Source organism: Pyrgilauda ruficollis, unplaced genomic scaffold, assembly GCF_017590135.1.
Source record: "Pyrgilauda ruficollis isolate IOZ18807 unplaced genomic scaffold, ASM1759013v1 scaffold2, whole genome shotgun sequence".
In the NCBI taxonomy this organism is placed as follows: domain Eukaryota; kingdom Metazoa; phylum Chordata; class Aves; order Passeriformes; family Passeridae; genus Pyrgilauda; species Pyrgilauda ruficollis.
In genome coordinates this window covers 9,514,346-9,586,434 of record NW_024519206.1, presented here as the reverse complement: position 1 = coordinate 9,586,434, position 72,089 = coordinate 9,514,346, and the positions used below count along the sequence as shown (strand labels likewise).

Here is a 72,089-nt window from a genome sequence, read left to right as displayed (position 1 = left end):
AAGTGAAAATAAATGGCCAGTCTACCTGCTAAAAGAGTATGTTGCCATGGCCGGGAGAACACAGAGCACTTGTACAAGAAGCAAGCTGTCACTGTGTGCTGGGACTGGGACATGTTCCTTCATGAGTTGTACCCACAGCATGAGGCTCCCACTCTATTTTAATGATACACTTTCTCTCCTGGTGACAGTTTCCGGGATGTGCAAGTCCTGTGCACAAGGTTAATGTTTTAAGGGGATGGCAAACAACTTGAGTAAGAAAAGGAACCAGAATAGTCTATCAGAATCTGTTTCTTTTCCATAACGTAGCACTATGTGTAGCACTGTACAGGTTTGAGATTCTTTGCTTGCATTTTGCCTCCACAGGGGAGCTGCTTATTTTTTTCTTTCCCACCATCACAACCAACTTGGTAGGGAGAACTATGTTTGTTATAAATTCCCATTAGGCTGAACAAAGACACTGGTCCACTTGTCAGGGGACTCTCTTCAGCTTCATTATATAATTGTCTTAGCTCTGGCAACCAGCCCACTCTTTAGTCTCAAAAGTGTTTTCTATCAAGCCCTTAACTTTTACAACACACTTCAAAAAGCTCCCGACTTCCACAACAAATTTGAGTGCAATGTACAGGGTAGAATGTGATAGTTGAACTTTGACAAGACAAAGCAAGAGAGGAGAGAAATAAAGGTGGAAAAGAGAAAGAGAAGCAAGATCATCATCCCTCAGATCCTGCGATGATCCTGCTGTGTGGATAGTCTGGATCTGGAGTAGTGAGAATAAGAAAGAAAGAGGAAAAAAGAGAAAGAGTGAGAGGGAATGATGCATTTCCTTTCATAGCTTTTCTGGCACAAGTCTCTCATGTAAAGCTGATTTTTCCTCCCATTTCATTGCACACACAGCCATATTGTTTGCATCTGAGCAGTCAGCCCTTCTGAGCTCTCCAGGAAGGGAGTCAGGGGAGTGTAGGAGTGAGTCTCAAGATGGAAAAAGAGGTTGGCTCAGCAACGTGCTGCCCACCTCTGTGGGACCCTCTATTCTGATCACAACTTTCCTGTCACAACAGCCAGAATATTTGAGACAAAACACATGCACATGCTTATGCCTGGTCCTCCACGCAGTGTTGTGTTTGTCCAAACTGCAGATTTCACATGGATGAATTAATTTGTGCAATGAAACTTTCCCAAAAAACAGGCTTGTGGATCACCAATAAAATGTTGTAATCAGGGACATTCTTCTTCCTCAGAAGTGATCACAGTGGATTTTGGTTTGGAAATTATGACATATTTTCAAGTTGTGACTCGTGACCATATTTCCTAATCTACTCAGCAGTCAAGAAATAAGACCAGAACATGAGGCTCCAGAGAGCTGCCTTAGAAATTATCCTGAAGAGATGAGTAAGACATTGAAGAATGTAATCATACCGTAGGATTATTTTGTCATATTGTCTTCTCCCTCTGAATTTTTCTTTCAGTCACAGAGATGTTTCATGAACCAATTTATAAGCTCAGTCACAGTTGTTATTACAAAAAGTTATGTTGGAAACACTTCATTAAAAGTTCTGCCATGCTCCATGGTCACAGGAGATAAATGCTATGTTTTTATTTGCTCATTTTTGCCAATAGTCCATTATATTTGATAACAGGGTGTGCAATAACCTGTAACTTTAACTGATCCAGAAGAACATATGGCGCATCTTATTCCTCTTTTGGGCCTTTAGTTTAAATAGTGTAGAAAAAGGAAGTTTGAAAATAATTTAAACTTTATTACATATATAAAGGGGATACAGGAATGGAACATTGCATATTACAAGAATTACATATTATTTTGAGTAAGAAAAAGAAACACCAAATGATCATGTTGCAGAAGACATGAGTTAACCTAGCTAGCCACTGGATGGCACAATTGCTTTATTTAACTGTTGCAAAACTGGGTTGTTTTTCCTTCAGCTTTAATTGAATAAACAAATCAACCCAGATGCAAGGGAGTTATTTACAGTGTAATAAACCAAACTGAAAACCATCATACTCTAAGTAGGAAGTACAGATTATTACTGTGCAATTTAAGATATTCTGCTAACACCACTACTTTAACAGATCAACCAAAACAACTATATGAGCACTTTTCCCAATAGTGGGCTTTGCTTTGTGTGCTGTTTATGCAGCCCCAGTGTCATCAAATTTGTGAATAAAAGAAAAAAAAAAAAGTAAAATGGCTGAAAATGTAAAGTATAAAGGTCTGTCAAATGAAATTTCGCTTCATGACCAAAAACTTATTTTTTAAAAAATAAACTATAATTAATAAGCCTAAACACTGAAGTTTTGGAAACATCCCTAATTTCTCCATTGATCTTTTCTGACCCTCAAAAAGAGGTTATTCTATTTCAAGAATAACCTGTTTCATGGTGTCAATTGTACTGAAATTGCTTGATGCCTTTTCTTGCTGACATTCTTTGGATTCACACCTTTTTTCCTCCCTGGAGGATAAGTGAGAAGACGTCAATAATTCGTAACATGGAAGGCTATGACATATGAGTTTTACCTCCTGTGGGATATGTTCCTATTGACCCAAATAGTATTTCAAGAAAAAACCAATCATGTAAGACTGATATTCAGCCTTGGAAGTACAATAATAATACACAGCAACAGAAGCAGCAGCGTCCTTTTGATAGACTTTACTGGCAGCCTATTGCTCTTATGGGACCTCTCCTTCCCAACTCCATCTTCAGCAGCAATTTTGGCTGGTTTCTCATGAGGAAATATAAACACAGCAAGAAAGAACTGCAAAGTGGGTGGGCACCATTGTTTGCCCAAATCAACCACAGGAAAAAATCTTAAGAACTGCTGATTTAACTCTTGTGGTTTCCTAAAAAATAATAATAAAAAATAAAAGCAGGAGAAAGAGAGATTTGCACGATCACTTAATTTTCAATTGGCCATTTGCCATTCATAACTTTTGAAAGATGAAATCAGCCTACAGTTCTTAAAGGTGGAAATTTCTCCCAGTTTGGTGTTTGGATAAAATGATACCTGGGGACACAAGATATGGGAACATCTGTGTTCCTCTACCCTTTCCAAAGGTTGGCTATTGCTGGCCTGTTGGCATGCCAACCTGCCAATGGGTATATGCATTATTTCCACCCTTAGTCTGCCAGCCAAATAAATGGAGACATGAAGGAGTGTGCTGGGGTTATCAGGGAAAGATGTGAAGATTTCTGGTAGATGGAGAGCAACCAGATTTCATCATATGCACAACTCATGCTTTTTAAACTTGTTTTAAAGTCTGAAAAGCACAATCAGATACCTAGTTGCAGACACACATCAAAAAAAGAGAAAATAAATAAGTAACATTACTCTTGAAGGCTGTCGAAGCACAAAGCCACAATGGAAAGGCTGAGACTAGCTCCAAGGGTTTGCATGTGGAAACCATGGCACGTGGCCAGTCCCAAATCCCAGGGACGCCTCTCTCGCAGCAAAGCGAATTCTTTAATAGGCATAATTCAAAACCAGAAGAAAAAACAGTGTATGTATGAATAGCTGACCAGTTCATCTGTGGAGGAGGGATCCCCTTGAAGGGGAAAAGGAGTAGTACTCCTGAGACCTAAAACCACTGGATGAAACTGAAAAAAGCATGTATTTAATATTACTAAACACTCCTACACAAACCCAAAGCATGATCATAGAGGAAGAACTCATTTTTCTGTAAGGAGAAGTCCTGGCACACCACCAGTCTGTAGCACACAAGTCAGCTCTCCTACAGAAGGCATATGAATTAGGGATCCTAATTATTTTTCTTCAGACTGTTTGAAATAAGGAAAAGAAGGGACAAAAAGGAGTGTGCTACATTAACAGAGGCTGCTGCACTGAGCAGGAAGGCATGTGAGAATAAGGGCCCTGTTTGCAGGGCCCAAATGATGAACTGGGGTGGGGTTTGCCTATGGGGCTCCTCCTGAGCTGGCCCTTGCTGGCTACAGCCCCACAGCTCTCTTGTACTGTGCTCATCCTTCCCTTGCTTTATAAATCAGCTGCTAGAAAAAGTGTTGAGGAGAGCATGACAGGTCAGGGAGGTCCAGTTGCAGTGCTTTGGGCTGGGTGGGCCTGAGTGGCTTCTTTCAGGTGGTCGTGTTCCATTTGGGTGACCTGGAGAACATGGCTTCAGAGCAAAATCTGACATCTAGAGACACAAACATGCCAGTACTCATGAGCCAGTAAATATGGATGCCATATTTACATCCCACAAAGCTATCATGTGTTCAAGCCTTCGCATGACAGATTTATACACCATGAAAAATATTAATTATCCCAAATATATTGCCCAAAACTTCTGTTTTATAACATATTCAGTTCTCAGTCCATAGCCACACTTTTTTCCTTAGGCACGAGACCTGTGGGCACTCCTTTTAGTGGACTCACGGCTGTGAAAATTATATTCAACTGTTACTTTTTCAACACATAAATTACTTTTCCAACATATAACTCTGACAGTTAAAGAACAACAAACTGCTAAAATATTAAAAAGACAGATTCATCTCAGCATCAGTCTAAGGTTACACTAAATGCCATTTATAAAACTGGAGTTCTGCCATAATGAATCAGATCACAAAGCTATGTGCTGTAAAATGATGGTTGTAACCAAATATAAGTTTTATTTCACACAAAGGGATCTCTTGCTGTTTTTGGGTTGCAACATCAGTAAAGTTCTATGTGCTCTGTTCCCTTGATGATTGCTTTAATTTATTTTATAAGAAATAAGCACTGAATGTACAGAATGAAAGATTTTTATCCACAAAACTTATTTCAGTGAGGCCAAAAAAAAAAAAAAAAAAGAAGCTGATTTTGCCTAAGGATTCAGTAGGTCCAAATAACTCCATGTATTAATTCTGTTCAAAGTGGGGTTAAGGCAATATCATCCCACCTCCATGTGGGATCTTATCTTCTGTGATCTGAAACTTCCCCATATTCATTAAAAGAAGGAAGTATCCTGGACTGCAGCCGTGTGGTTTGTCATCACCATGACCTGCTGACAAAGATGTGTGCCACTGGTTACCTCTTAGTCTTGCCCTTGCAAGAAGGAATCTGTCCCAGGAATCATATATTGACCCATTGCCTAGAGTACTTGTAAAGAGGCCAAACAAACAGCAGTTTTATGTTGAGCTTGGTGATTGTGTTGTTTCGGGTCAGCCCTTGGAGATAGTCACGTCTGGATAAGATGACACCAGCTTTGCTGTCACTGTTCCACTGAAGACAGAAATGGTTGGACAGTAAGTTACTAAGAGTAAATTTTAACTTAGTGTTTGTAAATGCATTTCAGGATCTTCTGTGCTGAAAATGTTGCAGTTGAGAACAAGATGCTGTTCTACTGTAGCCTAACTTCTGTGCTGGCAAGCAGATGCAGTTGCCTGTTGGGCGTGAGGGAAGTGCTGAGATGCCAGATGGTGGGATACAGCATCTCTCCCCACCTCCCCACACTTGCCAGTGTGCCTTGTGAGGGACCACCTGAGTAAAGCACATGTGTAATTTCATGCCCTCCTCTCCTAGGTCTCTTCCCCTGCCCCAAAGGCAAATCAGAGCTGATTTCACACCCACTGCAAGTGCTGTAGCAGACAAGGCTAGGACTAGTTCAGAACAGCTGTAAGGTTCAACTTTCAAGTTTTTATAGTCATGTGGATAATTCTGCATAATCATTTATGCATTTCTAGAAAAAGCGCATAGATGGCAGCTGTGTCTATTATATGATATTTTATCTTGATAGCTCTATGGATGCAGTGTGTACCTGACCTTGGATGCTGCCATTGGAACAGATGTTGTGGGCATGTGAGGCTTTCCTTGAAATTTTGTGGATGTGGATGATGTTACCTTGGTGTAATGGACAAAATTCAGCTTAATGTGGGAAAGGGAAGATTGTGAGAAGGAACATTTTCCATAGGAAATATGAGAATGGGCTGTATAAGGAACATTTGGCACTTCTCTGATATGTCATATATATTCCACAAGCTTTTCAAACCCAACTCATGAGTGGGAAGAGAGCATGAATTGCAGAACAATTGCATAATATTTGGTCTAATATGACACTTTTAGCCTGAAGCAGTCTTGTGAATTTGTATTTCAGATTACCCATGGTCTTTCTCAAGAAATCTAATTAAACTTCAAAGATGTTCCCACTAAATTGGGTCTTATAACTTCAGCAACAGGAATGACATCAGAACCTTTGGAAAGGGAAAAGATGAATACTGCAAGAAAAAAAATGTAGGAAAAAATGCTTTTAGAAGGCTATTGACCATGGGCCAAGCCATGCCCTCAGCTATGTGTATGCTATTCCCACTGAAGCTAAAGGGATTTGTATACGCCTTGGAGCAGAGTATGGTTCTTTGCTTCAGACGGCAAAAACCTTCCATGGCCAGATAAGGAATACACATTCAAAGTCAATGTATGCTATAAATGTCACTGAATTGAGTTTCTTTATATAGCTATTTCTTCAATGAAGAGTATCTGTCTGCTTTGTAAATGAATGTGATGATTGCAGCTTTTCCTTCCTAGCAGATCCTTACCAAACTGTCGCGTGCGGTACCACTGGTCACCTGCATACAGCAAGCCTCTTGAAGCAAATGTAGGTAACACAGAGGGGAGCAATGATGTGTGCTTAGGAGCTAACCAGGCTCCACATATCTCACGGACTCACAGACATATCCAGATTGGAATGGACCTTGAGAGGTCTCTAGTCCAATCTCCCATTCAAAGGAGAGCAACGTTGCGTTGGAAAAGTTTGCTCAAGACATTGTCCAGCTGAATTTAAAAAACACTGAAGAACAGAGACCCTACAGCTACTCTGAGCAATCTCTTAGAATGCTTAATTACCCTTAAAATGAACATTCTTCTGAAAACCCAGTCTCAAACTCCTGTTCCAGTCTATGTCCATTATCTTACCACGCATCTTGGTGAAGAGACTGATTCCATCGCCTTGATCACCTAACAGCTGCCCATAGGCACTGGCAGGCTGCTCTTTGGTGCCCTGGAGCCACCTCTTACTGGGGGTGAGCAAGCCCATATCCCTTGGTCTCTTCTCACTGGGCAAGTGCTGCAACCCTGACCATCTCAAAACCCCTTTGCTGAACTTTCTCAAGGTTCTCAATGCCTTTATTGTACTGAGACCCAATAGTGGATGCAGTATCTAGGTGTGGTTCTACCAAGTACTGAGTAAAATGGGGACAATTTCTTCCATCAGTTCCCTTGCTATGCTTTCATAAAGACAACCCAAGATGGTGCTGCTGGTGTGCTTTGGTGCCAGGACTCTCTGCTGTCACGCATTCAGCTTGCAACCACCAGACTTTACAGACCTTTCCTAGCAGAGCTCTCCCCCCAGCAGGCAAACCCTTGTCTAGACTGATGCAAAGGGTTAGTCTGTCCCAGGTGCAGGATTTGGCATTTGCTCTTGCTGAGTGTCACAAGGCTCCTGTCAGTCTCTTCTTTCAGCCTGTCAAGATTTCTACCCTTATCAAATATACATCCCCTGTGGAAAAGCAGTAGAGATTAATACTGTGGAAAATACCTTAACAGATTTCAGTCATGATTACTCTTACTTTCAGATTTATCCCAGCAGTCTTTTCTTGTTTTTAATTTTCCACTTCTTGTGATTCAACAAATGTAGGAGTGCATTTGGGACTGTGCTGTGCCAAAAACTGGAGGAATCTCTGCCAAAATTTTGAAGTTCAAAACTTTTGTCTTTGAACAAAACCTAGGAGTAAAATAGTGATTTACCACCCTCCCAAGAGACTATTTTTAAGATGATAGTCACCATAGTGGAGGACATGATAATCCTTGTTTTAACTTTTTTTCAGATACATTCTTGTTTCTCTCTCATTTTCACTGTTGTCTAAGAAACAATGGTTTCCATGGCCATAGTTGTATCTAATGAAAAATTCAGCTTACAATTCATAGTTTTATCTAATTAAAAATTCAGCTTATAATTCAGGGAGACTTGCTTACCAAATGATCTAGTTTTCAGATGCTACTGTTTATAGCATATAGTTTAGGGCCCCTATTTCATCTTCTATGTGTCTTGCACAGGACGCTAAGAAACACACCATGTGCCTGAGAGCATTTTGCAAACCCTTCTTGAACTCAGACAGCCTTGGTGTTGTGGCCACTACCCTGGGGAACCCGTTCCAGTGCCCAAACACCCTCTGGGTGAAGAACCTTTTCCTGATATCCAACCTAAACCTCCCTGACAAAACTTCAGGCAGAGAAGAGATCAGTGCCTGCCCTTCCTCTTCCCCTCATGAAGCTTTAGCTGCAAAGAGGTTTCCCCTTAATGTCCTCCAGGTTGAAAAGACCAAATGACCTCAACTGCCCCTCATATGGCTTCTCCTCCAGAACCTTCATCATCCTCGTGGCCCTCCCATAGATGCTCTAACAGCTTCATGCCCTTATTATATTGTGGTGCCCAAAACTGCACATAGCACTTGAGGTGAGGCATCCCCAGCTCAGAGCAGAGCAGGACAATCCCCTCTCTTGCCAAGCTGGTGATGCTGTGCCTGATGCATCCCAGGACATGTGTGTCCCTCCTGGCTGCCAGGGCACTATGGGAGGTTAATGAAAAAGGAGCAGTTGGCAACAGAGACTTCTTCAGGAACAGAGTTGTAGCTGTCCAAAAAGGCAAAAAGAAGGAAGAGCACTAGAAACACCTTTCCTGCAGGGAGAGAGGGAGAGTCATTCCCTCTGTGGAAAATCCAGCATATGTGTGTATGGATGTCAGAGTCAGATAGCTGGCCCAGAGGGAAGTGGGCTAATGGAGACATTCATTCAGGACACATTGCAGTTGCTGAATATTTTGTCTTAAAAGAAGACAAAATATTTTGTTTACTTCTGCTGAGACCTAGGCTGGCAGATGAGATAACTAGGAATGTCATATTGACAAGTGAAAGGAAACATGACTCCAGTAATAGGTTTCTCTTAACTGGATTGTATGTGCTCTCTCTTAATGCAAATGCCCTTCTGGCATTAGGATGTCCAGCAGGAAGAGAAGAGGACCAAAATGCTCTGAGACAGCACAAGGTTCAGACATATAGGCAAACATACAATTTTCCTACAAAGTGCAAAGCTGGTTAACCTCAGAGGTAGTGGGTTGAAGTGGGTAGAATTTGGTAACCATCAATCACATATAGAAGAGAGAAGGTAGGAAGTTCTGGAGAAAAAGATTTTCATGCTGGAAAAAAAAAAAGCTGGAGACCAGGACTTTAGTGAGAACTTTCTGTGAAGCCTTTTCTACGGTCTGTGCAGAACTGGAGACAGAAGTAGAAAGGCAGAGCTGTAATACTGGAGGGGGTAGCTGGCAGAGATTTCTGCTTCACGAGGAATGATGCTATGCGCTGAAAAAACCAGAATTATGAAGGAGAGAGAAAAAGAGAGAGAGAGGGAGAGAGACAGAGATCCTTCTTGAGCCAAAAGGGAACTGAACTTCTAGCACTTGTATGCAAGAGAGATGTGAGGAATCATCTTTCCTTCATTCAATGGTTTCAGAGCTAAACAGGAAAGTATGCTATAATTCAGTATAAGACCTCTGTAAAGGACAAAGACATGAAAAATCTGTATCAAATGAAGTCATAAAGATGTTAGGAAGCATTATAAAATGAAAAAGAAGAAACATCAGTATGTTTCTAGTAAACTGGTGGGTTGTGTACATTGTGAATTTTGAAAACAGCTCTACTTCATCCTTAATGAAGGAAAGGAGAATGTCAGTGATAGGAGAGGATCTGAAAACTGCTGCCAAGATGATCAAGGATAAGGACAGGCTTTGGTATAAATGACTCTGTATATTGGGACTTCACAGTCTGGGAAAGGTGACCTGGGGACACATGACAAGTTTTCCAGAGAAGAATAACTGGGGTTCAATGTCCCCTCTGTTTGCTTGGTTGCCCATAGCTCCTGCACTCCAAGTGCAATCAAAACCAGAGGAAGCTCTTCTTCACGCAGCAGTTCCTGACTTGGTGGCTGACTCTTTTTATTTTTTTTTTAAATTTTATTTATTTATTTATTTATTTATTTTTAAGTAAGCTCAATGGCACTTACCAGAAAGTGAGGGTTACTGATTTACCAAAGGAATTAGATGCAGGAAATGCTGAAAAATGACTTGGGGCTAGGGGACTTAATGGAATTAATACACAGTTGGAGCATGCTTATGCTTCCCATGGCACCTTGGCTCCACTGCTGGAGACAGATATATCCTGCTAGATGGACTCCAGGTTTGAAAAAAACCTGGCTGTTCCATGGGGTACTGGCATAAAAAGTAAGGACTCTTGTTGGAACATGGTTCTGGTGCTGTGAGAGCACTTGTCACTTCTGTATCACTAAGGTAAGGAGGGCACAGCATCATTCTTCTTCCTTGTGAACAATGTAAATTTATCCTATTATAATGAGCTCTAGGGAGACACCAGGGGGAAATAAATTATCTAAAAATATCATTCCAAGGGGGAATCTCAAAAGTACTTGAATAAAACAAAGTTCTTCAAGAAAGTCCCTCATATCATAACACTTAGAATTAGTGAAATTTCAGGTATGTTATACTGCTGACTTCAGGGCAGCTGTGTATAAATTGATTATACATTTTATGTTCAATAAAACTTCAATAGCCCAGGTGTTGTAATCATATGAAAATTACAATACTGTCCTCATTGCCAAAGCTTGCTGAAGAATAGCAATTCCCTTATTTCATTTGTTCAAAGGACAATTGCAGATTTGCTGGCAAGCACTTGCATTGACCTAAGGAAGAAGCAGGAACCAAAAACTGACCAAGTAAGGGAGTAAAATTTGTCATGGTAAAAACACTTGAATTCCACAGGAATAAGGGCACCAAATGTATCAAATCATTAAAACAAAAGCAATTAGATTGGGTAATACACTTTCCTTTGAGATATTTCAAGCGATGCTGATAGACATTTGTTAAATTTTCCTTCCCCACATAAATAAAATTTAAAAAAAAACAAGTGAAAAGAAGGGAAAAAAAAGTAACTGAGTACAATAACACACTTGACAAAAAGCCAGCTAATTAGACAAGCAGAGTTCTTGGTTAGTGCAGGAAATTACAGTAAATTATGCATTGCATTATTTTCAGATAGTTTAAATCCAAATTACCTTTTTTTTTTTTTTTAAATGGATAAAATGGGGACAAATAGAAAATGTAAGAATACTCCACAATATTTGCTAGCAGAAATTCTTTGTCATCCAAGACAGAACATCAGCTAAGACAATAAATAAAGCTTCTTTTTTTTTTGGATTACCAAACAAGTTCTGTAAAAGGTTGTGGTTTTTTTTTAAAAGAAGGAATATAACATATTACATTAACATTCCTAAACTGCTATATATCTGATATCAAAGGCGATCTTATGGATTTGATATTTAAAGCTGCTCAGCATGTTCACTTCTAACAGAGTCTTCAACTGAACCACAAGGGCCCAGCAATTTCATAGAAAGTCAGCCTTGGACAAAACTGTTGAAACCAGAGTTTGTTTGGTTTTGGGTCTGGAAATTAATCTACTTGGTTTTCATTTGAGACAGCATGAAACACTTTCAGTCTGTCACACAATAATAAATCTTCCTTCAGAGAATGACACTTTTTGGATTTGCAAAATGATCTGACACATTATCTTTTCTTTCTTTGGGCCAAATGATTCTCTCTGTTTAAAAAAACTCAAAGGCACGAGGAAAAAATTTCTGCTTTCAAAGGCATGAGATAAAAACTGGCTAAGAAAACAGTAATTTATTATTTTTGACATCGTGATTAGGACCTATTTGTGAACCAAAAATCCCTGGGTAAGGTGCTGTGTCTGCCTTCTGTGTTTTAGGTTTAATGTGCTAGGCAGCAGCCAAAAAGGATAAAAGCACAAAGAATAAATAAAGACACCTGGGAATACTTCAAGTCACAGTTTCAACATGATAGCAGCTAGCCAGAAACAGGAATTTAACAGAAACAGGAATTTTAAAAGGAAGATCCTGCTATGCATATGAAATTAAGGGAGGAATCCCATTTTAAGCATATACAAAAAAGGGTATGTGAGACTATGCCTACATATAGACTGACAGGCTGCTTAGAAATCAGAGATGGACTTCTTGATGCTGAGGAAGAGTTAATTTGGATGGAATATGCAGACAGACACACACACACAAACATGCATAAACACACACACACGAAGTTATACAGAAAAAAGTACTTACAAATGAAAAAAATTATCAGAATGGGGATATTAGAGGAGAAATGTGTCTCTGGGCTTTGTATGTTGCAAACACCTTGCAGAAGCTGTCATTTAAAGCTTACAGCAGGAGAATTCCTGTGGGTATCTGTGGGCTGGCTAGTACACCAGGAAATGGCCCCAGGTTCTTAACTCTGGAAAGGAGCAGGGGAATGGTACTGCACCTGACCAAGTTGAGAGATGATCTGTTTAGGTTTGCACCACAGACTTTAACTTGCTCATTTCTGCTCAAAAGTAAAAAAGCTTTCTTCATCAGATGTTTCCTGGTGAAGCCCTCTGATCCTGTGTCTGCAATTTTCAAAGAAGACACAGGTAGAGCTCAATTTAGATACAGAGAGATACACAAGAAGAGGAGAAAAGAAGCTGAGAAAGACGGGAGTATTTATTTTAGCTGTGGTGTTTTTTTCCCCCACAGGAACCTGGGTGCAGCTGCAAAATGATTCAAGGAAAGAAACCAGCCATAAACACTCCCGAAGACAAGGACAATCTAGAGAACACCATGATTAAGTTGTGCAAGTCTTTGAAATTCCTGCTTTGTCTAGAGCAGAGTAAAGCAAAAGTGTGTCCAAAAATTTTATGAAAAACCCATCCACTGTCATGTCCCCAGTCTCCTCAGCAGGCCACACATCTTACAGCACCAGTGATGCTTTCAGAATGCCTGTGGTAAGGCTACGGTCAAAGCCCAAAAAATCAGAAGGGGGTTTGTGAGATAGGCTTCTCCTGTGAGCAGTTTTGAGAGCAAAGGAACACCACTCAGAAACAGGTCCTGAGCTCTCCAGATTGCTCAGGCATAAACAAGAGGCTTAGGATGAGGCTTAGAGCCCCAAAAGGGGGACTTGGCAAGCTGCAGAGCTGAAAGAAATACATCACAAGTACTGATTTCACTAAGCATATGTGACATAACTTGGCATTATTATGCTTTTGTGGTTAATAATGTAGTTTTATCTGCTTGCATACACATCATCTTTATTAAACAGTAACTGTCCTTCATGAATCATGAAGTTCGAGGCCAAGAAAATAATCAGAAACCATGCTATGGTCTGTGCTGAGGAGATAGAATGGTTTGCAAAAAATAAGGAAAATTCTGCTTTCTGCCACCCACCAAAGTTTCCCTGGAATGAGGAATGAGATGATAATGTTGGGGCCTCTTGAGTACTAATAAATCAGACTGGCAGCCTACTTTATATGAATTCTGTACAGTCCAACCCAACTTGGAACACTCCCAAGCAGAGGATGAGCAGCCAGAAGAACTGACAGCACCTGTGTTCTAATCACAGCTTCAGACCACTTGAGTTTTGGCAAAACTAGATTTTTATTTACTTTATACAATACATTAAAGTGCTTGGTTTTAAACCCAGGGTAGCAGGAATGCATTTCCAAGGTTCTTGTCTTTGTTGCAGAACCTGAAAGCAAAAGAAACAACCCACTTATCAGATTACCTCCTTACTAGTCAAAATCAGTCTGTTAACAAAGTTTTATTCTTAATTCTAATTATCGTCTTCTGGTTATCATCAGGCATATTCAGATACTCACTCGAACCAACTCTCCCTAATGCCATTCTCTCTGAATACTGGATCAAATTCTGCAACTACCATGAAAGGAATCGTGCAGGCAGAGAAATTCTGTAATAGAATACACCTACATGACTGGTGTCAAAAAACTGGCTGAAATCAGGATCTCTTTCCTCCTCCAGCTTTAGAGGCTGTAATTTAGGTTTATTTTCTCTTTGGAGAGTCTGGGCAGCAAGCCTTTTCCTTGGCAATGGCATCTGCAAGAAAATAGCAGTTGTGTTGGGTTAGAGACACATTTAGGTCCTGTCGTACTTTTGCTGACAACTGTGTATGTGTGGGTAAAAACTGGCTAAATACAATGCCAGTGTCAAAAACCCTGTCATGACCTGGATATTTAAAGGTATGCAGGCATGAATTAGTTACTGGATTACAGAACACAGAAAAGAAGAGAGGAAGAAAGATTTTATACAGAGCACTTACCATCTTTTCATAACATACAGGATATGCAACACCTCTTGGTGCCAGGATCACTGGCTATGGGAGACTTAAGTGTTAACAAAACCTCAGCTTCAAGCTACTCCTGAATGGCAAAATGGAGGCCTATAGCGCTGGCTCAAGTTATACACTTGAATTCTATATCTGAAATTCAGATCCAGGTTTATGTATACTCTGAGTAATGATAATATGAATGTTTTCTCAATAAAGAGCTTTCAAGGAAAAGGTGTATTTCTGTTATAGGACTTCCTGCTTCTGCTTGCTCTGGGTGCCAGTGAAGGTTGATTACAGCATCTGTGAAAGGAAATTTCTCAGACATAGTCTCACCATGCATATATTAAGATGATGTTCCTTGCTTTGATAAAAGAAGCAAAAAAGATTTACAGATTTTCCCTGTGATAATTACTTATTTTTTCCTTCCAGTTTTGACTTTTTCTTAGTGTTTCTCTTTTATTGGACACTAAGCTACATAATGATTAAGAACATATCAGTTGCCACTTGAGTCTAGCTCTCTCACTCCTAAAGCAAAACCTGGATCATGTTAGCAGCATGGATGGGCAGTTTTACCAGTGATGTCTGGCAGGTGTCTTAGTGCCACAGACGTCTCTTACTGAGGCATCATGGCAAGTTTTAAATGTCCTTTTACAGGGTATATCTAAAGTCCTTTTCAAGAGCAACTTCGTGCCGCCGTGCAAAGCAAATGCTATGACTGATTCTGCACAAGGACAGAATGTGTCACCTTCCCCATCAGTGACGTGTTTTCACCAGTACTCGTGAAGTGACCCTAGTGTGCAGTGAGTGGCACAGATGAGGCATATGCAGAGATTTACCCATTCTGAGAAATCCAGCTCCTCTACCACCCAACAGAGCAAGGGAGAAGAGGGGCTATCACAATCAATCTAGAGATTGTATTTACACAGGAAGTATCTTCTTGTCTTCTACAAAGTACTAGCACCTCCTGGTACATTCAGGTTTCAGATGGGTTGGGCAAGGTAAACCAGCTGCACCTCCAAACTGATAAATAGTGTTTTGTTCCTTCCCATCTTCTCAAAGTTCACCCCGATGTGCACCTACCCATTTGCCTACATCTGATAAACAAGTTATTTTTTGTATTTTATCTCCTTGGACACAGTATTATTAAATTTTAAAACAACCACAATCATATTCTTCCCTTTGCAGGTATTGGTACACCTCAGTAAATGTGCTTTATACTTTTAAAAGGAGGTGAATATCTCTTTCTTGCCACAGATATATTTAATATTAAAAATATGAAAAATCCATATGGATTAAATATTGATTTTATTTTTTAGAGAGCAAGTACAATGATGTTGCATTAAAATAATGCTATGTCTTAGTTGTTACAGCTCTGATAGAAAAATAAACATCTCAATATGCTACAGTGTAACTCATTAATAAATATCACAATAGAAGTTAGTAGTCAAATGAAATTAATAAAACAGCTATAAAAGTATACTATTTTAAATAATAAAATATTCAGTATATTTCCAGATGAACAAAAGTAGTGATTTAAAAGTATCATTCAAAATGTAAAATGAGCAGTAAGAAGTTATCAAATTTAAAAACCTCTTCCCTTACTAACATTCTCTATGCATAAAATCTAGACACACATTATTTATCTCTCTATATTTATTTTTTACAAAAGGTAGTATACATTAAATAAAAAGTTTAAAACTGTAGTATTATTAATAGCTGTCACACAATTGCTAAGTAAGACACTTTAAAGTAGCATTATTTTTTAAGCAGTAGTAGGTAAGAAGATGTCAGCAGAGTGAATTCATCCAACATTAATGACTCTGCAAAAGACTCATTTTTCAACATCTCTCTTCAAAATATAACTGAAACAATCCAAATATGATGTAGGTATCAGGATGAAATGTTAGAACTTGGACAGAAGTAATTATTTTAACAAATGCCAGATATTTTTTTAATAGGTACCATTTTTTTTTTAAAGCATGTTCAGAAAAGGAAACAAAGAGAACATGAAATTCATAACAGCAGAAAGCTTAAGAATCTAGAAATTTAAGGTTTTTTCTTCCCCCCTGCCCCCTGACAGGCCAACCATTCTGAGCTGAATTGCTCTCAGTGAAACCTCACTGATTTGGCATGCTATAAATATGCATTCCCGCTGGTTAACTTTAACATTTTCTCCCCCCATCCAAGAATTTCAATCCTCTGTAAGAGCCAACAGATACCTGTGCATCAGAGCAGTCTCAAGATCAGAATTAAAAATTAGTGTTTTTCTTAAGTATTGCTTAATTTCTGCTTTCCCCTCTGTTGCAAAATGGTAGCCAGGACATTGTCACCAGGCGTCACTCGCAGTCGGGACAGAGTAGAAGTCACCCAGCACTGACTCAGCACAAATGCGTCTGTGACAAGTGCCCTTTACAGCCACTGTTACATTCCTTAAGGCTGGCTGGTGGAGATCCAGGGGCCGGTGGGAAGTCAATGGGCAGGTGCCCAAACGCTCCCCAGGAGCTTTAATGGAGGGCTGCAGCATCCACGTTTACAGGCTGTCCCTTGCTGGGTTGTGTGCAGGCATTTTTGATGAACAAAGGTGCGAAAAGCCTGCAGCATTAGGGTTCAGACTGCACACAATGCAGCCCCAGTCTGGGGCAAGTGCCTGCGATGCAAACCTAGGGCACCACCACTGCCGAGCCAACCTACTTTGAAGAGGTTTCCTGCCCTGACAAAAGGCAAAGTGAGATCTCAGAGCATCATTTCTGCACGGATGCTGTGGGGATCCCCAGCACTCACTGTCCCTCTTGAAGCCCCACACAGGCAGCCATGCCCTTGCATGTCTCTGCCCTGGGCATCACCAGAGCCTATGTCTATTTTAGGATGGAGGGGTGCTTGAAGCTGTTTCACACATTTACTCCCATGGTTTGCAAAACATGCACACTAAGCAGGAAATAAATATTATATATGATCAGACTGGGAAAAAAATATTTTTCCATTGCAGTCAGAAGAATGCTTTACATAGCAGGTTTTCATGACATCACAGAGAGGAAAAAATAAATCCAGTTGTAAATAATAGCTAAAATGTAAACTATGCCCATACGAACATCCTTCCTTTTTATGGTTCATTTTTAACGTCCTTGCAAATGTAAGGGAATTTCAGCTGGGCACAATGAAAATTCCTTGCATACCATGTGCACGTTTTCTGGATGAAACAGCTATTTTCCCACACATTTCTGTAGCAATCTTATTAGTGTAGTCATGAATGCTTGGAAAGAACTATTTCATAGCATTTCTTCATTTTATAGTACTCAAAAAAATCTGAAGGAAAATACATACTTTTTAATTACATAAACATGCAGTTTCTGAAGTGTCAGGCAAATAATGGGTCAAAGGTTAAAAAAGGGCACTAGAACTGGAAAAGTATACATATGGATTTTAACAGTAACAAATATGCTGTTAAAAGTCATGCACATGCTTCATTTGTGGGACCAAATCTAAAAACAATTCTCCAAACCAATGATGAGATGCAGCAGTATCTGCTGGAATACTTTTGGATATAAGCATGCAGTAGAATTATTGGACTCCTTTCCAAATTTTTTTGAAGAAGCCCAGTATAAGAAGTGTTATTTGAGAACTTTGGAACGCTCTATTCTGAGGTTAGTTACTTTTCCCCCTATTTTTATGAGCATTTTTGACATACAATACATTGAAAACTAATATGAACTAATTTGTCTTTAATATCTCCCATATTAAGCACTATAGGAAGCACAGTCCTTCTGCAATCAGCGAAGAAATTCCTTGTGAATTAAAGGCTGCTTTCTCATTTAAGGTCATGTGCTGAGGGAGCACAGCTCCCTAAATAGTGAGGCTTTTGTTGAGCTATTCATCTCCTGCAGCAGCTCTTCTGAAAAACATGGTCAAAGGCAGAGGGAAACAAGTACCAAGCAAAGCCAGAGTTTCTCATGGATAGATTCCATCCCTAGAAACAAAGCCTCCTCCCAAGAATCCTGCTCTGTATAAGCTCCCCACGGGCCTTCTAAAAGCCTTGACCTGTCACATTAGCAGCAGCTTATTCTCTTTCACCAGCCTCTTCCACAATACAGCAAAACCATGAGGGAGATGCAAGAAAGCTTTTTCTATTTTTTTTTTTTTTTTGGTTAATTTATATACATTTTTTTAAAATTTCAGGACAGCAAGCAGCTTACAGTGCAATTTGTCCTGTGAGCCTGCTCTTTTTGATTTTAGAGCATTTTAAACATTCAGGCAGGTGTCTGATAAGGGAATACTGGCCGTGCCCCTTCACAGGCAGCAGTCCAATGCCAAATGCTACAGAAGAAAAGCAGTAGCAGCGTGATGTGATGTGTCTGGAAGATGGGTATTACAGCTCAAGTCTTTCTTCCACCAAGAACCCAGTTTCATCATCCCTTACTCACAAAACTGAACTCCCTCTAACAGTGAAAAGTAATTTGTAATGAAAAAAAAATATTTATCAGTTCAGTAAATGCTTTAGTACATGCTTTAAAGGCTATTATGGATGAAAATAGATTCTGAGGAATCTTTTTTTGTAAAGGGTTTATCACACTGTTTAAAGAACATAATTAACCTTTTTTATATACTTAGATATACTCCATTAAGCATTTTTAAAATTTAAGTTAAATAGACAACCAGAGATTGTTTCCCACTCACAAATAGCCATGAATTGTGACAAGGGTAACAGCAGGTCAACCTTTATCAATCTTTTACCTTTATCACATCAAAACAGTTGTTTGAAATCTTTTAATTTACACAGGAGGAAAATGATCCTATATACTTTAAAAGAAAATGAGAGTTAAGGTGTAGTTGGTAGACTACGGAATTAATCTATAACTAAGGTTTTACAATTAAGCTAACACTAAAGTCAGAGTCAGTGTAAAGAAACACTCTTTTTGTTAAATGAGATAATTTTACCTGTGTGGTAGAAAGCTCAGGACTTACTTTGGAGACTGCTTTAAAAACATTTAATAGTCCAATTTACACTTTTAAAAAAAAAACAATCCCTAAGCTTTTATGATTAATGAAAGGCCCATTGTCTGTGTATTATTTTTCTCAATCCCACTTGATCCATTACCCAAGAAACTTAACACACATAAAACACTCATCATTTTTCTACACCCTGCCTTCCTTTCAGTCCTCACAGTCCTCAGGTTTCAATGAGAATTTAAAGAAAAAATACAGAATAGGAAATACAAGTAATTTCTAAAGACTGCGCATAAGGAAGTCCTGCTTTGTTTCTTTAACTCTTATCTATGACAAGTAGTGACAGTATTTAGTATTAGTAATAAATGTTGGTGAAATTATACACTGTCTTCTGAGATGATTTTTCTTTTTGCCAGTAAGGTTTTAGTGCATTAGAGGTTGACCAGATTTTCATAGGGTTTCAGCAGCATAGAGTTACTAAATCAGACTGACGCTTCCAACAACTATATAACAAAAACACGTGTTCTACCACTCTAGCTGGTTTCAGGGATTAAAAAAAGATGCTTCTGCTTGACTTTGTAGCTCACATTCTGCTCTCAGATAAGCTTATATTGGTCCCACTGTGTTTGGAAGAGTTTTGCACACTTCTGAAGGCAGAATCTGATCCATATTTATAAAGTCAGTTAATGTGTTCTTTTGAGAAAAAGACTCTTATTTTCCTCACTTTCTTCTAAATTGCAGGTTCTTTTCTCCATCACACACTGGACACATTTCTCAATGCACAGTCACAAAAAACTGAAGTAGTTACAAAAACCTTAGAAAACCTAATCTCATCAACTAATTTACACAGAGAAAAAGAGCATATGTAAAATCAGACTTATGCCTGACATCATACACAAGATCCAAGTCCTTATTTGGCAAAACACTGACATGTAGCTAGCAAACCAAACACAGCTCTGGTGTAATTTATCTATTTGCAATGGATTTGATGCTGCTGACTCTAAAGGCATAGTCTGCTGGCAGTGATCATCATGTAGACTATGTTGTTGGGTAGAGGAACTCTCATTTTCTGTAGTCACTCAGTTTCCAAACACAATAAATTTTGTATAAAATGGGGGCATTATATTTAAACAAGTAAAAAAGCTTACAATTACTCTTTATCAGATATAAATTATCCTTAAGTGACATCATTCATACAAAAAACCTTATAAATATATAATTTACCTGTGTGTGCATGCATGTGTATGTATACACACACAACATACACCTATACCAGGAACTAAACACTCATTTAATCCCATTATTTTATGGAAAAGATAAGAGGAATAAACAGACAAATCAGTGGAATCTGTCAACTGAGAGAACTATAAAAGTACCATTTACTCTATTTAAGAGCATTTTAATAGTTTCATCTATTGCTATAATATACAGCAATGTGAATACTTCAGTCACAGCTTTTGTCCATTCCCACAGAGCACATCAGTGCTAGCTACATGTAGAGTGAGATCAGTGCTTTGTCAGACCGGTTTGTATCTACATTCTAGGCCATAACTAAATAAATTAGAATATGCTAAAGTGCTACATCAACACTAATGTTTCTGAACAGTAGTAACGCACATTTCTCTTTCAAAAAAAAAATTTAAAAAAATACAGCAGCTATAGTTCCAAACATAACCACATAATGTGAATATGTTTACATGTCACTTTGTTACAGTATTCAACAAAATGCACAACACAAAACCATATGGCAACAGTCAAGACTCCCACAGAGTACAAAAGGTAATTTCTTAAAAGTCGAGCTTGATGGAAATAGACATTTGCAGTCTTCAGAATTCACACTTGAAAGTTTCATTTAATCGCAACTTGCAGATGTCGATATTTATTTCCTCTGGTTTGTCACGTCTGTATGTTACTGTTCTTGTACAAACTGTAGGCAAAAACATCTTATCCTTGAAGGAGAAGATACAATTTTTATCAGCAATTAGCTAACTTTTATATGCAAGAAAAATATTACTGAAGATGATGGCTCTGAAATCAATTACCTTCTTAGTTGTAGATACTCTGTAATCAGATGAAGATTTAACTTTATTGCTACTCCCCTGCAGAATTATCTGCCTGATGATAAGGACAACAAGCAACCCAATCAGAAAGGTAACTATAAAGATTATGGAAAAGACTCTAAAGTAGTTTCGTCCAGAGAAACAATCTGCAATGAAAGGAAAACACAAGGGTAAAGGCTAATTTATGGAACAGACACACCCTCTAACAGAGGCATATCCACCACTGCTTAGTAACTTATTAATGCTGCACAAATGTAATACAAGCCTGATAAAAATTAAGGGAAAATAAATTAAGGGAAATTAAGAAGAAAATATGCAAGCTTTTAAAGTGGGCATATCAAGAAAGGCAATTCAGATCAAGATCCATTGTAGAAAAATAGTGAAACAATTATTCCTTTAATCTACAGAACTTAGACTCAGGCTTCATTGTATTGCCCACCATAAATTCTGTGTAGACCAGTGAGTTTATAGCTGAAGTAGAGAGGATGAAATATAAGAGATGTTTGGGGTTGAGAGAATTTAATCTTCACAAGATGACAGTGAAGATCACTGGTAAAATTTGAAAGAAAATGTGTTTTATTGAATCCTTGCCCAGTGCTCTCCTCACAGGCAGACTAACACAGTAAGCTTTCCTTAATATTGAAGTTACGAGAAAAGTATTCACAATTAGTTTCCTCATTTATGAACTGTAGTATAAAAGGATTTATATAAATGTTAAGTGACAAAAGGTAACCATTTACCTGCATTTTTATTGCTGCATGGGGTGATTAAACTTGATAAGATTTTATTGAAAAAGATTTTATTCTTCCACAGCCCTCATAACTGCAGTTTTTTATACTTGAAAGGAACTTTTAAACATTACTGAACTTGAGGTAAGCATTCTACTTCTTTCTTTCCTGTTTCTGGTAATGTAAAATACTATACGCATGTTCAAAGTAATAAAACATACAGATGCCATAACAAATTTTTATAAATATTTCTTTAAGCATTGCTCAGGCAGGATTCATCATTATTAGACACGACTTCTCAAGGAGCTGGGAAAACTGAACTTAGCAATGCTTGACAATCTTATTTCCTGTTATTATTTATCTTTTACTTTCCCTAAAGCTATGAATGATTTTTCTCTTTTTCCTGCTTTCTTTCTTTGTAATTGCAATAATGTGATATACTTCTGAAAGACATTCTAACATTGGCAAATTCAATTACTAATTGCAATAGATTTTAATCTCTTATTAAAATTACCTAGAAAATGGCACTTACCTGAAGTATTATCAATATAATGCAGTAGATAAGTGCATGAGGTTGTGCACTGGTCAAGTATTACTTGAGATGCATTATTAGAATGATAGCACTGAACACAGTTCCTGTAAAATAAAAATTATAATTAAAAACCTATGTCTTTCTCTGCACTCCCCTTTAAGAGATTGTATCAACAAGCTGACGTATTGCTTGCACATAATGCTTTCCTGTTGTTAGTAAAAACATTGCGACATTTATTTATTTTTTTCTGAAATATGATGCCTCTCTCAGCAATTATCCCTCTGATGCTTCTCAGAACCAGCTACTCAGAAGTTGCAAACTAAAACATGTCTTTGGCTTCAAGCCACCTTCATCCAATTCTGCCTTTTGTGATTCAAGGGTGTAACTGAGGTCCAGTTTTCTTCAGCTTTCAGCCTCCACTTTCTAGTCCTTCCTTACCTATCAATCTCATTCAGATGCATGCTGGAATTGAAGAGTAGAGGTAGGTAGAGGAAACAAAGCTTTGTCAATAATTTTTGGGTGCTATGTTAAGACAAAGCCAAGTAAGTCTGCACTGCTGAGCAGTTTAGACAGAGAGCATGACAAGTGGGAGGCGATGCTCTCAGTCTTACTGTCTTCACCGTATAGCTCTGAAGGAGACAGATGTCACAAGAGATCTCAAAAAAAGCCCTAACTGAATTTTTAATGAAGATATGCCATCTTCTGAATTTATTAAAGGCACACATTTCACAGTGACCTTGAACAAGTGTAAACCAGAAAGGTTAACTGCATTTTATCTAGTGAAATCTTAGCAGCAACATTTCCAGATGTGGCCAAGCTTGGTTCTCCAGCATTTTCACCTGATGAGATAAAATTAAAATAAATACAAATAAACAATGATTCTGTTTTCAGCGCAATGAAAGGCTGATCTTTCACCCTCTGCACCACATTGATCTGAGATGCAGAACATTACATGTGTGACGAGAGGGTGCAGAAGAGACGTGCCCAAGGAAAGGGCTTCATTTGCTCTCTGTGCCAGGGCCACACAGTACACCACTGAGAGCCTGGCCTAGCTTGTCCCCTCCTGGGCTTGCTCATTTCAACCTCCACACTGTCCCTTCCTTTACAGGAGTAAGGAAAAATGACATGCTTTAAGACGAGCATGGCAAAGACTAAGTGTTTTGAAACTGAGCAAAGAGGAATGTTGTTCTCTGGGTAAGACAATACACAAGTACTGCTCTAGCTCCACACCACTTTCTTTCAGCTGAAAAGCACAAGGATTATGCAAAAACTAATGTGGAGAACATTATTTGACTGGGAAAAATTCAAAAGTAGGATCTATTTTCCATTTTTAAAAATACAAATTTATGCTTTTATTTCCTACCCAGGAGACCTTATATGAAGAATGGTTAAAATAGATGCTGACATGCAATTCTCTTAATTGTCAGTGTGAATCCAGCTACACAGAGAAGTACCAAGTGTGAATTGCACCAGTTTCCTAGAATCTAAATAGCTACAAATCATAAGCAGAAATATTTCTTCATGTTTCAATATTAGGGAGTGAAAAAGTCAAGTCTAGCACAAGAAACATACCAGTTTTCTTCACAGGCTTTGTTACAAGTAGGACAATATTCACAGAAACGTCCAAAGCTTCTTGGGTCTGTGCATTCACACTTTCCACATACACATTTTCCTCTTCCACTGCAAATCTGGCCCTTTGAATTCAGGCAGTGCTTTGCTGATTGTGATGAGCACTCGCAACGATCACCTTCCCAGCCAGCAAAGCATTTGCATTTACCACCTTCACATTCACCATTACCTATAACACAGAGAGTCTGGAGTCATAGGCTTCCATGAAAACAGAAAACAAATTTTAGATGGATACATTTGTACTGCTTGTGCTTTACCTTGAACAGAGAAAATTTAGACCTTGACTTTCTAATTAGTTTTTAAGTTAATAACTTGGACTGAAGTTACTGGCATGATCAATATTGAAGACTGCTGTTCATTGTTAAGTTGAGCATAAGTTGCTACTATGATGTCACCCTAAAACCTTTCACTAAAATTCTGCTCTTTTGCTTTGGATCAAAACAATGGAGATTAGGAATTACACAACGACCAGGAAAATAGTCTTCAGGCAAACTAAACAAACTTCTCTTTAGCAAGAAAACATTCCATTCAAATAAACAACAAGATTCAGTGGAAGAAGGAGTATAAAGTTCATGTGGACAGGCCAGGTTCTTTCCTTCCTTTTCATTTTCCATTTCCACTTCCATTTCCATTTCCATTTCCATTTCCATTTCCATTTCCATTTGCTTTTTTTCTTTTTTTCTCTCTTCCCTACCATAAAGCAGACTACAAAAAGAATGAGAATTTCTAACAACACTGTTTCACTTAGAGTCTCCTTTCTGAAGCAGGCATTGCCTACAGTGTTCATGTTCATACCAGTATTTGAAATCAAGTGTGTATGTCTCACAGGACTCATTTAGGGTGGTAGAAAACCAGAACTTCACCTGGAAGCTATGATCTCTTCTTAATCTCTTCAGTATCTCATATTCCCATTATGCTAAAATGTATCAACTAGCTTCCTGGAATAATGTTATTTTTTGTTTGAGAAATCAGTATCATTACTTATTAAGAATTTTGAGATTTAAATATTAAAATAGCTAAACTTTGGAAAAAACTCAATGTATCCCTTAAAAAATGGTGGTGAAATTCAGAAGACAGTGCATATGCCAATGGTGAAGAGAGCCCTGGAGTGGAAATTCCTAACAGGGTGTTCAGGACATTTCCCACACTAATTCTGCACAAACAATTCTAGTTCTTGACAGCCTTATATCATTGTTTTCAGCTGCATCATGTAAAGTAGCCTCAGAAAACAAAACAAACCAAGAAAATACTGACATAAACACTGCAACTTACCAGAACACAAGTTTCCCTGGTGATACGGGCAGGAAAAATCATCCATTTCACAGTACTTGCCATACACCTTGCCTAGCTTGTTTTTGAAGCAGAAACATTTTCCATCTATGCAATTTCCTTGACCACTGCAGATGGGCTGGTCCTGGTGTTGCCGGCACTTCTCTGAGGGAAGCGTGTCTCTGTTAGAGCCACAGTTACTGTCACTGCACGGGGACTGTTTGCTGTCAGGAGAAGTTTCTTCAGCCCACACTCGTTTGTGCCCTGTGCTGTCTCCATACTGGCAGGCACAGCTTTGCTGCACATTGACAATGGCAGTTTCATTGAAACCAATAGGCTTTAGTATGACATATTTTCTTCCTCCAGTTGTATGACATCCTTTCATTGTAACTGATACATTGAAAAGTACCTAAAAAGAAATAAAGACCGATTTAACATTATTATTATTTTCTTGCTTATATTTGCTTAAAATTTTTAACACATAAATAAAGCAGAGTCTTATATTGTATATGAATGTGCACTAGCTGATAATAGCAAAATACACAGTGGTCACTTGTCAAACATGATGTATTAGTCATGATAGACATCACAAATACAGTTAAAATCCAAACAATAGAGGATTGACAGAAGTCTACTTTCAAGTTAAAAAAGCATAGTTGCAAAAGACAAGTTTAATACAAATTAAATGGAAATAGAAATATCATTGCTATCCTCCTGCTGTTATTTAACATGTATATTCTGTTATATCACAGGACTATTTAGATAAGAATTGGGATTAGATTGAGCAAGACAATACACAAACAGAAACAGAGATACTCTTCATAAAAAGAATCTATAATGAATGTCCTGCATCAGAATTGGTCATGCACATACATATAAATCACACAGGTTTTTGGATGGCTCTGGCTACCCTACTAAAATACAGAAACAGCTCACATGTTAGCAGTTACTTTTCCCAATTCCGTGGACCCAGTGTCTGGCTCCAGGCCATGTCATGGCCATCACCACCATCCTCCAGGTCCTCATTCCAGCAGTGCCCACTACAGCAGCAGCTCCCATGGCTTTTTGTAGTCCTGGTACAGGACCCAGGATCATTTTGGTGGTTAGGTGATTGCCATAAAGTTTCCATCAATCACCCCTAAAAGTTTTTGACTGAATGTGTGATGCACTAGATATCAATCTTGTATTTTATAATTATTTCTTTGTTTTTTTTGTGACCAGTATGCTTCTGACAGAGTATTCTCTCTAAGGTTTTGAATTTTTTCATCGTCCTTATGTAAAGCAACTCTTGATTCCTCACAAAAAAAGTGTAACCAGGAGGAAAAAGTGAGAAAGTAACACAAGGAAGAAAGTACCTTTAATCTTTACTACCAAAAAATAAAGATTTCGAAATAAAAAAGGAGAAACCCCGAGAAACTGATTACATATGAGGCTGAAACTACCCGCAAATACTGAGGCCATTCATCTCTCATCACTGTCTCTCCCTCCTGCTGCGCCCCCACACGAGAACAACCCAGCCCTTGGGGACAATGGTGGCTTTGTGGCGAGAGGGGCTGTGGCTGCCTCCACAGACAACAGGAGAAGAATGCTGTGCAGAAACATGCACTTAATGTCATATTGAGGGGGCACACAGGCTTTGTCTCACCCTTTGCTTTTCTTCTTCTCATTTCTCAACTGTGCCACTACACACGTAACCTCTCAGTAGCCCACACTCTCCATGCATTGAGATTTCTTCCCTTGGGTTGCAGGGCAAAAGTGTGGCTATAGAGAAATTGATTCATACAGCAGGTGCATATCATGTGGGGAGGACAGGCTGCAGCTAAGGAATGTGCTTTTTATTCAACACAGAGCTCTGCCAGAAAACATCATCTTCAGGTACAAAACAGTACTGGAAGAATATCAGGGATATGGGAGGGAAGGGAAAATCATGTCGTGCATATGAGTTGTGAAATTTGATTCTGAACACAGCAGCAGACAGATTGAACCTGTGGTGACTAAATAATTACAACACCATGACACTTGCTAATAGCCAAAGTTAGTTTTGCACCCTGAAGAGGCCACAGGAATTTTCCAGAATTTAATCCACTTTGTTTTGGTAAGAAAAGGAAGGAAGAAGGATTAGACAATGAAAGGAATGTGAGAATTAAGGAAAAGCATTTTGTCTGTAAACAAACACTGAAATAAGGATTTACGGTTAAAATAAATTAATCTCTTAAGGATGGCTCATTTTCAACAGCCGTAGAGGTTTAGGACCACATGCAATCTTTTACAATCAACTGGCTTGGCTTTTATTAAAAAGAAACAGATATAAATATTTTTCTTTTCATTAAACAGAACAAATTCCAGTCCTCTTTCTTATGACATGCCCAGGGACCAACAGTGGGGAAAAGATGCTTTAAGAATAAAAACAACAAATCTCCTGTAAACTGTAGAAGCTACAATCAGCAGCATGCAGACAAAATTCAGAAGAGGATAAAATACATTCAAATTTACATTACAATTCACACATTTAATTTGTTTTGCTATTTCTACACACAGACACAAGCTATTTCTCACACCAGCTGAGACATATGTACATGTCAAGTAAGAAAGAACTCCTTGACCCTGCTCTCTAGAAACACAGACTTCTTCCTGGCAAGCGAAAAGAATTACTCCAGTAGTTCAAGCAATTAAATAAATATATCAAGGCACAGAGAAGTTTTTCTGGGAAGAAAACCATGCTCTTTACCTCAGCCAGACATCTTCCCCTGCATTTTCATGGTGCAGGATGCTCTGTTTCATTCAGTAGGTGCCACCAATTCAAATGGGAATAAATCATTTTATTAATTTGATTTATAAAATAAACTAATTATCCACAACCCTGATTGTGCAGGAAGACTACTAAAGCAAGAAGAGAGAAAGGTGACATCTAGTACAGTCCCAAGGAACACAAATTCCAGTGATTTTTTTCCACTGGGTGATTATCTTTCATCCTCTTTACGTACAGATTTCATCACAATGGATGTGATGGTTGTGCCCAGCGGAGGACAAAGAAGGAAAGTTTTAATGGACGTTAGCTTTCAGGAAAAGCTTTGAGCCTTAGTTCCACAGGATTAGTGAGAATTAAAATAAGATTCAGGAAAAATAAACCCAGAGAATAATAGAGAGCCTGTGATCATTAATCACATAAATCCATTTTCAGTTTAAGTAAATCCGTAGAAGATTTCACACAATTGAAACCCAACCAAACAGAAAAAAAAGTATTCCAGTTCCTTGAATAATGAGAACTATCAACATACTTCTTTATTATATCCCACATTTTTACATCCTTCCATGCCAGTTTTTTTACTTCCATCAGGACAGATCGCAGTGATATTGAAATGAAGACCTTGGATCTGATTATCCACTTGAATTTTCACTTCAGAGATTAGTTTCTGTAACCAGAAAACAAATTTTAATTGCACTGCATCTCAAAATATAATGTATATTAGTGACTAACACCAAGTATGGCTCCTATGTCTGACTAAAAATGAAGAAAGCTTGTCTGTGTGAATAAAGGAATGAATTAAAGCTTTGTTTCCCATGTTGAAACCCAATTACATTCCATATATACACAACCAGTGAACTGGTAATTCTGATAAAGAGGATTAGGTTTTCCAGATAAAAATGTTTTCAGCTTTGCTAACATGGTTTTGAGACTGCATTTTTCACAATTTGAAAATCTATCCCAACAACCATATGCAACAAAAACTGCTCATTGTTTGAGTCCACGCTGACTTTTAGCCACACATGTAAAATACAACAGTAAACATACATACAACCACTGTTATCCAGCAGAAAAGTTTCCTAATTGACTTGACACTTTAAAAACTTCTGATATTTTGCATTTGTCTTAGAAAATTTTTTGCTGAACAAACCTTAGAGTGACCTAAAGGCTATGGGGATTATTCTTACTGATTTTTCTGGGTCAACTAAGACTATAAAAGCCAACAACTTACCAATTTTGCAATTAAAAATAATGAAAAAGCAACTGCTTTGTAACTTGTATTTCCTACATGACCTAAAATCCTGCTTCCTTCAAAGAAGAAATACTTCTCCTTGACCATTAAAAAATTTATTAAAGCTCTGTACAAATTTATGAGCTGAAAATTGCACAGAGGGATTTTTAAATTCCTGTCATATTACTATTAAAAATGAATTTAGTGGGATATTTTTACTGCCACAAATGGAAATGCAATCATATGAATCTTAACACATGTTTATCTTAGTAGTAACTGTTTGAAAATTAGTGACTCATCCTTGCTTTTTAGCCAGGGATTTTCAGCCAGGGTTTTCCATAGCTAAGCCTAAGGTTTCCCTGCCTGGAAGAAGAGTGAGAGAGGCCCACTGTCACTGAATATCAACACTAAATTTATTTTCTTATCTAAGTCCTTTTTTCCCTAGAATGCAACACATTCAAGACCTGTTCACCATGTGTTTATATAGTAAAAAGCCCCTAAAACTATGATGAAAAACTCAAATTGTGAAATCCAATGAACGTTAGGATGGGAAGAAAGACAGTGTCTAAAAAATGAAAATAAAGCTAAAGCAAACTGTGGGTGGCTGGACCAGGAAAGTCCCACTGAATCTTGTATTGAACAAAGTAATTGCTTCATAAAATTTCATTTCCTCCCCTTGAATGTTTGCCCTGCACTGGACAAGCACTGTGTTTCAATTTAGGAAGGACAGTGTAAAACTGTCATACAAAAGGACTACAATTTTCAAAATTCTATGCCAGCAACTTCCTGCAAACCTCCATATTCAAAATGAGATCTCTTGACTTTATAAGAAGAAGTAAAATACAAGTGAGAACTTCTCTGCAATTTGACTACCCCTAAACTTCTCTGCTTTTGAACCTGTTTGCTTTTTTCCCAGTGTCTCCAACGTGACAGTGAGAAAAGTGTATGCAAAAGCACTCTATGAATTAGGAAAAGACACAGGGGCTGGCTTGTCATTATATCAAATTTGCTGTAAGCAAATTGCTTGATTCTGTGGTAAAGCAAGTAAAATTGATAATTTCAGCCTCCCAAATCTAACTAATTAAAAAAAAAAAGTGATACATGTGGATACCTTGCATATACTTTTGTAGCTGAGTTTTCAACTTTTTGAAATGGAATGCTTGTGTGTAACTGCACAACTTAACAGCATTCAACCATGCAACCCATCACATTCATTTAGATCCTACTCTATGGGCTCCCCATGTTCTGGTATCTCAAATGTCTATTTCTTGACTTCATTTTCAAAGCTGTTTGCACCTTCTTTTCTTCACTAACAACATGCCTGTTTCACTTTCAAACTGCCATTCTGTGTCAATCATGTGTGGAAAGTGACTTTATGGTATTTCCCGTATTATTACTTTCGCTTTCCCAAACTATTACATTCAATTGATGCCTCCAAGCAAGAGTTCACAAAGCCATTTCCATTCTTCTCTCCCAAATCCCTATTAAAACTCTTCACTTCCATGCCTCAAACCCCCAAGTCATTACACTGCTTTTTACAGTATAGATACTGCTTTTCATGATATCCACCATTCTCAAACTACCTCCTTGTAAATTCCCATTTCTTTTTTGTTTTCTAAAAATTATGCTGCAAAACTCTCCAGATATTGCATTAGGTTTTTGCTCTGAATTTATATGGTGTGTAGACAGTGGGGTCTGGTCTGTAACTAAAGATCTGAGGTGCCAAAATTCAAATAAATAAAACATCTTTTGAAGTGACATAGCAACAAGTGCAGAGAATCAAACAGAATATTTAGAAGCATCCTTAGAAATTAAAAACCAGTAGCTCTTGGCTTTGAGACCCTGGCAACGTGGGACTTTGAGAGCTATCATAAGATAGTATCACCTATCCACCTGGACATTAGGAAAAGTAGGGAGTGTATTCTTGTAGACTTCGGATGGAAGACAAGATCCTGGAAATTCCAACTTCACGCTATGAAAGATGAAAAATGTACAAATATTACATAGAACATTGTCAGTCTCATCATACCTGATAGGCTTCTACCACCAAATCATTGAGATTTGCTGCTTGTGATTCTATTTGTCTTGCAACAGTACCAGGCAAGAGAGGTAACAGATCCTATGAAAAAGACAATAATTTATGCAGTTTTAATTTTAAGTATAAATATTGTGCCTTCAGAATTGAAAAAAGAAATCAGGTTTCTAACCTACTTTATACCAATGAAATTGGCTTCCTTGAACGGCAAAAATAACATTGATATTATTGTCAATCAATTTTTCAGAGAGCTGCCCAAGAGATGGATGCTCCTGCAAAATACAACAGGAAAGAGAAGATTGTAGATTAGTAGGAAAAAATCTTGTATTTCATATATGACATATTACATATTTCCAAATCAATCAAATTGGATTGATTCCAATGCAATTGTAACTCCTAAACATACAGAGAATGGTAGACTGACCAAAACCAGGATGGGGCCATCCTAATAAACAATAAAAAAAAAAAATCATCAGGGCATCAGCCAGGCTTATCTGTAGCCAACTATGTTGATCTGCTGCACAGTGGGAGGACTAACTATACAGTACTATTTTGTTGGTCTGAGTCTTATGCCTAAAGAAATATGGATAGGATGTGGTCCATGGTCCATCTAGAAGAGCAGGGAATGATGGGGGGTTCATGTGCAAAAGTGAGGGAGAAAATACAGCATGAAGCACTGAGATGAGGTGCGCTTTTGAGAACAGCAAGGAGGGTAATTAAAAATGTTTGATTCTCTGATGTGTATTTTGGCATCAAATGCAGCCACTGGATCAGGTTCTGGCAACATCAGTATTCTATGCTTATCTCAGTTACTACAGCTTTCTCCTCCGTGTGTTCAAGAGCTACCTAAGGACTGATGACTCCAGTCCTCACCATGATGACCTGCTACATTTTCTTAACCACACCTATGCTTCAAGAAGATGGCATGAGTTTCACAGCTCTCCTCAGTAATGCATTGTTCTATTTGGTGCAGTACCAATGACAACACGTCCTGTGCCAATGACCTGCTCTTCTACACTTCCCATTGAGAGAGCTGACATGGATTTGAGAACAAGAGCTGTGTTGCTATCTCTTCATCCAAGATCTGGGAAGTTCAAGGGTGTCTGTGTGGTCCCAATGGGCTTTGTACACCTGGGTTATGTGAGATCTCTCCAGATCCAGTACTCCAAACCAAACTATTTCTTAAAATCACCACTTATTAACCAGCCTTAAGTGAATACTTCTCAATAAGTAAATTCAGTACTTAAAATTCCTGACAAAAAAGAAAGAAGTGACTGGGGCCTTGGCCTGTGATTCCACTTAAAGAGATTTCATCTGGACACCTCCACTTAGGTACTTCAACCTTTATCCCCCACATAATTTTATTATCTTTCTTTTTGTGGTATTTTTCCCCATCTGCCCCATATTGTCTCTCTCTGGCACAAACACAGTCTGTTACCCTGAACAACTTCTTTCTCCTCAGATTATCCCTTGTTACTTAAGGCACCCTGCAAGTCAACAGCCCTACCAGCAATAATATGAATGGCAAGACAACTGAGACAAAGAGAGTCTTTTGCAAGAAAGCAAAATCCATTTACCAACATATTGCACCATTACAAAGAGCCTGTATAATGTACAGAGAGAACAAAAAAGTTTTTTGGTGCAGTTCGATAATTGGCCAGGGTACATTCCTCTCTCAACATTTCAACACTTTGGTAAAACATTATATTCCTTAAGATAACTGACAAAAGGTAGCACCGTATTAAACAGGCCTTCTTACAGTTCCAGCTGGAGAGAGTAGCCTACAACAAAGTGCTAAGCCCTCCTTCCTTCTCCATGGCACAGAGCACAGTAGTGGGGCCTCTGCTGTGCTGCACAACCCCACAGGCCACGTGCAATTGGCTGGCAGACCACAGGCACACCAAGTGGTCCCAGGACACAAGTGAAGGCAGACATTCTGCAAACTCCTCCTGCACCATAAACATGGGAATGACAGGGGCAGTACCAAGAGATCATGAGATGGTGGCAAAATAAGTCAGTCTTCCTGCTTAGCACATGATACTAGATCTGTCTGAATTCCAGCAGAATGGCTCCTCAGCAACTCTGCAGCTACTAGACGAACCCTGGAATCAGGAGTATCAGAAATAGCTTTCCAACCCTTCATAAACCAAAAACTTACTCAGATGGAGCTTATGACACCCATAGACATGCAAGGGCTGCAGGGACAGGATCCCCAGACTACCTCTGCTCACAAGGAAGGCTGAACTTCCATGTACTTGTTATCAACAGCTCTTCAGAGTGTCCAGCTTCTTGTTTATTTTTATTATAATTGAGTTTAAAAAAAAAAAACAAAAATAACCAAAAAACAAAACCAAACAAAGTCCAAAGCATCAACAGACCCACACTAGCTTTTTAATTTTAATCATGTAAAGAGATGACATAACGTACCAATGGTCACTCATGGAGCCTTCACTTCGCTTGCTGTGAAAACCTTGCTGTAACTTATGTGTTTTCATCTTATCTCTTCCCACTATTGCTTAGGTAAACATACTTTAATTTTAGATCATCTTTCTTGTTTCAATTACATAATTCATTTTATTATTTTAACTTACTTGGTTAAGCTGAGAAGATAACTAATACAAATGTTAAGTATTTCAGAAAGGGAGTTAACCAAGCACAGATCTAAATAAAAGAGACTAGATTTCTGTCCTGTCATGCACTTTTTTTGCTGACCTTTCTGTGACTGCTTAGCAGAAGTTAGAAAGAAACAAGCAGAAAAAATGTCTAAGTGGAAACATTTCTGATATAAAGGCTAAGCTTGTTCAAATAAATAAAACAAAGCCCTCTAAACTGGCACAAGTAAGAAATAAAAATATGCCAACAATCTTCTCATGACTACCCAAAGCTAAGAATCAAAGCAGGAAAACAATGTAATTGTAGAAGTCTTTAATTTAGCACAGCCAAACAAAATTGCATTGATACAAAAAAACCCAAAAAACATGTTTCATATTATGCTTTCTAAAAGACTGACAGACTTTCATGATATTTCATTTAAATATCAAATAGTTATTCCAGCCCTCTGATTTCACCCATTTGAAGTTGGATATCTATGAATAAAATAATCACATGTACCATGGATGAGATGAAAAAAGCAAGAAACCAGCACACTTTCCCTTACAGACACTGTTGTGTTGTCATCAAATCTGCTCCAGAAAATGCAATTTGTAGTACTAAGTTGATGCCTACTGTTAACATGTGGGCATGCAAAAATTAGCACATATTTAAAAAAAAAAGGGGTTAGCAGCCAGAAAACACATGGATCTAAATGTTCTACCGGAGATCTAATCTTTCAAAGTCATTTCATTTGGATGGCTAAAAAAATCAATTTCATAAAATACATCAGTAGTAGTCTTCATGGAGATTTCATTTTCCATACGGGAAAGTTCAATTATGATCTATCAAACCAGAATGCAGAATATCAGTTAGAACACCTTTTTTTTTTTTTCAGTCAGCCATCAATTTCTCATAGCTGCATAGAAATATATTAATTAATTTTTTCCTATTTTCCATTGGTGAGTTTATCCAGTTGCAACAGAAATTAATTCTCAAAGTTGGACAGAAAATAAATACAGTTTGTTGTTTTGGTTTTTTTCCCCTGAAACAGACAATATCTTTATTATCAAAGGAATCCTGAACACCAAAATGATTTGTACCTTTAGCAATTATCTAATAAGCAGAGCAAACATTCCCTGATTTATAGCACTGAAACTAAGAAAACTAAAAAGAAAGAAAAACAGGCAAAGTTCTGCTTTGGGAAAGAAAAGTTTCAGGATTATTTGCTCTAAGTAGAATAAACTGAATAGACTGATTAGAATGGAAAAAAAAATTCTGACATCTGTGAGGAAATATCCAAGAGGTGACAGAGGGAGTATATGAATGCAAGAACGTCAGATAAATGGAAATCTAAATAACCTTCCTGTTAGCACACGCTGATCTCCCTCCTCCGCTTAGCAAGGTCCCAAACACTCACTGCTTCCCAGAAACCTCCTGTATTTCATGATAACACAACAGCCAGCACCCTCTTCCTGCTGCTCCACCATCCTTGTAAATAACAGTTGCTGGGATTACATTCAGGTCTAACCTCACTTACACAAGCCTGCACTGACTTCACTTCCACGTTGCTGGCTCTGGCTGAACACAGGCTGTACACTTCAACTAAGGGCAGCCAGCACTGAGAACAAAACTTCAATGTGCTCTAATTGTACCACAGCTCATACTTCTGCTTTCTGGGGATTACATTGCAATTAAGCAGCGATTCATGTTTCTTAAATAAACAATTCATATTTATTTAAGAAAATACCCAAAGCAGTTGAAACCTATAATTCTTAGGAAAAAAAATAAATTCCTTCAGTCACTTCAGACTACTTTATCTATTACTGAAGAAAATATTTTGAAAGCTAAAAAAATCTGTTGAAGGCATCTTACTTTGCTACAGCAGATTTGCTGCAACTTTTTGCAGAGGTTTGTTTTACCACACATTGGCTTTCTACTGTGAAATCTGAATGCATTTAATGCTAGTCCATCCATTGAGATATCTCATTGCTGTTGTGTGCCCTCTGGTTTACTCTCACCAAGCCTTTCAACCAACACTCCTGTGCATCCTCTGACCATAAACCATAGCCACTACCTTTGTCTTGTGAGCACGATTGTACAATTCCAATGTATTACCAGCTTCTACTTGTGCAAAATATCACACCACACTATATTTTATAAAAAATGTGTGTGATTTTTGTGAGATGCTAATAAAAACCCACATCAAAACCACAACATATTCTTCTTTGCTGTGTATTGTTTTTTTTCAGACTCCAAAATACTTTAGTCCACACAAAAAGAATGGCAATATGCCAGGTGATCAATTTTTCATTTCACAACTTGCCTACCTGGAAAAACATTACTCTAATAACTGAAATAAAAGCAATGCTTTGAGAGCAGTCTAAAAACCTCTTTTATACAGTTTTGCACTGTCTCTCTGAAGGCAAAATCTGTGACCTTACCATACTCGTAGCTTTGATGTACACATTATCTTTCAAGTGACAGTTTCCATCATGGGGAATTACAATTCCTGCTAATTTACTATCAAGGGCCAGATGGGAAGTTTGATCTGTCATCACAAGAAGCAGTCGCTTTGCTTCTTTACGCCATCCAATATGGCTCTACAAAGAAAACAAAATTAGGCGTAAGAAAGCAGTAGCTACCTATCTTCTAAAGTAATCAACAACAAAATGAAAAATCAACATGAAAGACCACTTTCAGGTATTACACTGCCTGGCAGCACTGCATTTAGAACCAGGCTATTTAAAGCATTTTGTGTGGAAATAGACATAATGTACTACATCTGAAAACTACCAATTTCTTTGCTTTTTTCCATTTACCATTTTCTTTGCTTTTTAATGAACAATATCCCACCATACATGCCAGCTATGCTTTATGTAGTGGGCTTGATAACAGCTGCCACATTGCGTATGTCCCTATTAAGTACAAATACAAAGCCCATAGTTTGTAAAATCCTCTGGGGTTCTAGGAAGCATTACAACCAGTAAATATGCATTCATCCATATTGATACTTGGCACTCTGTTCTATTTTTACATTGATTTATATTCTCATCACTCTATAATTTCCTTTTCCTACACAATTTCCTGGAAAGTGCATTAGTATGCAATCACAAATCAATAAACTAAAGTTTGAAAGCCTTAATGCAATTATAAATTGAGAAATTCCTTATTAAGCAGCAAAATGCTACATTTATTCACCATCTTAGGGGACTGATAGCAAAGTGGTAGCCTCAAGGATGAATTGAATGCCTTTTAGGAATTCAGTGATGTGAAGGGTAAGCTTATACCTAAATTGATTTAGACGCCAAATTGTATTTTCAAAACATTTATCTCCCTGATTATAATCAAATTTCTGAGGTACACAGGAAACACATCATATGCTTTTTTTCATTATTCCCTCTCTTGCTTATTCCATCTACTTTTTCACTGCTTCCATTTTATCTCCTTCTTATGACACAGAATCTCTACAATTCTCATGTGAAACATGAACCTGCAGTACAGTCCACGTACTCAGCCACACTTTGTGACTTACTCTCTGCCTCCCTTTCTTCATGGAGAGGAATTCAGCTCCCTACTCAGGTTCACTCTCTACTGTCTCTGAATGGGGATTAAATATCTCAAGCCATCAAAAATAACAAGTACAGAGGGGTGTTGTGTCTTTTTCAACTTATACTTTAGGCAACAGTCTCCCTCAGACACTCCTAGACAGCATCCCTCTAAAGAAGGAGCATTTTATTTGTAAACACAATTTGTCTTAAATCATTGAAAATTCTCCTTCAGCACTGGAAAAACCTCTTCTCCTAAGACTCCATCATATGACTTTGTCATCTTGAGACTTGTTTAGTTTAGGTAATCCTGTGAGGAGCAGGGAGTTGGACTCAATGGTCCTTATGGGTCCCTTCTGACTTGAGATGTTCTGTGGTTCTATGATTCCTACCTACGTATGTCACAGCAATCTAAATTTTAAAGTAGCTCCATGTCCTAACCTGCAACCTCTTGTAACTATGATGCATTGGTTAAAGCAAGATGGAGCAAGTTATAAAGGTCTATTGTAGGCAAAATGAGTGCACATTAATATAATTTATAGTTCATGATGGTCATTACGAATTGCACATTCTTCCCATCCATTTCACTTCACAATTCACTTACCAGGAAAGCCTCCACATTCTCATGAATGTTTCCATTCTATTGTTCTTGGAAGCATATATTATTCTAGAACTCACATGTCATAAGTGTGGAATGTGTCCAGTGAGAAACACTGAATTTTTAGGAATTTTTCCAAAGTTCCAGAATAATTTTTTGTAACAGCTTCAATCACAGTGTTTATGAAGAGTGGTTTTTACTTACCTGCTCATCAAAATTTGAAAATAAAATTGGACCAAACTATTCATTTTTAGCATAGTTTGGATTACTTTTTGTTCTTGAGATATTGTACTGCGCAGAACAATAGTGTAAAGATGGACAAGACAAAACAATTATCCTGACATCATTCTAACAGATGAGAAACACGCCAAGCCTGTGATTTGAATGGGAGTTGAATACTTTATAGAGCATTACCAAACCTATGAATCAACCAAATTTCAAAGTTTGTATTGCATTAATATGCATAAGAAGAAAAGCAACAACCAAAAATAGCTCTCTAGAGCAAAACAAACTCTCTGTATCTAATATGCTTACAGGTTAAGACTTATTGATGCAGGTCTTTTCTATTCTTTTCTGCATGGGAGACACTGTGATGAAATTTTATCAATACACAAAAGTTAATTTTTAGTTGATTTGTACTGTTTTAAAATTTGAAATTTCTAAAAGCTGAGAACATAGAAGTTCTTCTGTTTTCCTTATCTACACAAGCAGTTATGTAAAATATCTCAATAAATTTTCAAGATCTTAAGGAGAAGAAACGTCAAATGGTATGTCTTCATTGAGGAACACAAGCAGTGCTTTAATGATTTTTTAAACTAATTACATAATTGACTGAAATGAATACATGTGTCTGCTCAAACGAGAAGCAGTTGCTTTCATTATCCATCCTATGTTGGTTAGGCTGGTTAAAGCAGAAATTGAAGAACCATAACCAATATCAAAACACGTTCCCTCATGCTCTCCTTTTTCAGTTTCAATTGGAAATTTATACTTAAGGGGGAAATAATAGAAAAGGAGGAAAAAATCTTAATATTATCAGGCATAGCACTGGCACTTTTAATTCAGAAACACTGGCCACCAGTTTATCTCTCTCTATATATATATATCTAGATACATAGTGCCTGAATTGCTATTTCTTTACTCTTTTGCAAATAAGCCCCTTTCTTACCTGGCACACAGCTGCTTGGAGCATCGCATCGAAACCCCCTTCAGGTGTATCAATATTCCCAGAAATTTTTTGTTTATTCACTGCATTTCTGAATTCTGCTATATTGTCAGTCAGGGATAGCACATGAATATAACCATGAGGAGGCATACAATCTAAATTATAATCACTGTACAAAAACAAAACAAATCAAAAGCCTTATTTTTCCTTTGAAGGAGATGAAAATATTGAATCCCCATTAACCCATAAAATCCTGGTATTAATGAAGATGTAGGTAGCACAAAATAAGAAACACTTCCAGACAAAGAGAGCAATTCCATGTGAAACTAAGTTCAGTGGGAAGTAGATATAATTAACTACACAAAATGTATATTATCTTGTATTTTATGGAATTGTGTACATAATAACTTAGTTAATATGTTAACAGTATATATGTAGTGTTTCATACACTACATATATACTGTTAACAATATATATATATATATATAACAAAAAATGCAGCAAGAGGGATGGTATGATGTCAGGGAGTACATAAACCCTTTTGGAATATCTACAGTGTGGTACAACTTTGCTTTTCATTATCCTGAGAAAGGACTGTTATACTGTAGCAGCAAGAACTTTTAATAGGTTGCTACACAGGCTATTGAACTATAAAGAAATCTAAGTTCCTATATCCACTAGTGTTACATAACTGTACACAAAATTAATATAAATATTAATAATAATTACCTCATCAAAGAGATAAGAAAATCCATTTTCAGAAACATCATAGCAAATGATACTTTCTCACATTACACATAAGGGAGATAGTCTGATTTTTATCGTAGGTAAGCTAGTGAAGCAGCACTTATACAGGTCATTGACCTGGGACCCATTCACAGCCGTGATTTATGGCACAAGTTGAAGTGCTTGTCCATTTCAGAGATGCTGAGCAGCTTTCAACTCTCTCAATTTCTACTGCATCCAGACTGTAACCTGCTCTCCTCCAAATCAAGGTACAGTCAAAGAAGGGAAACTGGCATTGAAAGGATTAATACCTGTGCAGATGTCTCCTCTTAGGCAAAATACATCATGACCTAGAAACGCTAATCAATATCCACTCACTATATATAGACGGTCTAGCTGACTGCTTTATCCATAGATAGTCACATCTCTAGAATGAATTCCTCTACTAGGTACCAATTCAAAACTTAGTGAAATCACAAAGGGTACTTAGGGACTTCACAGAACTTTGGATCATGTCTTCCCAGGAAAGGCAAACAAGAAAGTATGAAGAATTAATATTCACTTTTCCAACTACTATAATTTATACAGCTCTGAATTTGTTGTGTACAATCTTGTTCTCCAGGGGATTTTGGAAGTGATCCCTCACTTTATATGTGTTGAACCCAAGGTATATAAGGCATGGCATGGACAAAGAAATGCAGGCAAGAACATATTTTGTATTTAAAAGAGGAGCCCCTTCACATTAGAACTGTAGATTAGAGAATCGCTTATGTTCATTAAATGTGCTGAAACCATATCATGTTGACAAAAGTAGAATTTTCATGAAAAAGTTAATGAATACATGACCATACACTAGGAAGTACCGAGGTCAGAAAGTAAAAACTTTGTGATGAATCTAGGTATCATATCTAAGAAAATGAAAACCACAACAGTTGAATTTAAAATGAAATACAAAACATAACCAAAGCAGCATGGGTTTTGGCTTGTTTTGCCAAAGAAAATACAGCACATTTTTTCTGATACAGAAACAGTTTTTCTGAAATCATTCATCAGGTATTCCAGAAGTAATCACTGTAAAACAATTTTCAGCATTTTCTTAGGGACTTTGTCAAGGAACCACAGTAAAAGGAAACAAAGATAAATTCTGAAGAATTTTAAAAATAAATATGTATAATGCATATTTCTGTCATTAAATACACGTCTCAGTGTTACAGTAAATGTACAAAGACTACATACCTGCACTGGTTATGGATTCTACCTGGATGAATGCTAATATAGGGTGACACAGTTTTATCCACATAGGATCCAAATCCAAGTCGAAAATCAAGAGAAATATTCTCCATCTTTTTAGATAAAGCAAATCCAACGGAATTTAACTTTTCTATATTGTTGTGCATAGAGGCTGAGACATCAACTAAATAGTAAAGATCCACAGGGTATTTCTCTAAAGGACGAACTTTCAACATAAAGTTTGCTTCACTTCCTGATTAAAAAAAGAAACAAATATGTTTATTTACTATTTTTGAATGGACATGCTTAAAAATACATTTATTTTTGTAGCAACCTCAGCACAAAGTTGTTTGTGTCAGCAAAGAGAAAAACAAACAAACATGAAAATCTCCCAAGAGTAAAAGAAACCTTGAAGAAGCATTCAAAAATAAGCCATAAAGGTCTGTTTTAGAGAACATCTTGGGGTTTTTTTCTTGCAGGACCACTGTGCAACTTATTGTAAAAATCTGACTTCTCCACATTTTGTTTTAAATTCATGGTTATGCAATCCCTTTGGCATTATAACAAAAAGCAGTTGTGGCTCACAAAGGACACAGATCTGCATACAAATTGGGGTCAGTCACTTCAAGGTTGTCACTTCAAAGTATGTAAATGTATCCTGCAAATAGTTTGTCATATGACAGAATCCAAAACTACAAACACAACACAAGGACAGCGCAGCCTCACAAATTCACATAAATAATGATAAAAGTTTATCTCAAACTGCTTCCAAAGATTTGATGAGAAAGCTCCGTGGGATCAAAAAATATATATATATACTTAAAATGTTCTAATATTAAAATAATTCCACCTTTTGGCATATACAAAACAGAATTCTTATTTCAGGATTATAGATGTTAATGCTTTGGAAGCTGCTAACACAGTCCTCACATTCTTGCTTGTCTAATATTCTGCAATGTCAGCAAAACGACTGAAGTGATTTTATGGGCAGAGTAGGTACAGGAATGCACAGTTTCAAATTAGCCATCATTTTATGCTATCCAAAGTGTGAGCTCACAGCAGAAATGAGTTTAGGACCTTCATGTGATGAGTGGAGAATCTAGTCCAGTACTGTGAAATGAAGATACAGCAAAGGACAGGAGGAAGGAAGATGTTACAGAAGAACTATGCAGGTTTTCAATAAAAACTATCAAAAGGTACATCCAGTACAGAGATCTTACTCAGAAAATTTAGATATGCAAAGTACTTTCTTCCAATGGTCTTTGAACATAATCCATCTGAAAATGTCAGGATTTGTCCGTATTAGGTCTTGCATGAGGAAAACAATTTCAGTGTGCTGTAACTTATGTTTCCTCCTTGCCAATGTAAATTGAATTACTTTTTGTAAATGACCCTTGCAGGTCTCCAGTTTGCATATAGTGAGATACTGAGTGCAGCCTTTATTTTTTCCCACATAAATCCTAAATGATGAGTATATGTAAGCAGTGACAAAACTCCCCAGTATCAAAACAAAAGCATCTTTATCTGTGTGATTATACTGTATCAAATGTCTGTTTTGAGTAAAATATATAGTGGTATACCTGTGTGTTTCCCTGAGGTGGAAAATATGGGCAAGATATCTATCTATAAAAAGTTTTTCTTCTGGAGTCCTTGAAATTTCATTCTTCTGCTACCCTGATGCAAGAATTTGTACAAAGCATAAGGAACTCCAAACTTAATTTCATTATTTACTGGAAAAAAAGGTTAATGAAACCAAATTTGAGAAAGCTAACATTTTTTCCTATGAATCCAGTATGCCTTTGGAAATGTGATCACAGACAGTGCTTAGAGGTAGCTCAGTTCCTGAAACCCTTTCTCAAAGCAGAAATGAGTCACTTTGGAAGGAGACTGAGGAAAGGGGAAGTGCTGATGTTACCTTGACTGTTTTATTATTGTAAAGTGTGAAAACCAGAGATCCTTTGTGCTTTACACACATGCAGATCCCTCCTTTTTCCCTTGTAACTGACAGAAAATGATCATTTCTACAGTGAAGATCAGTAAAATATTTCTCCTAAACATTTAATGTTTTCCAGACAAAGATTGATCCCTCTCACATATTTCTTCCTCCCATTATTCTTTGCAAAAGAAATAAATTAAATTTTATTGAGTGAATGATAACAGCATCCCTTTATATCACCCTCACTTTTGCTGTTGGCTACAGCTTTTTTAGAGACAGAGAATGAACACTGATTTAGACATGTGCTGGGGGCAAGTGGAGAAATACTAGTTATAAAAAAATTCAGGCAGTGAACACCTATGCCTTTTTCAGGAATGTAGTATTTTCTTATATTACAGTTTTGATATTTTTCTAGTTGTCTAGTCAATGCACTTGAAAGTAAAGAAATAATTAAGAAGTTTATCAAATTATGAAATTAGGAATTATAACTCTATTTACTTTCAGAAGGAATAGTTTATACATATGTAAGGCAAAACTGTTAGTGTAAGTGGCTAAAGAATCAAGAAACCACATAAGAGAACAGGAAAGACTACCTAAAATTCCCTTTCCACTTTTTACTTGCATTATTCCACACTGTTTGACAGAAATAATTCTTGGTGAAGATGATACTTGAATATGGGATACACACTCACAGTTCTTCTATACAATGCTACAGCATCATTCTTCCAAATCATTATTCCAGATGATTCTTCACAAAAATATCTGTACTTAGAAGTATTGTTTTTATTTTAAATTTATTATAATATCAATGTGTTAGAGACGACCCAACCTGGACGCAGTTGGACTGAAACTTTTCCTGGTGTCACTTGTGTATTTGTTTCATGGTCACTAGGTATTGTGACATGAACCGTGGGGTTTTCAACCAAATCTGATTGGCAGCCTCTTTTCATTAAGTTGAAAACAGTGTCACAGCGTCCCTTCTGTGTTGTGCCAGCCATGAAATCCTGTTTAATAAGAAAAAAAAGTACAAAACAATCTGAGCTGAAAAAAAACCTGTGCTAACTTCAAAGGATGAAGAAAAACAAAACACTGGTCTTTGAAACAATAAAATATGCTACTATAATTGCATAAATTATAGAAAAATTCATGAAGCCATATGTTTTTAATGATAACAATGATGCAATATTTAAATTAAAGTTAAATCTAATTGCACATTGACTCTTTTCTACACAGAAAATTTTAAAATGAGAAATAGGGTCTTGCATAATCAGAACAAGTTGACTTTGGAGAAAAAGGAAATTACACACTGTTATTATGTCACTAAAAAAAAGTTCTGTGCTATGCTATGAGCTCATTTTAGCAAGAAATCATCATTCCCACAACATCAAAACAGGTTAGTTTTCAGAAGAAACCACTGGTAATGTTATTCAGGCTGATATTTAGTAGGAACACCAGAGGTCAGCTCTAGATTTAGCCACCCTGAATTTGTCTATGCCACTACACAAAATCAAAAGACCTGCTGAACTACATCATTTCAATTCCCAGAAAGAAGAAACCATATATAATTACAGGAGTGGACAGTTTAGGATGTCACCAACATAAAAAAGCCCTTGTAGATACAGAAATGTGATTAGTAAAAGGATGACGTCAGAAGCAGCCCATCCTTTTCTGCATTGAAAGTGAAAACTTGTCAAAAATTGTGCCAAAATGATCCAATGCAAAATTCCTTCCTGACCACTAATCTGATGATTAATACGATTCTGAACATGCGGGGGGGGGGGGAGAAAAAAAAGACAAGATCTTTTGTAGTCTTTCAAAGTATTGGTCCATCTGACTCAAAGCTGAAGACCAACCAAACAAAGGACAATCTCTGCAAATGGTGAAAATAAGCAATCTAAAATGCAGCCAACTGTGTATTAGATAATAAATGGTCATCCAGACCCTGTAAAGACTAGAGAAAGCCCCTGGACAATGAAATATGACAGTCCTGTATCTTGTGTTTCAAATTTCAAAGCTTCTTTTTGTAGTCTATCTCTGATATGTTTTTTCTATAGCCTTCCCTTTTAAAAACAACAGAGACCACTTTTTAAAGTTACTGCTATTTATATACTCTTTTTGGTGTATATTTTTCAAAAAGCTAGATTTTTAAATGTGTAAAGAATTAAGCTACTCTCGTTACCAGTAATGACTAATAGATTTGTAGTGTTTTCTGAGGTCCACTGTGTGTAGGTATAAATTCAAAGCATCTCAAGAGTTCCTCAGGACTGATTATCTTACTAAAAAGATTTTTCTCATGAAGCAGGCAGGCTAAGCTGCATTGCAATATTTCCATCTGTAATAATATGGGTTATGCTGTTCCATAATCATGGATAGTGTGTAGATGAGCCAGCTATCTAAGAGGGTCTGAGAAAGCCCTGGTGTCCATGAACAGCTCTCAGGATTGACTCGAGAAGTGAGGTAGGACAAGCAGAGCAGAAGTGAAACCAGCCAAGTCCATGTGCCTACTTAGAAGGGGACCTACTGCAGCTCCATAGCACTGGAGAATTAGCAAATGCTGTTCTGTAATAAATGCAGATGGAGGAGGATAAAGCTTTGCTCTTTGTACGACAGAACATGGGACCAGAATAATGAACACTGTAATCCATTGTGCCATCTACACGTGCTAAGCTTCCTCTGGGAAAATAAGCCCTGCATGCCCTGCCCTGCATGCCTCTACCCATCCTTGCATTACTCACCCTTTGTACCTTTGGCAGATGAAGTTAATGATTCCAAGACATAATATCTCAGGTATTACCACTGCCTAACACTTATCTCTGCCAGATACACCCCAGGAACTTATCTACCTTCTCTGCTAACCTGAAAGCTACCACTGGTAATTTCCACAGGACCTTAAAGAGCATTTGAGCTTATGACTGCCAGAGATATTCCTCAAAAGCTTGCTCCTCTGAAGTGATTACTCAGAATCATGCTATCAACAGGGTTATGTGTTTTCTGTCAAACAAAAGCAGAAATTCTCATATTCTTACAGTTTGCAAAGTAACAATAATTTCAGAATAATTCTTGCTACCTAAGATCTACCTTCTGTGCCAAGTCTCAAAACTGACAGTTTCCAGCATCAAAATGAGAAAAGCATAATTTTTTCCATTTGTGATAGGATCATAATATAATGTGAAGCTGAAGTCAACTCCACTGTTAGTACAACCTTCTGCTAAATGCAGTAGACATATATGTATAGACTTGCTTTCATATATGATAAGGACTTAATACAAAGTACTGATAAGTAATTTTGCTTTCAAAGCCAAAAACTGTTAAAATCTCAAAGCTACTGTAAGTCTGCCAAAGCTGTCTACAAACCAGATGGAATGCATTAAGAAGGTCTCACTTTATTTAAAATTACTGCAATTTTCCAAATAAAAGATTGCATTTTCTCCTTTGGAAACAAAATGTATTTCACATGATTTCTCAGGTTCTGTCTCTAGGGGTCATTTAAAGATTTTCTTGCTATTTCTCACTATAATTTTCTCAGTTTGAAGGTCTTTATCTTTATAAAGATCAGAAGCAGCTAAAATATAAAGTCAAATGTAATTAAGCAAAATGCCATACCTCTTGAGCACACCATCCACACTCTGGACCCAAAGCAAGACACTTTGTGCATGTTACGGCATTTGAAGTGGCACATCTGTTTTCCGCTGCAATGAAATACAAACCCAGACATTCATGATTTATGATGATATGTGAAATTGTAAAATACCTAATTTTAAACCAAGATTTCAAAAATTACTTCTCCAGATTAAGAGTGATGACAATATATTAAAACAGAAGTAAAACACAACAAAGGCACTGTGGCAAGGGAACACAATTTTCTTTTCTCTACAATCTAGAACTACATGCACAAATTGAATAAACTCTATTCACAATTCACAAGGCCAAATGTTTAAGATCCTGACTCAGAATAATTTTGAAGAGCAAGTTTATCTTTGGCATGTATCTTGCTGATTTACTGCCTAACAGAAAAGAATTTACTAGGTAGCTTATCATTTCACAGACATTTTCCCTTTAAGTCATTTACACTTGACTGAATTATTCATTATTCACTCCTCATGAAACCCAAAGCATTTTCTCACCTTCTATAAATATTCCCCCTCTACATATTCATTTTTTGCAATGAATAGTTTCCCAGAAGAGGAAGATTTTCTTTTCCAGAAGCAAATAGAAATGAATCCAACACTACATGTGTCACAGATTGAAGACATCATTCTGTACCAACAATTGCAAAAATTGTGCCTACTTACATGTCTACCAGCAAAGTCCTTTATATCCTTCTCACATCTTTGTTTTACAGATCATTGCTTAAGTTACCGCTCTCTCCTATGAAACTTTGACAGTTGGTATTGAGAAGAGTCTTTTCAAGGGACTTGGTCAGCTCAGCTTGAATGCCAGCATTAGTGTATCCTTTCAGCATGTTGAGCACAAGTCTCCTGCACACCAGCACACCTCTTAACAAGACAGAAGTCACCTTCTGGGAGTTATATGGAGGGCACAAAATGCACAGCTCGGTAGTACTGTGTTAAACAACACTGCTTTGTGGCATGTTCAGCATGCCGTATTAGAAAATATAAAGGGAACAAAATAAATTTAATTTCTGCATACAACAAAAGGCTACATATGTTAATTGGTTCATTGTGATAGTGTGCATCATTACATCAAAATAGTTTGATGAAAGGTTTGGTTTTCATCCAAAGTTTTGGCAATGTGCACTGTCTCAGATTATTTCTTTCCAACCTGCAATAATAATGCAAACCATCTTTCTTTTTAGGTAATGAGACAAACTTCTCACAGTGGACAGCTGTATTAGGAAAATATGTACTAAAATACCTTTTTTAAAATATTTATTTTGCTGATTTCAGCTATGGATTATAAGATGAGATCCTGTATCATATAAACAGCTAGTTTTCAAGAGGTCACTTTGAACAATGGCTGATGCAAGGCACTAATCACAGTTTGCATTTTATTATTATCAACAACACATAGACTAGTATTAACAAGCCTAGTGCGGCACAATTGCAGCATTATACTGATAATGTGTAGATTAGTGGCAATTTAATTAATCTCAAAGGTCAGACTGATATTTTTATTTCATACCAACTGCTGCTGACAATTTTTGCCATGAAGGCAATGTGAGAAAAAAAAAAAAGCATAAATGAAAATGAGAGCTACAGGTATGATATAAACAGTAAGTTGAAAAGCAGCCTGGGAAGGTGTTAGAATGCAGAGAAAACTGATTAAAGGGTGGGAGAGGTTGGTAGAGATAAATAAAGAAGGAGTTGCTACGGAGAAAGAAAAGAACAAAACAAAATCTGAAGGTTTTGTTTGGTTTCTTTTTGTTATAAAAACAAGCACAGCAAATTTTACTTGGATGTGAAATGAGAGCAAGCTCATTCAGCACTAACACAATAAAACTTTTTTTGTAATTATAATAAGATAGCAACTGCACTTTATGCAGTCCTAGTTCTGCACTCTGAAAGAGCAGTCCTGGAGGTCGTAGAAAATGTTACCACATACTGCAGGAGAGGGAAAAAAGTATGAAGATTTTGGGTAGGTACTGACATGCACAGAGTTGTAGACTTTGCTACAGATCCCTTTCTAGACAGTATTCACAAAGTGCAAAGACTCAGAATGAAAAGTTGTTGAAGGAGTAAAAATAAAAGGAATGTAATTTTTCTTGGCAAACAAACACCCCTCCCATCTTCAACTGGGTATCAAAGACAGCAGAGGTGAAAGGCGTTACAAGAAAAAAAGAATGATAAATTCAGTAAAAGTGTCAAAGGATAAGGAAAAATGTAAGTTGCTGATCTGCATAGTGGTTTTTAGAGCACCATAGCAAAATAGGGAGAAAATTACATGAACTTTGAAGTTCCCAATTCAAGTTAATATTCATTGTAAGAGACAGAGCTGTTCTGATAAGAATAGCTGACATGAAAAAAATGAGAAACCCGTGTTTCTATCTGTTCAGATAAGGAATACAGAAGATTAATTCCTACTCATTGCAATCAGTAAACCAAGTAAACCAAACAGTAAGTATGGCCTAATTAATTTCCTGCAATAATATCTGAGACTCCTTTCTTAAGACATATAATCCTATCTGCAAAACACATATTTTAATTTAAATGCCATTGACCACGTAACAAAATACTAACACCTTTTTTTAATATGCACTTGCTAAAAAAACCAACAGTATGTGTCTATGTGCCATTTTCCAGATGCATTGGAAAACTGACTGAAAAATAACTGTCCCAATTTTTTTCCTGTATGGTTAGTTTATTGAATCTATTGAAACTTGATTTAGTTTATTAATACAGCCTGTCTAGTAAAACACAGGGGGGTCTGTGTGCCTTTGCAGACTGCTAAGTCAGAAAAAATATCTTAAAATCCAGTTTCAGTGTGATCACAGCAGATAAAACATTTTAACAAATGAGATATACAGTACTTCTGGATGCAAAACTCTTTGCTGATAACTCTACAGTCTCAAGAGCTCAATTTTCACGACATGAAGTCACAGATTGGCAATAGAAAAACTTGGTACCATTGGAACAAAAGGTTGAAATTTTGTGTTTTTAATAAAGAGAAATGTGAAAAAGTTGAATTAATTTCTTTATTTATTATTCTGTCTACATCACTACTCTGGTTCCCAAGTACATAGTCCATTTTAACAGTAACATTTATGGACATGCTTTCATTCATCAAATATTTACTATTTAGTTGTAAACCTACTCTAAAACCATAACTGTTGAATATAAACTTTTCAGTTGCTTTAAAAAAACCATGGTAAAGCATGAAATATTTTTTAATGAGTTGACTTTAAAAAAGAACTGAGATTTTTCCTGCCACTTCACCAAAAACAGAGTCCAGACAAGACTGAGTTACTGTTCAGCCAAAGCTAAAGGCTAGTTTCTACTGGCTTAGTTTGAACTGATGTATGCCAAAAGGTATTTTCGACAAGGGCCAAATTCTGTGCTGGGAACTGCACAGGCATATGCATATAATAAAAAGTGCATCAGGTTAAACTACACTTTTCCAGCCTACTCCACAAAATTACAACCATGCTCCAACAACTGCAGCTATTTACAGTGATCACAGGTGTGGCAAGCCTAAACTCTCCGCAACAAGAGGGATCAAGGCAAGACAAACATCCTATATGTTATAATTATATCCTGCCTCCTTATTATGAAAATAACCTTATCGCAATCAGGGTATTTATCTCAAAGATGAAATAGCAATAAAGCACTCTGGCGTCTCAGAGGGGATGTTAAACAGGTTTTCAAACAGACAGCACTCTGTTCAAGTACAGCCAAGAATTTGGATTTGTATCAGCTTCACAGTTGGTACACGCTTGTGCTGGTTTTGGAGGGTGTACCAGTTGCTTTCTTAAAAGACAAAGCCAAAATATAGCTTGCAGCTTATACTCCCTGATCACGGCCCCCACACTGGTGAACACTCATTAAGGCAAGCAGATAGGAAAATATTCAGCTTCCACAGAGCTGGTTTTCCTTCAATTGTGCACCTAATATTGTTCAAGGGCAGCCATCAGCCAGGCTATCCCTCTGCACAGATAGTGAATGAGGCCTTCACTAACTTGTGTATAGCCTAATTTATGAGGAAAGCTGGAGCTTTTATACAGTATACTGCAGTTACCTTCACCTTTCTGTCTTCAGAGCAGAGCAACATGATCCTGCAGAGGGGACAGACAGTGGCAGTCCCACCTAACACACGGCTTCCCCATTCACTCTGGCTGAGGGTGCAGGTACAATGAAACGCATTATAAAAATGCTACAGAGGAGGGATTATTTTTCCATGATTATTATGTAGGACAGTAACTTGCTCAGATTACAGGAAAAAAATGAGTGTCTGTGCTTTAACTGCCATTCCTAAAACCCAGTCCTGGAATTAGGGATTTTCCCCTCTTTTTTTTTTTTATTTTTTTTTCCAAACAATAAATATATTATCTCTTCCTTTTGTGCCATACCTTAAAAACACACAATGTCATCACCAGATTTTCCAATAAGATTACAAGGTATACCTCAAAATCAGCTTTAAGAGGTACTCAACCTTGCCCAGGAAAGGAGATTCCAACTTGAATACTGTACACTTTTTATGCTTTATAATAAAATTCTAAGATTACTTGAGAATACCAAATTCTTTCCTCTCCCATTTTTTTCTATTTCATATGGGATTTGTTAATTTGTTTCACTTCGTCATTAACTTTTGGGCATTTTAGTTTCACTATTTAGACAGAAAGAAGCTAAGCTGCACACTGACTTTAAAATGTTTTTGCCAGCAACAAAAGAAGCAGTAAACTAAAACTGCATGGCAGAGATATGTTTTTACTAAGAAAATAAAGACGTGTAAAAGAAAGGTGCAAAACACTATTAAATTCTGAGCTCTCAAAAAATACTTCTGTAAACCTGGCACGTGAGTAAAAACACCTTTCCAAACAAACAAACAAGATAAAAAACCCTTCAAATCAAACGAATCAACTTTTACAGTGCTGCTAATAGGAAAAATGGAACTGGAAGAGATAAACCGTAATGTGGTTACAGAAATGGCAAGAGGCAGAGGTGAGAATCGAGTAAGAAGTCTTTGCACATCTAAATAAATGCAGTGAAAAGAATCACTAGTGAACAAGTCCTCATAATTGATAGGGACTTTCCATTCCTAACTCTGATAATATACCACCCCCCAGAGATTTGGGGTTCCCAAATTAACCTGCATTACCTATGAAGACAGTACCTTTTAAACATGAGGGTCATTAGTTACAGCTACACATGTGATTTAAAAAGGCATTAAAATGCAAAGCAATGCAGAAGTCTGCCTGAATGAGTTTATGCCTTTGCAAAGCACGCAGGAAAAAGCATCAAGATCTTCCTTTTTTGCACATTGTGCAAGGTTTGGGTGATGCCACTGGAGAGAGCTGACACTGGCTTTCAGCTGAACAGTGCAGACAAAAGGGGAGGACACCTCTGTCAACACAGCATTGGGAAAGCCCTGGCAGAAAACAACAGTCATAGCTGATGCTGGAGGATACAAAATGCTTTGTAAGTCTGCTCTGTAAAGGCACATAGACATGGAGTTCCCAAAAAGTGTATGGACACTTCTGTAATTAGAGAAGGATATTCATATTAGGCTCTGAGCCATTTATATAAGGCTCAATAAGGTGAAGTGCCGGGTTCAGCATTTCAGTCAGAGCAACCCCATGTGGCACTACAGGCTGGGGGGAAAAGGGGCTGGAAAGATGCCAGTGAAAAAGACATTGAGGTTCTGGAGCATGCACAGAGAAGGGCAAGAGAGCTGGGGAAGGGTCTGGCACAAGTCTTATGAGGAGCAGCTGAGGGAGCTGGAGTGGTTTAGTCTAGAGAACTGGAGGCGGGGAGGGGGGGGACACCTTATCACACTCTACAATTACCTGAAAAGGATGTTGCAGCAAGGTGGGGGTTGGCCTCTTCTCCAGGATAACAAGCAATAAGACAAAAGGATATGGCCTCAAGTTGTGCCAGGGAAGGTTTAGATTGGATATCAGGAAAAACATCTTCACTGAAAGGGCTGTCAAGCCTTGGAACAGGCTGCCCAGGGAAGCGGAAGAGTCACTGTCCCCTGGAGATATTTAAAAGACGTGTATTTAAAAGATGTGATGGTGAGGTACATGTTTTAGTGGTGGGCTTGTGCTGGGTTAATGGTTGAGAATCTTAAGGGCATTTTCCCACCTAAATGATGCTATGATTCAAGGAGATTCTCCTGACATTCTCTGAGCCTACCTGTGTCTTTCTTATCCCCATCTCTCAGAAAAGTTCCAGCACTTACATGAAGTGCACATTATTCAAGATGAAGACTTGGGGAACATAAGCCTCAGACAGATGCATAGCAACCTAAGTTTTTAATGCATATATAGCAATTTTGAAGTTTTGGGTTTTTTTTTTCAGGAAGATGTATAAAACAGCATTTTCGAAAAGGTACTACCCATAGTAGCTGCTGGTATCACAGTTAGGACTCAAAGCACAACATTCAAACCACAGCCCCAGACACGGCCTTGACTATGAGAGACAGAGCTACTGACTACTCCAGTCTGACTTTGTTCCCAAGCCACAATACAGAATGAAAACAAGCAATGCAACCTTGAAATTTTTCACAACACAATTTTTGTTTCTTGGCCAACTTTACTTGTAGCCTCTCCTTTCTATGAAACTTCCTGCCTTTCTGGGAGATGGTTACATTTTGTTGATGCAATCCATGCCTGCAAACAATGAGTCAAAGACTACTTGGCTTCAGAAACTAACCTATCCCGTCTCTTGCAAATAAAAACATACAGGAAAATTTACTAGGATTATATCATTAGAACAGACTAATTTCCCGCAGTCATAAAAGCTAATGCTTCTAAGTTTGATGGTCCTGTTTGCACAGCTTGACACCAATAAAAATGCAAAGCATATGGAACCAGAGAGCTTAGAATGTTTGTTTTTTGGGGTTTTTTTTAATCTCTTGATTTCAAGGAAACTTCAAGATGTGTGGAGTTGTGTTAATTCTGTTTCCTAGGATAGGAATCATTGTACTCCAGTCATCTACAGCTGCTAGAAGCTCCCTCGGAGTTGATCAGCTTGAACACAGCCATGCTGCTTCAGCAAAGCCTTGAATGGCTACTGCCATATATCATTGCTAATTTAATTTCTTTTGTATTAGTAAGCACTGTTAGCAGGTAGCCCATCAACAGCCCAGAATGGTCGGTACTTTCCTGTGTATTCTATAAAGTCTTACCTAATTAGGAGGTCATGATGGTTATAAAGGTAGATAAAAATGACTGTTTTCTGCCTGCTTAAGAAGATCAACCTCGAATAAAAGACAAGCCCAAGCTTTATGTTCCACCATTTTCTATAGGTCTACCTCCTCAAACCAGGCCTTCAACCCCCAATTGTTTCTCTAAAGTACCCTTTTATTGCATGTCTAATCATCACCAAATTGTTGCTTTCTGCCCTATAGGAGCATGACCTCATCCTGGCACTGTCTCTTCATTTACATACCCAGCAGCAGTGCAGAGGATGGCAACTGCTAAGAATAGCTCAGGGCTATTTCTTCCCACACAGTGTCACCAAAGACAACCTGATAGATTCTTAGTCCATAGCAATGAAAACAGCTTACTTCATTCTCTTTTATCTGCATACATGGTGGTTTGGAACAAACCTATTCTGCATTTTAGATTGAAATTCCCAGAGCTGACAAGCCAGGGGAACAAGTCCCTCAGTTCTGAACACAAGATGATAAACTGAATATTGCCTTTTACATAAGATTTTCCTGAAACAAACCAACAGCTGTGCATGGGTGGATGAGGGAGACAGGTCATTGAACATACATAGTTTACACCCTAAATGAGAAAACCTCAAGAATATTAAATAAAAGCTAAGACTGGTATCAGAGAGGATAACTACCACTCTCTAAGGACTTGTATGTAGTCCACAAGACTGGGAGGAGCTCTTGAATAATCAAGAGGGCTATTTAAATAATGTTACTGTTTTCTAGAATACCAAGTCTTTGGTATTTGTTATTTCAATAATTTGTTTTTCAATAGGATTTTTAATCTCCAAGGATGGTTATTGTTCCTGAGACAAATTGGTAAAAAACTTTCTGGGATTTTTTTCATAATTAAAAACCTCAAAACCCAACCCACCTGTCTAGGAACAGACACTGGCCAGCCTCTATTCTAGGTTTAGCCTGTTAAATTTTTATAATTCAGGGGCAAAGATTACACAAAACATGACAGTGGGCTATAAAATATGCAGACTCACATACTAACTATAAGTAAACTACAGGTGCACACAGACTGTTTGAATGCAAGCTTCTCCTTTTGCTGTTTCAAGGAAGTATGCACATATGTGTAGGGTCTGCAGGTGCAGACCTTAAATACTCTCTAAGGGACAGACTTCAAACGTGCAAATTCTAGGCATTAAACAGGTAGTGGTTTATTTAATGTTCTGAAGTAATGCCACAACATTTTTAACAGCAAAATACACTCCAACAATTTTGCTTAGATTAGGAAGAGCCTGCTTGCTGATGTCATTAGTTTTATTTAGTTACTTTGTGCCATTTGTGCCATTGTGTAAGTTGTTACAAGTTTCTTATTTCCTGGTAGTCTTGTTTGAATAAAAAGATAGGAATTTGATTGTTTCCAGGAAGAAGCTCCCATCTGAGAGAAGCAAGTTGTCCTCAACACAGTACCAACCCTTTCCACCCTGCAGAGATAAGATGGAAATAAATTGTACTCTCAAGAACAGAACAAACAGAATTCACTTAGCCTAATTCCCTTGAACATCGAAAAGGAACAGAATTTATTTTGGAAAGGGCAGCTACTGGTTTAATCAGACTTGGACTACTTTCGTGATGCCACCATTCATCATGCAGCTGTATTCATAACACTGCTACAACTGCAAAACACCAAAAATAATAAAGTCTTCAATATCTGAACCCAATGAACTACTGCTGCTAACAATCTAACTCCCAAATCAGTGGGCAGAGAAGAGGCCTCAAATACAATGAAAATCAAACATCCAGGAACATCATTCAACCTGCCTAAAGCTACAGAAATTTCTTTCGCCAATAATTACAGTTAAAATACTTGTCTCAGCATCTTTCAATGACTATAAATCAGACTCATTATTATTGTCACCATGGGTAAATACCAAGAAGTTACCACAGGCATATGACAATGAAGTCATGGGAAGCAGAGAAACATATAAAGAAAAAAGTCAATTATGAGTTTTGCAAAGTTTTCAATTTAGGCCAATTTAGCTTCAGCTAGAATTTGCTTTTTTGGCAGCTTTCTAATGCTGTAAATTCTGATCATCCTGAAATACTTACATTTTGCTCAAGGGGTTATTCTTGTTCTGCCACCAGAACAAGGGGGAATCCTGAATGGCTGGCAAGAAGCTTACTTTTCTTCTTGGAGAAAGGTTCCATTACAGTGTACAGCGAACTAATTCATTAGAGCCCCACTTCCTTCCCAAAAGTTAAACTAAATAGCCTAAGTCCATTTATGTAAACTGCCAAAAGGAAAAAAATTAATGAAGTTCAAGTCCTTAGAAAAGAATAACAGACCATATCCTACTTTGTCCATCAAAAATTATGTTTGCTGAAGCAGATGAGAAAGAATTATTACATCTTTCCACTAGTTAGACAGAAGACAGCAATTAGTAGAGGAGATACAGGAACTTTGAAAACAAGATTTCGCTGAAAAGGAGGATGCATGTAGAATGAGAAGCACCGAGGCCTTAGAATTTTATTAAAAAAAACCCCAAAACACAGAAAGTTTATTAACAAAATGGAAGCTATATCCTTCTTCAGTTTTCTCTTTTCAGTAAATTCATCATGAGAAGTCAAATTTATACCAAGATGTCTGGATTACCAGTTACAGTAAAAGCTCTAAATAGTTCACATATATAAGTTTTGAAAATATAACATATGACTTTAATGCCATTTATATATTTTAAGAACACTAAGCAAACTTTACAGGTCAGAACACCAAGCTATTCCACTTGTTCTTCTTACCCTGACAGAAGTCATTAAATCCCAATCACTGCCTTAGATGCACCTATCCTGATTTAAGAAAGTACACTTTTTCTATATTGTTTTTAAAATATACATTGTTGAAAAAAAATGTAATGTAGATTTAATTTATACATTAAGATTAATGTTTCTTACATCAGATCTATTCACAGAATCATAGGAGAGAATCAGATTAATTTAGGTTGGAAAGGACTGCTAAGATCATGTACACCAGTGCTTAACCCAATACTGCCAAGTCCACCACTAATCCTCTGCACTGATATATATTTATATGAAAAACTTGAGTTTATATGTCTGAGGCTTCTCTTTCTCCTCTTTGAGTTTTTGTCCTGAATGATTCCACCTCCATACAAGTGGGGGAACTTTTCAGAGATGAGAATAAGAAAGGCACATGTAGGTTCAGAAGTACCTCCTTGAATCATAGCATAATTTAGGCTGGAAAAGATCCTTTAAATCCTCTAGTTCAACTGTTAACTGTTATTAGAAAGTCTTGATAAATATCAGCAGCCCATGTTAACTTACACAATTTGTAAATAAAATATCTTCCATTTTTCCTCTCCTATGGTAATTAGTAATTAGTTCTAATTGTCCCAAACTCAAGACATAACATGGACAAGTCATCACAAATTATTCATAGGGATTTGAAAAATATTGCCAGCATTTAAGTTCTCTATAAAGTATAAGGGAGATTATAATCTGACATTTTAATATCCACTTGTGGAATGGGGGTCATTTAATTAAGATTTTCTTTAGCTTCCATGAAGTTCACATTCTGACATCTTTCCGATGGTTTGGGGAAGTAAATTAGATTGTATGGAAAATCGAATTTATTCATTTAGGCCTCTTGACTAATGGGGTCTAATTTTTGCTTTCTCAGTTGTTGCAGTTCCAGTCCTTGAAAGTTTAAAGGCCCAAAAAGAAGCAATTGCCTCTTCAAACTGTAGAGAGTATTTCTGATGCATGCAATCTTCAGACTGCCTTGACAACTTTCCTCAGCAACAGCATATCCAAAATAACAGAGACAACCTTTCCAGAGCATCAAGAGTATGGTTATTGCTCTTCTAGCTCATAAACTGCCCCTCTCATCTCTTTTCCCAGCCTGATCTCAAACACCTGCAGCATACAAACATTGTAAACACTATACATGCAACTATGAGTTTCATTCAACTTGTAAAAACCATAAAATAAAAAAAAAAATCTTACCACATAAGCCCCCCGAAGAGACATGAAATTGCAACAGATTATGAGAAGCGTACAATTTGCAAAGCAAATGTATGCATGTTATTGGCATAATGTGCTCCTTGAGCAATGCACACATAAACAAACGTCTCCCTCACTATTCCTCAGAACTGCAACTTACAGCCCTCTCAAACACCCAAGGTGTTTTTCCCCCAAAGGCTGGTTCCCAAAGGTTCCCAAAAGGTTGGCTTTCCCAAAGATGGCCCATTAGCCCTAGGGAGCAGATCACCCATGCAGACTCAGGAAATGAAAAATGGGTTTTCTCTTCTTCTTGGATTGTTTTAAGCCTCAGGAAAAGCTGAACTGGCTCAGTGTTGGGTATTCCATACAGCTCAGCTTCTTCCACTGAGTCTCATTAGAAAATGGGCCGCATGGGTACACAAGAGAATTAACAGACAAACACCAATTAAAGCTATCATGATGAATCTTTTATTTCAGACTTTTTTGTGCGCTTGTGTGTGTGTCATGGGACATTTCCTGATCACCTCTCTTCAAAAACTTCTATGGGTGGTTTGAATAGCTTTTCTTACTCCTTTGAGAAGTAACACGAGTAATGGTCTATAAAACTTTCTTACTAGAGGGATCACATGGAAATCTGATGTGACAAGACTGATGAAGCACCAAAGACCTTGATGGGAGAAAATTAATGAATCAAAAGTCATGCTATTGGCATATATCAATTAACAATTGACCCTTTCATGATCACAGATCCCCTACTTTCCCCAGTGGTCTTTCCAAATGACACTCTCAAGAAGACTGAAAATACAAACTTTTAAAGTCGGTATTTAAAGAGACCTGTCAATCACAACTATCTAAGAGAATTGCTGTGTGACTGTTCTCCAACTTTTAATTCAGAGATAAAGATTTTCATTCCATCCCATCCCTGTTTGCACATCACAAGTACACTCTGTTTACTTAAGCTTCATAGAGGAATAACTCCCTGGGTATTTTGGAAAGCACCAAATACCTTAGTTTTCAGATTTTAATATTATTATAACTGGTTTTGGGACACTGGAGATTTGAACCAATGTCATCTATTAACCCTGACTAATCAGTCATTCTTCAGTACTTAAGCCCCACATAACTCATGTGCTTATACAGCAGTTAAAAAATAAGTTTCAGCAGCTGGGTTCTGAACAAGGCAAGAGTACTGTCTTCACTGAAGCGAGCACTCACTCAACTGGTTAGCACAATGCATACACACGCTTTTGCTGTAGACTCCTGCTTTTATTCAGTTCACTGGTTTACATCTTTAGGAGCTGGTCAAGTTTAATACTCAGACATAAATGTAGGGATCTGTAGAAATCCCTACAGAACTAGGTTGATTCTTATGTCAGGTGTTTGTTATAATTGGCTTACTGAACTGCAAATTTCCTTTTGGTGAGACTTATTGAACAAGGGACTCTTTGTAGAAGGCAGCAACACTACTCTTTTTATCTGAGCTTACAGGACCTGTAATTTAGGAATTGCACATTTACAGCATTGTGAGATTTCCTTCTGCACTCCTTGTAACTTCAAACCCTGTGCCAAATTCTACCTTTACTTATCCCCAAGCAGTGACTCACATCTCAAACTGCAGTTTGCAGAACAAATACCTCAGGTAGTATCAAGCCCTCAATTTTTCAATTGGAAGAGCCACAAACGCTCCAATATGAATGAAATACATTTGAGTTCCATGTACATTTCATATTAATTCCAGTCTCTTTTAGAACTGGAGATTCAGTGCAACAGATGTGCAGGTTCTGCCAACTCTGCACATAAATAAACTGGATTTGCTGATGGCACAGGAACAGCACAATGCTTTTCTCCATGCCCAGCACTGTTGATGCAAAGAGGAGTGGCGGCTTGAACAAAGCCATGCTGCCAAATATCTGTACATGGAGCTGCTGCCCAGTCTCTCTCAAAGCAGCCTGCAGACATTCAAAGAATCCAGGTGGTGCTGTACTGGCTACCACAGCCAAATGTAAAAATCACAAATAACATTAATAATAACAAAAAATTTCATGTGTTCATTCACAGAAAAACAAAACAAAATACTCTTCTTGCTTCAACTGCGGCTGTAGCCTGTAAAGTGATTATGTATGAAGGAAAGAATTCAGTGTGCCTTTCAGCTTTCATGAATTAGCAGAGGTTTCAAATGAAAAGGAAAAAAACAAGGTCTATGTGAGTTACAGTCTGCCCATTCTGAGAGCTGTTGTCACAATAACCCATGACGCATCGCCCATATATATTTTCACTATGAAGCACAACAAAGACAGCAAGCATCCTTTGGCATACAAAAGCCCCATGCACAACCTCTCCTGTGGCATTCTCTCCTGATGCATTATTTGCACTAGTGTGTACCCAGGAAATACAGTCATGAGCAAAAACAACGCTGCATTCAGGCACAGAACCATCCTCTTCATAAAGTTTCAATTAGCCTTTCAACTCAATTGCACTGCATTAAAAAAAAATCTGGGATACTACATACAAGATGTCATGTTTCATAAGAAATTTAATAATATATTTTATTTTTCCTATTGACATTTAGTTTGGTTCTGAATTCAAAGTATGAAGCCAAAAAAGTAAAATAAATTATCCTATGAAAGTTAACAAATTATTCAATTGTTTTTAATAGCACTGGGCAAATCCTACTGAATTAGGCATGAATTTGTCACATATGCAATAAAGAATTTAAGACTAATACATTGTTTCCATTGTAAATCTCAGTTTCAGAGGTTACATGTTAACATTTTAAATCAGCTCCAGGCTTAAGCTGGGAAATGCCAATTATTCCACAAGCAGAAAAAAAATGCAGAAAGATAATTGACAACCAGATCTGCTTTTATGATCACTTGTAGCTAAATAAGATCTTTATGAAATACCTGACTAACCTGCTTGCTCTGTCAACTGCTGCACTATCTAAGGTACATTTGCACAAACTCCCCTCAGCCTGCACACATTAAAACTGATGCTGGGGGCTTTGAAAAGCAATCCCACATCGCGAGGGGTTACCCACATCTAGCACAGCCTTTTTCAGCCAAAAAGCATAGCTCCCGGGGAACTGTCAACATGCACGTTATCCCAAGGTAAACAGAAGACAATCTTCTAGTAGCTCTATCCCTATTTAACCCTGCCACTGCATGCCATATAAACGACGTAAAACAGAATGTAACCATCCCCAAGAACTGTCCATCCCTAGCTCGGGTCCCCCGGAGGAGTCCGCGTGCCGCTTCGCGGAGTGTTGCGGAGGGTGCACTCCAGGACCCGCAGCACCCTGGAGTGCGACAGTCCCGCCGGCTCCCCGGGACCTACCACGGCTCCCTAAAGGCGGACGTCCCCGTTGTGAGCAGTTAAACCACGGGCTGGCCCTGGCGGTGTGAGGTTTGGACAGGAGCCGCTCCAGCCTGGCTCTCCCTGCAGGTACCGTCCGCCCGGCCGGAGAGTGCCGGTGGCGCCGGGCGGTCCCAGCTGTCAGCGCTGTGCCCCAAGGCAGCCGCCGGGCCCAGGCAAGCCCCCCACCCCCGCACGACCCCACGCCAGACAAACCCAGCCACAGCCCCAACCAGCCGGGGCACAGCGAGCAGCCCCAGGCGCTCGGACACTTACAGCGCTGGCAGAGTCCCGGCACGGCCGCCAGCAGCCGGGCCGCCCCGAGGAAGGTTCCGGGGCCACGCTGGCACCTGGGCACGGAGACGATCCCCGCGGTGAGGCACGCCAGCAGCGGCACCCACATCATGCGCCGCGGCCGGCACTGCTCCCGCTCCCTCGCCCTCTTCTCGGGGCCGCGTCTCGGCGCCGCGGCGCGCTCAGTCCCGGCCCCCGCGGGGGCGGCGGCGGGGCCGGGGGAGGGGCGGCGGCGGGCCCGGGACAGGTAGGGAGCTCGGAGGGGCGGGCGGGGGCCGCCGCATCTCGGGGGCAGCGCCTGCCGCGCCCCCGCGCCCCGCCACGACCGGCCCTCCCCCGGCGGCAGAGGGGCCCCGGCCGAGCGCGGAGCTTGGCTCCCGCCATCAGCCTCCAGCCCGGCGGGCCAGGGGCGCCTCGCCGCCCGCGCTGCCTGGGGGGCGCGGGCAGGCTCCTGGCACCGCGCGGGGAACGGCGGCGGCGGCTCCGCACCTCCCTCGGGCGAAGAGGGCGGCTGCCGGGGGAGGGCGGGGACGGCCGCCCCCTGCCCGCCCCCGCCGGGGCCAGGTGGGCGCTGCCCGCCGCCGTCCCGAGGCGCCGCCGGTCCGCCTCTCCGCGCCGGGAAGACGGGGTGTGCTGAGGACGGGGAGGAGAGGGCCGGAGACCGCGGCCGGCAGCGCTGCGCGGCGCTGTGCGGCCCCAGCGCGGAGGGTGCGCGCCGGGCCCGCGGGTCCCCTCAGGTTGCCAGGAGACGGCAGCGGGGCAGGTTTCGAGGGCGGGAGTGCGGGGGCGGGCCCGGCGGTGAAGTCATTGCGCCCGCCCGCGCCTTTGTTCGGCGGCGGCTTGGGTCGCGGCTCCCTGAGCTCGGCACGGCCGCTGCCCCCGGGCGGGGAGGCGGGCGAAGGCCGCGGGCAGAGCGCTGCGCCGCTTGCCTCCTCCGCACCTCGCCCGCCGCTTTGGCCCTGTGGCAGCCGCTCCGCGTCGCTCTGCCGGCTGTCCCGGCCCTCGCTCCATGTGACCCACCGCCGCTTGCTTGTGCGACCCTCGCTGTCTGCACCTCCGTAACCCGCGGCGCTGCCCAGCGGCCCCAGGAACGCCGCCGTTTCCCCCGGGGCGTTCCGTTGGCAGTAGCGCGCCGGCCCCTGGTGCGGCCGCCAAAACTTCACTATCTAGAACCACCTCCCCTCCTTTACCGCCCTCCCCGAATGTTTTCTGCCCGGAGTTTCCACCCCTCCGGGCGCAGTGGGAGTACCGCAAAGGTTAACCATGTCGGGAAAGTACCGCCCCGTGCGGGCCAGGAAAGCCCCACCGGGCCAAGGTGCGACCTCGGCCGCCGCCCCGCCCCGCCCGGCTCCGCTCCCCGGAGGAGCTCCCTGCAGCTCCCGTCCCTGTGCTCCCCGAGAGGGCACCGCTCCCCGCGGAGGCTGGGGGTGGAGGCGCTTTCCCGCTAGGTAAAACCCTCCTGGGCACCTCGCCCTGTCACACGCCGGTGGCCGGGCCCCGCCCGGATGCGCTGCTAGGTGTGCCGACCTCGGGTCTCTGACGGCCAGCCCTGTGGCATCCTTAATTTCTGATACCGGCAACAGATGACAGTGCGCACAGGGTCCTAAAAGGATCTCTATGCTGCATCCAAGTCTATGTATCCTATGCAGGGTACAAGTTTAATAAATCCTGCAAATGCAACCAGTGTAAATCATGTGCTGTTTCACTGCCTTAACAAATAAAGGGCTGCGGAAGCAGAATGTCAGAGGTCAGAAACTGAGCACGGTGGGTTTGTTCAAGAGTGGTGAGGAAGAGCTGGCAATGTAGCAATCTCGTGGTCCCACTCTTGGGAGTTTTTAAATGATGTATCATCTTTTTTTGCTTCATTTTGGAAAAATTCCCCATTGCAGACATCTGACTATCATTCCTTGAGTGGTCATAGCCCAAATGGGGATATGGGATGTGAGAAAGCCATATGCAATGACATTCAGAAAGAAGTGTAGCATCTACAGGACTTCAAATATTGTGGCATTCTTTACCTAAAAGCTTTATGATTTCAGAGGCCATAGTCTCAAACACTGTAGGTGACAGCTACATGTCCCTTGAGAACTCAGTTACTATTTGAAATAAGATACACTGGTGACTGGTGAACTAAACTCAGTTTACTCCTGTTGGGTACTGTAATGTGTACTTTACAGATCATGATGTTGCAATTTTATGGTGATTCAAACGTATCTTGAAAAAAAGGATTCAGATGATACATCAAGAACTTCGAGGAAATATCTTTAAACAAAATGCCAGCAGGACTGAAACTGGGATCTCTCTATTTTGGATTTTTCACCTGCGTAGTCTAAGTGGTGCTGATGGGAGGAACAATAAAGTTGATATCCCATACAGATATATTGTATATGAAACTATTTCTTAGAATGTAAATTATCATAAGCAGCATAAAGAAAATGGCTGTGTTCTCAACAGCATGAATTATCTTATGAGTTTCTAAGCAAAGGCTGTTCATCATGCAAGTAGGAATCAGTCATTACATGCACTACTTCTGATGAGATCATGCAAGGATTTTGTATTCTGGGCAGAGAGCCAATACCTGCAGTTTAATTTGGAAGAACAAAAATGGATAATTTTCATATAAAATCTGATAATAAGGTTACCAAATAAAACCACTCTGGTCATTAACTTAAACGCTGAAAACATAACAAAAAGGATGCCAGTGTTGGGTGAGATTTATGCACTCTGAATAAAGTCACCAGTAAAAAAGGCAAGAGCTGAAGAGACCAATAGTTTAGGCCTCAGTGTATAGAGGCTGCTATAAGAGTTTAAAGTATGGTCTGCTACTTTATGTAAAATGCCCTATTTCTTTAGCTTCATTCTTCTCATGGTGAAATCCAAGGACTTAAAAGCATTTACTTTGCAGTGATAGCATCTTTGAATATATTGTTATTTAGACAGTGTTTATAATGCAATTACATAATTAAGCGGGAGTTTTGAATAATAATTCTAGGCTTGCAAGTGGAGAAACTGAATCATCCAAGGTCACATATGAGAGTATGTAACTCTTAAACTCCTGTAACAAGGAATCTAACACGACTGGAAATGGATTTGAAGTCTCAATCCATTGTCCTGTCCACAGGGCTATGAAACCTTGAAGCAATGTGTTTGTGGAATCTCTGTCCTTGGAGAGAGTTGAAACTTAGCTGAACATATTCCCAAGCAGACTGAACTAATTGAACCTGTTTTGAGCAGAGGGATGGTTGGGCCTCAGGGGTCTTTTTCCAGCCTAAGTTATTCTACAAATTTTTGTGGTGGAAAGTGTGTTATTATATTACATGTATCCTAAATTTCTTGAAGTGTTATAACTGTGGCTTCTTTCCAGTATTTACATTAGCTTTATTGAAACAAAATGCAATAGTCTATCACATTGTTGGTGAATAGTCTCTCTTTTCAGGAAACAGCTTTGAAAATGTTGCATCTGCAATGAATGTTAACTGAAGCTGGTCAAAAACCCCAAAACTTTTCTTACAAAAACCATGTTCCTTTTTTGGTTGAATGAATTCCAACCATCTTTAATGTGCCATTTCTTGGGGGAGAGTCCAAACCAGGACTGCAAAGGGAAGATTGCAGGTATTTTGCAACTAATACCAAAGCTTTTTTAAAATAAAAAGTATTATTTATCCGGTCTTGTAATTTCTTACATTATCATGGAATCTTAGACACAATTAAAATCCCAGTAAACAGCATTTTCATATTGTTAAATTAATTCTACTTTCTTCCAACTTCCCTATTTTAATTGTATAGAATCCTGCAAAAGTACAGTAATTATTTTGGATTTGTTGGCTTCACTCGATCCCACTGACATACAAATTTGATTTTTTTTGCAGTATAACTAACTAAAAGAATCATGTGCCTGTCTGTCAGATACAATTGCGTTTGCTATCACTTGGGTTCATTTCTTTCTACAATATTTGAATCTAAAACTGCATCTGTTTCATATAAAAAGGTTAGTGCAAATCCATTATAATCCATCAATTAAAAATGATTGAACAATTCAAAATCAATGACTATTCCCAAAAACAATTGCCAAGAAGTCATAGGCCTTTTCCTCAGAAGTGCAGACTATGAACAGTACACCTATGCTGTTTGTTATTTACAGAAAAATTCTACATATAATTCCAGCTGCCTAATGCAATACCCATTTTTTTTTAACAAAATGTGCTTTTATTTTGTAATTCTGAAAAAGAAAATGCGATGCATTTCCTTATAAGATATTAAACCTCTGCACACTATTTTTAGTTTCTAGCCTCAGTTCTTGTAACAACTGGCAATGCCAGTTTCCAAACTAGCAAAATCTTTGCTCCCCAAAATAGTATTTTTCATTATTTTTTTTCATTAATACCTACCTTAGTTACCAGCCCATGCTATTGAACTTCCTGATGTACATGGCACAAAAAGAAAATGGTCCATTTTACTGTAAAACAGTAATCCACATTGCCCAATAATCTATTTAATTTTTTTGTGAAGGCTTACATTGATTTCAGGTGGACATTTTATGTGAATTTACAAACCTTACTTAGGTTTGCAACTTCTGTAAGCCTTCATGAAACCATCTGGCCCCATCTGAACCAATACCTTTTTGCATTTACCCTCTCAGTGTTAACAGTTTGGTCAATGTCATGCAGAGATGGGTGGAATACCACTATTTATTTTCCATATACTCACCCTGGTGACTTATGTGTACTGCATCTAAGTGTTGTTGTAATTCATAATTTATTTGGAAAACTTTAACTATAAAATTTTTTTTTTCTGGTTTATGTGGCATAAATTTCTCCATTCTGCTTTTCTGAGAAAATTACTTGCAATACCATGCTGGTATATGTTTCTTCCTTGTTTATATAACCAATTGAATTGTAAAATTTTTATATTAAAAATAGTGTATGTAATCCTCCTGAAATCCCTGAGCATGATCCTTGTCTACTTCAGTGCTTCTGACAAGTCCACTAAAGAAGACTTGTGTTATAAGACAATAAACCTGAGATACTTCAGATTATTCAAGAAGAAAAAAGCCCGTGCAGATGGGTTCTCAGCAGAAATGGTCAGCAAGCAGTTGAGACAGAAAGAGCAGTCATTTCACAGGTGAGAAGGTATCATTCTGTTCAGGGTTTACTATGTTAAACCCAGTGCTTTAAGTTCTACACACTCATTTCCAAAGAGATCTGTAGTGCAGACAGCTGATCTGTATATTGACTCTTGGGGGGCCTTAGTGAAGGTGTCCCTGTCCTCTGTTTAAGAAAGAATAGGTTGATTTTTCTAGACACAAGAAAGCATAAGAAATGATCTATGTAGTCCCCCTAGTATACTCAAAACCATACAAATATGTATTGTAACAAGTGGTCAAAGCTGAAGTTGTTTATTGAAATGGTCTAAAAATCTCTTTCTGGAAGTAATTACTAAAAAACCCCAGTAGTATATTTAGTTGAACAGATGTATTCTGAAAGAAGAACATTTCAGTTGTTGTCACATGAAGAGTTTTAAATAACATTGTTTCACTAAGATTTTTTGGTGTTTCCACATTTTTATGTGACAGAACTGATATTTTAGACAGAAGTGTTTGCTTTTGACAAATGCACTGTTTTGAGTCTTTCTGACTTCAGAGAGGTGAGGTCCCCTGTGGTCTGTCTTCGAAGTATAAAATTTACCTAGGATTCTTCTATATGCTGTCATGAATACTTTCCAGATATTACTTCATGTACTCACAGGCACCATGGCTTGATTTCCAAAAGGAATAGGCAGAAGAGCAGTAGGCCAGAAGAGTTACTTCCTTAACCTAATTTCAGTGGGACTTTGGCCTGAAGGGCTGAAGACCTGACCCTGTGTTACTAATCTGTGTGCCATTTTCCTGTTTTCCTTCAGTAACTAACAGAGTAAGAAGAGCATATTGTTTTAATTAGTTTTATATTCACAAAGGACTGCAGCCCACCCAAAAACAGTCATAGCATCTTTAAAGCTATATTGCTTTCCAGCTCTATGGAGGATGGGTGAGAACCAGGTTTCATATTGATAGATGTAGGTATAGATCCACAGACGCTGAGTCAACTGAACTCTGAAAACACACACTTCACAGAATAGTTTGTGCCATGCACAAATAGCACTTTTATTTCTACAGAGGAACAACAGCCACTGTAAAGTTTAGCAAGTCACACATTTTTTTGTTGTTATTATTGCAAGCTCAAACTGTCCACAGAACATTGGCACTCCATGTGTTTATTTTACCTCCACCTATTTCCTTCAGTTCTTGTTACCTGTCTCCTACCTTTCTCGCTGGTACTTGAAAAAGGTATGTAATCTCCACTTAGTGCTGAGAGCCAACATAGGTGCCCATGAAGTCACTGTATTACACCTCAGGTGTTTTAATTTTCTTCTTCCTCAAATTTTTTTTTCCTTTTTATTTTTTTTTCCCCATTGAAAACTACTACTCCCATTCTGCCTTATTCCTCATCTGCATTAAAGAGTTTTTATTCTTTCTTCTCATCCTCCCTCCACTCAGTCACTTTGAATGGATCCTCAGATACAGGCCTCTTGCTTTCCCCACCTACTCCTTCTCTGTGTCTCACTTCCCTAACAGAGTCCCAAGGTCATGAGTGCTGCTGCTGCAGCTTTGCATCTTCTTCCTCATCCTCCTTCCACAGCAATTTTACCCTTTTCTGTCCCCTGGATTTAAGACCTTGGGTTACCAAATGTCCAGATGAAATTTTCTGAAATAGTACAGTAGGTCTGACATTTTTGTAAGTTTTCAGAGAAAATTCCCACATTTTCCCCTGACAATCATTAGCTCACTTGTTATTTCCCAGAGGTTTCCTATGTTATGTTTTACAAGGAACTGGTAGAAAGTAGGTAGAATACAGTAGATAGTAAGTAGGAAATATTTCTTGGGACTTCTGAAAGATTAAAGTTCCTCCTGAGAAACTTTTGAGGAAATTAGGTGTTAGAGGTTGAAAGGGAAAGTTAAGATACGGTTCATAAACAGCACTGGTGCTGTTTAATAGAAATTAAAGTTAATTTCTATCTCAGAATAACCTGTATAGATCAAGCTCAAAAGTGTCCTACAGTTCAAAAGCAGAAGTTGGTAACTGGGTGATTGATGAGTGCAAATCATTTTTCCTGCCCATAGCTAAGCTGCTGCATTGACCAATGGCCAATGAGTGGAAAAATCCCACAGGCAAACTCTGTGTGTGTGGCAGAGGGGGGGGAAGTGGGAGACATGCAGAACATGGACAGGAGGTGGGTGGTTTTCCAGAATTATCAAAGGTTTTGAACATCTCTGGTAGAATTTCATCTAATCTTATCCTCAGTCTTGAAACATGGTGTGCACATTACAGCCTGGTTGCTCTCTGTGTGGTGTTTATCTGCATATCCTCTCCCCTCTCTCACCAGGTTGATGCTCTAGACTCACTGCTAAAATGACAACTAAAATAAATCAAGAAATATTTAGTGCAAAGTCAGGAAAGAATGGAGGCAGATGGGGACATTTAGAAATAGTAAGAAAACATTGCATATTGATGTTTGTAATTGTTTCAAATATGTGTCCGCATATATATCTTCTCACCTCTTACATCCTGCTTATCCTGAGACGATTCATTTTGGCAATGTTTTCATTTTGGCATAAGAGCATGTATGTTTGGGCAGCACCTCACACAAATTCATCCCTTCTTCTGAAAGATATCTCTACTTCTGAAATTTTTTTTATTCATATCAGTAAGTCTTCTCTTGTCTAATTCCAGGATCCAGGGGAACTGTAGTTATTGGTTTTACTGCTCATATTTTAAGCTAAAATAAAGCTAAGATTCTTTTTAAAATAGCATATAAGTAACTCTTGGAATTCATTGGCTGTAGAAATTTGTAGAATTTAAAAATAAATGAGATATTTATATGAATTGTATGTGCCTTTACTTTAGCCAGGATAAAAGTTCATAACAAAGGTAACCTTTTGTACCTCAGAACAAGAACTGGTCACTTTCTAAGGCTGAACAGAAATTTCCACTGCAGCCACACTGTGACATGTTCCTTTAAAGATGATTTCCACCTCTGCTGAAGCATCTGGTACCAACTGTGACTAAAGTCAGGGTAAGGCATGAGAGGGACTATGGGATTAATGTATTACTAAGGAACAGAGAATTTTGTGGGAACAGACGGTTCTAGCCTGAGCTGGAGCAGTCAGGAGTAATTGAATTGTTCAGCAGTATATAAAGTCAGTGTGAACTGAGGATGAAAATTAAGGCCACACTGTTAGCATGTACTTGAATACAGTACACAGCTACCTGAGGATTTGCCAGAGAGTATCTTTTTATTTCAAATGGAAAGTGTTTTACAAAATTAAGTTACAGCCAGGCTAATAACTTTTTCCATTAAAGTTTAGTTAATGTGATATTGTACCAGCAAATAATCCTCACGTGACATGACACACTAAGGAAGAGTGGAAAATGAGGGGAAACACAGATTGCAGATTTAGTGATTTAGTGATTCTAATTGTGTTTGAAGAAAAATGTTTCTGATAATACTTCTTCTTTGGCACCATTTTCCATCATGGCTGGTCTTGAATTCAAGGCTCAGTGGTTGTATGAGAGACAGACTATAGATGAAACAGGAGCATTAATGTTAAATTTCCGGGTGAAGTTTTATAGCCTGTACAACACAGGAGGTCAGAAAAGATTGCCATTACAATTCCTTCTAGATTTAAATTCTATCAGTCTTTTAAGTGTCCACACTTCTACAGGTGATTAACAGAATTATATGACTTGGCTTTGGAAGAGAAAGCAGAACACATGAAACTAATCTGCAGATGTATCCTGGCTGACTCTGAAATCAGTAAAGATTGCATTGCATCAAATTAAACTAAAACTTTACCTTGCTGAACAGAAAAATACAGGTACCAAATCAAAATAAAGGACAGAACAGCCAGCACCTTAGGCAGAATGAGAGGATACCAGTGACATGCTCCTTACCTTACAAACTATCCTACTAACTACCATGGGAGGTTATGATTGCAAAAGGTGTGATCCAGGTAATAGCCTCAATTGCAACTGTGCCTGCCACAGATGACATAGACACATGGACCACTCAAAAGGACATAAGGAGATTGACTAGATCCTTAACCTTATATATTAACTGTCCTCTAGGGAATACTGCAAATACACAATGATCACAGCTTGAAAATGCACAGTTATGAGTTTACTGTTTACTTGCGGGTTTTCATTTTTACAATGGAGGCCAAGATAACGCTGTCACTAAGCTCCTTCCCATGTGTGGGTGGAAACCACTAGTTCTCTGTAGATTCTTTGTTTATTTTTCAGAGCATCATTGTCCCTTTGTCAGTCCTCGTTCCTGTCAGAATATGAGAGGTGTCATTCCTGTAAGGGGAGTGGATGAACCAAAAATAAAACAGATCAGATCCTGTGGAAAGTCAAAATGGAGCTGGATGTGGAAATAACAATTAAACTTAAAAACTCAAACCACAGGAAATAACAGGTTTTGGTTGTCTAGAATTTCTTTGAATCTATGATTTGAATCTATATCAGTATAGGGTATTTTTCTATCTTGAAATACCTCATACTTAATGTATTCTTTTGTTTGCTCTTTGTACTCCAGGATGTAAAACATTACAATGAACATATAACAGAAATCGTAAAAAGTTCATTAGTAATACAAAGGGTTCATTTCAAACTGTAAATTCAAGCTGTAGGTGGTTTCTCTGCTAGTTTTACATTTTTTCTTGCTGGCCACATCACTTCAGAGCACACATTTTCATTCAGATCCATACCCAATATTCTAATGTCAAACCCAAAAAACCCAAACAAACAAAAAAGGAAGAGAAAAGCTAAGAGGTCCCCTCATACAAGGACCAATGTGTAACATTTACCATGCAAAGTTACCAGTTCTAGATGCATTCAAAAAAGATCTCCCAACAAATGATTTAATGATTTCTTCTGTCTAATAATGATAGTTAATTGAAAATGAAAACTTTATAATAGATTTAAAAAATCTCTGAAGGAGGTCAGTACTGCCCAGCTAGTACAGATGCTGTGAATAAGGAACAATGATTTTGAGTTAATTGATGACAATCAGATAGTTGTACCTAGCTAGAGAATTGAGGCATAATTCTGCTTGTTGGTGCTAAAAGAAGCCCTGGCCAGGATTTTTTTTTTTCCATCTCAGCTCCTCCTATTTTCAAAGAGCTTGGATTTCCAGTGTCTGGAGAGATCAATCTCTCCTTGGTGGAGAGCATAAGACCTACACAAACTGCCTGCTGCTCGCATTGTATTGCCCAAATGGTAGCTGAGCACACCACCCCTTTTTTTGTTCTTGAGCCATTCACTGCTCAGTAGTTTGTATTGTTTCTTTGTTCTGTCTGTCTTTTTTTATCAAAAATAAACAGCATGCTTTGTTTTTATATATATTTTTTTA

General features: G+C 38.5%; 1 protein-coding gene across 1 annotated transcript; it reads right to left on the bottom strand.

Moving 5' to 3' along the window:
* Positions 1 to 18,357: 18,357 nt before the first annotated feature.
* On the bottom strand, positions 18,358 to 62,174 carry ITGB8 (integrin subunit beta 8). Its single transcript, XM_041466691.1, has 14 exons — positions 61,626 to 62,174; positions 46,800 to 46,885; positions 44,026 to 44,200; positions 41,267 to 41,513; positions 39,308 to 39,473; positions 36,438 to 36,596; positions 31,581 to 31,676; positions 31,399 to 31,488; positions 28,671 to 28,805; positions 25,396 to 25,801; positions 24,067 to 24,292; positions 22,495 to 22,598; positions 21,217 to 21,380; positions 18,358 to 21,123 (listed from the first exon to the last, which is right to left on the bottom strand). Exons 1-14 carry the CDS (start codon positions 61,753 to 61,755, stop codon positions 21,001 to 21,003), a joined length of 2,307 nt encoding a protein of 768 aa, XP_041322625.1. The 5' UTR covers positions 61,756 to 62,174; the 3' UTR covers positions 18,358 to 21,000.
* Positions 62,175 to 72,089: the final 9,915 nt, after the last annotated feature.

What these genes read in the sequence shown, in the direction of transcription:
- ITGB8 (XM_041466691.1), bottom strand. Translation starts at nt 61,755, where the DNA reads ATGATGTGGGTGCCGCTGCTGGCGTGCCTCACCGCGGGGATCGTCTCC. An exon ending in GTGGATGGTGTGCTCAAGAG is followed by an intron (nt 44,201 to 46,799) that starts GTATGGCATTTT and finishes CTTATTAAACAG; the next exon opens with GATTTCATGGCTGGCACAAC. An exon ending in GCCAATTTCATTGGTATAAA is followed by an intron (nt 31,489 to 31,580) that starts GTAGGTTAGAAA and finishes TCTTTTTCATAG; the next exon opens with GATCTGTTACCTCTCTTGCC.